This window comes from Trematomus bernacchii, unplaced genomic scaffold, assembly GCF_902827165.1.
Source record: "Trematomus bernacchii unplaced genomic scaffold, fTreBer1.1, whole genome shotgun sequence".
Taxonomy (NCBI): domain Eukaryota; kingdom Metazoa; phylum Chordata; class Actinopteri; order Perciformes; family Nototheniidae; genus Trematomus; species Trematomus bernacchii.
This window is the reverse complement of record NW_022987313.1, coordinates 2474367-2546455: the sequence shown is the minus strand read 5'-3', so window position 1 is coordinate 2546455 and position 72089 is coordinate 2474367. Positions and strand designations below refer to the sequence as shown.

Genomic DNA, 72089 nt, shown 5'->3' with positions numbered 1-72089 from the left:
AATTTATATTTTGATGCAAATGCATATTCCATATTTGAGATAAACTATTTTGAAAAAGGGCCAGCAAACATTTTTTTCAGGTGATTGATTATCAAATAAAGTATGTAAGCTGAGAATGTCTTTATGGTTGTAATGTATCTTTGCGTAGCAAAACATACTCAATACATGCATTTACACACTATCTTTCTATCTAAAGCTCACAGTTTTTATTTAGTGTTTAATTGTTAACGTTTGATTTGTTTGTATTCATTTCAAAGGTAAAGTGTAAATTGTGCCACAAATTAATAGGCTACACAGAAAGCGCGGTCACGTTACGTGGTGAGGTTTCGAGCACGTACATTTTGCGTGCGCGCCAAAACCAATGTTGCCTTCAGGTGCTCCTACAAAACTCAAACTTTAGAGGCCAAGATGCCAAATGAAGTATCTAGATTAAAAACAATTCCCCAGAGAATGATATATAATAATGTGAATGTATAGATCATTCTTAATTGTAAGATATTTTTGACATTACTTTAATGTTTACATTTGGTTGTTCTTCTGATTCATGCAGATGAAGTGGTCTGCAATTCATTTTGAATATATATATTTTCATTGGAATACAGTTGTTATTCAGGGTTAAAATACTAAGATCAGGAGTCCAATCTCTCCAATGCACCCCACCTCTAAAATATGTTTCTGTTAATCTATTCAGTTAATTGTCAGATTATATTTGTTGTAAATTAAATGTTACAACATTGAGGTCTAAATGTAAAGTAGTCGAGTATAAAGACTTGGGTCTTAGGCTTATATTCTTATTATTTGATGAGATATTTCCTAATTTAGTTTAGGACTTTTTTTTAATTTATATTAATGTATGTAATAGTATATGGGTTTATTATAATTTGTTAAAAAAAGAAAGGTTCGAAATATCAAGGTTAGGTAAATATCCCAAAGAAGAAGAACATATTCAATAGCTGGCTTCTTATTAAATATAAAAAAGAAAATTAGGCATGTAAAAGAAGAATACTAAGATATTAAAAAGTACACAATAAGTTAGAATGAGGTATAAAATATAACAATAATTTACAAAAAAACAAACAACAATAAGAGGTATTTGTGGTAGACAGAGGTACAGTACTTTATTGATGCAATTAAAAGGTTAAACTAAAAACCTCTAAAATTCCCAGGAAGAAAATAGAAATTGGACATTTCCGACAGCACCAGAAGGCACCAGTAAAACGCGCGTTCCCGTATAACTGTCAGGCTGCAGGTCAGGAACCACTCAGATAGCGGGTCATTGGACGCATCCGGACGCTGTTGAACAAGAACTGACCCGTTCGGTGTGTCCGTTATCGTATCAACGAATCAATTAATTACTTTTTCTTTCATTTAAACTACTAGTTGTTACTTGTTGTGGTTTACAAACGGTCCGGGGTTCTCTCTTCCATGATGCACGGGTAAGCTAGCTAACGTTAGCCACGGAGCTAACGTCCATGGTCCAGTGTCTGTGCGGGGAGAAAGTAGCGTAGTCTGCGTTCCTTTTTTTAGGGTGGCTGGGGGCGAGTAATTGGGAGTAAACATGGAGAAAAGTAATCGTTTTGTTGAGCTGTACTATTATCTCCAAGACCCCCATCTTGTCGCTCGATTTCAGCGCTTTTGTGGGGTACACGGGACGTTTTCGAAGACCGTCTCCAGCAAGGAAGCAGACCGGACTCAGTCGCACAACAACGGGGCTTGCCATCGTCCCATCACTGGGGGAAATGAGAGTGAAAACATGGCCGGTTTCGGAGGAGCTGGGGAAGGAGAAACAGCAGGAGTGGGTGTTCGGAAAAGGGTGAAAAACCGAGGGGAGGAAAGTGAAAATCTTGCCCAGAATGGAGCACCTGTGTCTGCAACAGACTCCGGGGGAGAAACGGTTGCTGTGGGCAATAACGGTCGTAGTCTCCAAGGCGCTACTACAACCGTTGGTAACAGCGGTGCCCGTTCGGACTTTTCACGGGCAACCGCCGGGGGAGAAACGGTTGCTGTGGACAATAACTGTCGTAGTCTCCACGGGGCTACAACCGTAAGTCACAGCGCTGCACAGCATGTCTTTTCAGCGGCAAACGAAGAAAGGGAGACGGGGAAAGATAGTGACGACCCCCTATCTAGCAGCACGGTAAAACCCCTCCGTAAAAACTCTCTAACAGGCGACGCGGGTCAGGAGTTCCTCATCGGGAACCGGTTCCTGTACTACATGTTCACCTTCGCAACCGAGCTGGGCAACGAGCTGTTCTACATCATCTTCTTCCCCTTCGTTATGTGGAACATGGACGTCTTAGTGAGCAGGAGGCTGATCATGGTGTGGGTCTGGGTCATGTACCTGGGTCAGTGCACCAAGGATGTGATCGGCTGGTCCCGACCCGCCTCACCACCTGTGGTCAAGGTGGAGATGTTTTACAACTCTGAGTACAGCATGCCGTCCACACACGCAATGTCGGGCACTGCCATCCCCTTCTCCCTGTTCTTCATGACCTACTGCCGGTGGGAGGTACAGTAAATCAATATTTGATGTGTGTAAAGAGTTATATAATGTGTCAAATGTGAAGGGCGTCTGCAGCAGAGAAGGGGAAGTTTCTAGCAGCTGATTCTTCCAAAGAAGAAATCTTGCGAAAGTTCCTCATGTGATGTTTCACCATTTCTCTTTATTTGCATATACAGAAACACGAGCGACATAAATACTGCAATCATCTCTACACAGTCACACTTCGTCAGTAAGTGTAGTTCAATGATAGAGCAGCAGAAAAGGCTAGTACCTTAATCATACTTGCATAAAAACACAATACCTAAATTGTCCCATTGGCACTGTTCTAGAAATACACAACAGACAAAAGGTTTTTTAGAAATATCCCTCTAAACATATAGTTAGGTCACAGATTAAAGAGTTTAGTCAAGACAAAAGAGGATATAATGAAAAGTAGAAACACCACTTGGCACATAATTATTTCAAAAGCATCTCTAACTACAGTCTCCAAAAGTAAATACAATTTGAAACAACATCTCTAAAACAGTTTTACCAGTAACTGGCAATCTGGAAAACTAAATATTTTGTAAACATTACTCAAATTTTAAATTGTTGTATTAACCACAGTTAAACGAAATACAACACACAAATGCAGCGTATTTGTCTCAAAGTCATTTAAATCTGGAAGTGAGTTAGCATTTTACCACTACCGGTTCCCTCGTCTCAGAGTCAATGGGATTTATCCATAGGATGTTGGAAAATAGCTCGAAATAAGGTCTGTGGTTGACACACAGTTAAGAGACGGATCACGTTTTGTTCTACGACATTAAATACATCAGCAGTGACCCCACTGGTGAAACGATGGTTGTTAACATGTGGCTGAATAGGACTACAGAAGTTGTCGAGGACGTTGTACGTCATTACGCCGAACACGTAAACACTCCCGCTAAGTTTGTTTGCCCCTGTTCTACTTGAAAGCAAATACCTGCGCTCTTGCAAACTGTTAAAACAAACGCTTCAACTTGTACAATTTTGAATTTGTATGTTTGAATATCGATCTTAAGTTGGCGTGACGTTGACATTGTGCGACCCTGCTGTACTCGGCTGTAGTTCGTTTATAGCATAAAGTTAGCATTTTGCTTCTGGCGACTAGATTTATGATTCGAAAATGATAAAAGTAGGGGTAGACATGTGGATATTATCCGGCTGAACAAAACGTGCATTTATCAAACAGGTTCGTTTTCCACAGACCTTATTTCGAGCTATTTTCCAAAAATCCTATGGAGAAATCCCATTGCTTTGTTGTCGAGGGAACCCATGCGCAGCTTATTTCTGGGTAAATACGTCATCCCTGCACCACTCTATACTCCCCACATTGCTAGAAGGAAATTGCGTTTCCTCACTGCCTTGCTTAAGGACACAGTAATTTAATTTGGTAATTTTGGCTCAAAACTTGTGTTCAACTTGTACAAATGGACCCCCTGCAATGCTACAACAACACAAGAAAACATCTGGTGGCAACTCTTGATACAGGACCACTGAGAGCTTGCCCTCTGAATCGCATCATTAAGAATTAATGTGTGGTCGGCCGAGCGGATACAGTGACGGGAGGTAATGGCCTTGGCGGCTGCTCAGATGTGAACATATTTGTGGACTCTTATTGAGTCTTAAATGCTTGTAGAACAGCGACATCAAGCTCATTGTTGGTACAACGGGACTAAAAGCCAAACTATGACGCTAAAATGCTAATTACAAAGAAGGAAAGCATGCTTTTTTTATGTAAACACATTTAGAGACCGGATACACAGAGATTTTAACAATTTTAATTATAAAGTAAATTAATCAAGTCATATTTTAGATTTTTTGTTTTAAAGTTAATTGGTCCTAGCTTCTCAAATGTAAATACTTAGTGTTTTTATTATAGAATAAGATCATAAATAGACATAAAGGTAAAACAAAGACAACAACATTGAACTATTATGTACAGATATAATGTGCCTGTTGGTTTATGGATACGAGTATGCATACACATTGTACTTGGATTGATATTTAAAAAGCACACTAATTATATTTTGTAGTTTTGGTCAGTCAATCAAGCCTTTTGGGTTGTCGTGGTGTATATTGTTTACTAGTTTCTGACATTTTATAGGAGAACAAATATTATTTAGCCAAAAGTTGATGCCATTTTGAGAATGTTGTGGTGGCATTAAGCATGTTAACGGCTCAGAAAGTAATGCTTATCCTTCTAACATGTGTGGCTACAAATTAAAACAAACTTTCACCTCTTTCTCAACTTTGGCCAGATTCATAAAACCTTATTGAAGTTTCCCAAAGCATTGAAACAACACACAGTCAGGAGTTTTTTGTTTTAACAGGCCCTTCTCTGTTGTTCTTTTCTTAATCTCCTCCTATTCACTCAGGAGGAACAACACTCCATTGTGTGTCCAGTCTGTACAAGCCAACAGAAAGTCCGTTTAGTTCACCTCCATTGTCTCACTGTGCATCCACTGTGAGGACACGATCAACAAACTGCAGGAAGCCCATTTGACTTTCATAGAACTGAAGGACGAGGAAAGCTATTCGTGGATGCTTATCACGCACCTCAGACTTTGTCAGATTTATGGAACATTAAGTTGATTTATCGTTAAGGCAGGAAATTAATCAGTAAATATAGTTTGAGTCATTTTTGAGAAAAACACACCATATATTTGCTAGTTTCAGCCACTTAAATATGATCATTTTTTTCTATTTATCATTATAATACAATATCTTTGAGTCTATTAGACAAATTAAATACTTCCGTCATGTTGTGCTCTGGGAAATGGTAATGAGCACTTATACAGACAAACAAATTGATTAGAATTAGTATATTTGTCACAACAGCATACCAAACAGTAATTCTAAACATGTATTCCTATAATGCTCTGTCATGCTCTCCAAAATGCATGGCTTTCAGCAGTAATTATTCTATTGTGTTGGGGGGGAAAAGCCCACAGTTTTAAAAGGAAAACTGTGTGATCCATGTATAGTTTAGTTTGAATCACACCAGGCGAGAGTAAGGGTGAGATTGATTTACGACCTTCTGCCTCCCCATGTGTCTGCCATAGCAGGAGATAAGAGTCAAACTCTGACCTCCAAGTGTGGGGATTCAAGATAAGACTGAAATAGTGTCTGTATATCTCTCCTTTCTGCCAACAGCTCTTTCTCTACTCGTCAGACACAGTGTATGACATTTGAGCTAAACTCCAAATAATCTGTTCATGTCATTGTTGAACACAAAACAATCTATATTCAAAGTCTGACAATTCAAACTGCTGACCTTATTGTGTGGAACATCAGATAAAACAGTCTGACGCATTTACATTTACTTTCACATGTTTAGCTTTACCCTCACTAGAATTAAGAAAATAGGACCTACTATATGACGATTACCTCAACGAACACTGACAGAACTGACCGTCTGGGTTTTCTCATGATTTGTGTACTTGGTCTTCTTTGCGAATAATTTAACAGATTGTTCCTTTAAAGTGCCAATACTGATTACATATTGCTTGATAGTCCAATACGTATAGTTTTGGACCACACATCAGTTCATAGTTTTTAACAAAAATATAAGCCTACTAAACAAATTCTAGCTTTGTGTTTTTCTTACAATGACGAGACTTAAACATTATGATTTCAATGGTTCAAATGTACTGTGAAGAACATTGACATTTATTTTTATTTTTATTTTTTACCATAATCTTACTTCTTTATAGAGTGCCACAGTGACACGTCCTAAAACCCGGAAGTAAGTTAGCATTTGACCACTTCCGGTTCCTTCGACAAAAACCAATGCAATTTCTCCATAGGATTTTGGAAAATAATAATAAGTTTCGAATCATAAATCTAATCGATAGATTTATGATTAGAAAATTATAAAAGTAGGGTAGACATGTGGATATTATCTGGCTGAACAAAACGTGATCTGTCTCTTCAATGTGTGTCAACCACAGACCTTATTTCGAGCTATTTTCCAAAATCCTATGGAGAAATTGCATTGCTTTTTTGTCGAAGGAACCGGAAGGAGTTTACTTCCGGGTTTTAGGACGCGTCACTGTGGCACTCTATACTGGTAAGGTGTTGTTGTCCGATTTGTTTGTCGTCGTTGACGTCACTTTCCCACTGTCTTACTGCGATTCATCATTTCTTTATTGTGGTTTTTATGAATTAGCTGAAGAACCTGAGAAGACGTTGGTGTTTGGCAGTGCACACCAGCAGACAGACTTGACTAAGCTTGTTCATGAATCATTATGAAGCTTATATAGGAATTATTGTCGGATTCATCAATGGCTTCTTATTTATCCAGAAATCACCCAAAGTTCTAGCGTGGTTCCCATGGAAAGAAATCGCCAAGGGATTTGGTCAATGTTAGACAATGCCACTTGGTGAACATTAGGTATTAGAAGTATTTTCTACTGCTCTTACTAGCTGTTGCATACTATCAATCTCCACCTTGTCTTGTGCACATTTGAACTCCATGCCAACACATGGAGTTTGGTACTAACATGTCAGAGGATGGAGGTGATGTTTCCCTGTATTTCTGGGGTTTAGTTTACCAAGGAATATAATAGATTATCTGTGCGAAGTATTTCGGGCATCCATATCACAAAATTGCTAACTTGAACTAAGAGTAATTGATTGCAGATTGCTGGGTTTGTCCTTAACTCCCCTCCTGCTTGCCGTAGCTGCTCTGTAAGCTGCTGTATCGCCGCTCAGCTGACTTGTCTCAGCAGAGCAGGAATGTTTGGATTTGGATTTGGTCCTCCTCCCATCCCACCACCCTCCTCCAGCTCATACAGTAACAAGAGCCAGATGTCCCTCTCTATGGAATAAACTAGTAAGATGGAAATGAAAGGCAGGAATGAGGGACACAACAGAAAAGAGCAGTTCAAGGAGAAGACAGTAGAGATTAGAAGAAATGAGACAATAGTCAGAATCAGAATATCTTTATTCGTCCCACAGAGCGCACATTACAAGAGATGGAGGAAGCATGGAGGAGAGAAGAGGGGATCAAGACAGAAAAGTGAGGGAGGAAAAAAGAAAAACTAGACTAAAGGGCAAAGGGATGGAGAGCAGATTAGATCAGCATAAAAATGGGACAAATATGAAAAGGAGATACGAGATTATAAGAGTTACTGGACGGAAAAGATTATAAATCCTCATTATGTCCTCCAGTAGAGCCAGAGCAGTTAACATTATGGTAAACAGGCTTTGTGTGAGACTTCCTCCCTTGAGCGGGAACATTAGGTGGGAACATTACATATTTTTCCTGAGCCCAATAACCATAACAGTATAGCGTTTCCTAACTCCAAACACCAGTTTTACATTGTGTTTTCAATGTGGAGTATCAAACTCAAATCTCTTCTGTTGCATTCAAAAGGAGTTGCATTACCGAAGAGTGAGGCACTTTTACTTGACAGTTTAGAAGAGGCCTTGTGCATAATTATTACTTTTACTTTTGACAATTCAATTACATTTATGCTGCTAATATTTCTCTACATTTACATGAAAAGGGTACTTTTCCTTATAACGTAGTAGGACTGTCGCATGTTCTATTCTAAATCAATATTTATCACTCAAATTAAACATACCTTATGAATTAATAAAGTTATTAGGTTATGGTTATGGGACTTTCAACACAAGACGTATACTCACAACTTAAGGTTTGTGCGTAACCCCAACAAATTGACATCTTGGCAGTGTTGAACGCCAATCGCAGCACACCCCGGGAGCAAACCCTACACTGAGGCTTACAGTCAATAAGCAGAGTGCAGCAAACCACAAGCACACGAAAAACAACAACAACCAGCTGGCTGCGTCCAACATAGCTTTACAGCTATTTCACAGACTTAAAGACAGCTGTTTCTCTGCCAATACCTTCTTCTGACATGACCTCATTTTGGAAACAGGCCTCAGTTTATAATTGACGCTTTGAATGGACGCTTGGTGTTTAGAGAGACACCTGTAGAGAGGGTCTCAGAGGAATGTTCTTACTGTAACTAGACAATAACACATTTGAGGCACTGTGAGTTTATCATTTTACCTGCAGAGTTTTGATATAAAATAGGTGAAATAAATAAATTATTTGAGAGAATATGATAATTAAGCTCTTGTTATTTATTTGTCACAAAGTCAAATCTATCTAATATTATAGGATTTCATTTCAATTATTTGACACAATGTAGGTTTAAAAGGAATGTGGTTTGTAATTTTAAGTAAACTATTTAATACTGAGTTAATGCTTTCTTGATCAATGCATTATTACATTTCACCAATTATTTTCTCTTACGTGTTTATGGAACATATGAAGTCTTAAATATTATCCGTATTTGCAGCTACTAGCTGTTAGTACTGTTGAGTTCCATATCCTATTCAATAGGCATCCAGCTCCATTCATCTGATGAGTCATTTCCCCTGAAGGCTGGAGGTGTGGGAGTCCCAGTGTTGCTTTGGGATTTGTGTTGTCATTCTGGTGTGTGAGAGGAAATCTGAGCTATCTCAGCAACAATGAGGAGAACAAAAGGCTTTTAACAAGTTTGCAAACCTCAGCGGCTTTCATCTGTCGTCTCTTTCTCCCTCAACTGTCACTCATTTTCTTTCTGGCTGCATTTATACGGCAAACCTGCATGCTGGTGCTCATATCCAGCTTTATTTTAGTCCGTGACCATAAATTAACCGATTAGTCCATGGATAGATCATTTTTATTATCAGGAAACTATTTTGATTTTGTGAATAATATTTGCATAATTTTTCAGGCCTTAATTCCAATTGTAAGTGTTTTGAGAGCCTGAAAGATGATATCTTCTGGTTTTGGACTGTCGAACAGAGAAAGCATGAAAGTCACCCAAAGCTGCGAGACGTTGTCACAAGCTGACTACTGACAAAATAATAAATTGAGGCAGAAATGTAAAAATGTTTCTGTTATGAACATAATCTAGTTAGAGCCTTAGTGTGAATCCTTGAGGTCTAACACATTTGTTGAACAGAGTTTTTCTTAAAAGTTGGAAACCTGAATTGGGTCATCGATGCTTGAAAGTAAATTTGAAATACCTTTTTTTTACTGATGGTAAAACAAAAGCAATTCAAAATACACCACTTCCCGCTGCAATTACTGTGTTTCCTATGGTATTTAACTAACATGTTATGGACTATTAGTCATGTAAAAATTGTTTTTCATTTTGTTTTGTTATAAACCTGCCTAAGCAGTTTGATCTCCAAGGTGTGTTTTTATTGTGTTTAAAAAGTGTCTCCTTTCACCTCCACAGTACCCGTTCTCACTGGGCTTCATCCTGGCTCTCTGCTGGTGTCTGCTGGTCTGTGTCAGCCGAATCTACATGGGAATGCACTCGGTCCTGGTACGTCCGCACACACACACACACACTCACTCACACACAGGAACACACACAGACAGTGTTGGCCGTGCCGCCTGCAGTGCCAGATTGTCGCCATTCTGTCCGTCCAAACACGATAGCTGACACGTGGGAAACGGTATCCGAGCTCCAGAGCAGAGCTGTCGGCTCTGATGTCAGCAACACAATCACCTGTGTAACCGTAGAAGCACAACAAGCATAACAAGCACACACAATAACAACACAAGTCTGAAATAACGGTAGTTTTTCATGCTAGTTAAACAGGTTTACAAAAAGTTGGAGAGAGATCTTTCATTGGCCATGATGCCACCCTCACCCAGACCACACCCATCTTCAAACTTAACCTTTATTTTTGTCTCAACCTCAAGTGTATAGTTTCGTAACTGCATATTTGATTTAACTCTGACATCATATATCCACAGACAGGTCTTTTAACACCTGGCAAAAAGTCAACTGGTTGTCAGGGTTAACAACCAGGGGGCAGTTATTCTAGTTATTGGTTAGCGTAGTTTACTGATCAGTTTATATTGCATGCAACACTTAAGCTGATAGTGTATTCACACTCTGTTCCTGTCTTTGAACACAGTGGGACAATTTAGAATCCACTTTTGGGATGTGGATCAGTTCATGTGTCAATTTCTCAACCCAAAGTCAATTCAGTTGATATTTAATTTTAGCTATTGAACCTCATCACTTGAAGACAATAAGAATAAGATTATTGTCATCAACATTTAATTTGTATTTTTCTATTAGTTTATTGTATACACCAAGGCACATTTCTAGTTATTAACCTACTTTATTAAAATTATCCTGATTATGAACAATAATCCATAGAGAGCATTATGGCTTATTAGATGATGAATAAGGTAAATAGCACTAATCACAGGGTTTTCAAAACAATTTAAAGAGACTAAGGTAGGTGACCTCAAACCCTCTGGGGGGTCCTTGGGCAAAGGAAACAAGGAAATGGCTGTAAAGATATACACTCTACTGCATCTGCCTCCACCTTTCACACACACACACACACACACACACACTCACACACTCACTCACTCACTCACTTCCCACGCAACCCTCTCTCTAAGCCAAGAGCCTCAGCAAATGTATTACAGTCTGTAACAAGGTGTTAAACTCAGAAAAACTGTTCCTCTTCACCTGATGAATGAAAAAAACATGTACATCATCAACATCCAAGAGCAGTAACAAGATGTAAAACACATTTTCCAGTAGAGCGGCTCTTTAAAATGTCCTATTTAAAAATATCAGTCCTGTGTTATTTGTGTGTTGCAACAAGCTGGCAGGGTGTGAAGCAGGAAATCATTCCACCCATTGATTATAAGCTTAAGACAGAATCTGAACAAACATGCTCAACATGCTCAGGCCCGTATGCGTCTCTGCTCAGTGCAGATGTAAGTGATTAAGACAATAAACGGTAGCATCTCATTTATTACTGGAGAAACATTGACAAATATTCATGCTTGCAAAAACTTGCTCCTACGTCTTTTAATCTGCTGCTCTCACATTATAAGATGGCTGCAGCACAGGTAGAGTCATGCAAACCATTATGTTACACCACTGTATGGGTGTGTGTGCCCTCAAGTATTACAATATCTTTCAAGTCTGGGTTGCACACCACTCATGGGTTGTGAGACACTGAATGGGTTGCCAAGAGATCACAACCCAACCAGTGTAAAATATGATATATTATAATTAAACTAGAAATTGCTTTGCTGAAACTAGTATTTTATCAAACAAACTCTTGTGAATTAAAGACAAACCAACATGGGGATATAAAAGTACAAATACACAACTGGATTTCGGTCAAAATAAGTCAGTATATTTGTGAAATGTGTGGCATTAGTTAGAGCTAGGGTTGCTAATGTATTTTAGAAAATATATTTGAGGAAATACTCTTGCATCACGACTGAAATAAAACAATCAAATTCTCTGATACATGTATTTAATATTATTATTATTATTATACTTTAAGTATCTGGTAAATGTAGACTTGGCACGACTGTAATAACTCTGTCCATCCAATTCATTTGTACAACTTGACTTTCTAGAAAGATTTTTAGACTTTTGAAACTAGTGCTGCTTGAGTTGAGTTGGAACATTTGTGCTGGGTATTTCTGTTGGATAATAAAAGCAAATCTGGGCTATCTTGGATAACTCGGTTATTATTAATTATGTTTAAGTACTTAAAGTGGATAAATAGTCTGTTTGGTGTAAATAATGATCTGGGAAATGATGTCATTCCCGGTGCGCTGTTGGGCTATGGCTGTCTGTTGCTTTGGTAACGGTCTCCGTGGTGTCGGCTGTGTCAGAGGGATTGATGGCTGGCGGTGTGGGAAAAGCAGACGTTACAGTGTGCTGGCCGTCCTCCCAGACAAACTTTAGAAGGTAATTCCACATCAGAGAATTTATTAAGGGCTTTTTGTGGCCGCCCCGGTTGGTGTCGCGGCTCAGACCTCCACCTCAGGAACCACGAGCACATCTGCCGGCTCTCACTGCTTCACACACTCAACATAACATCTGTAACTACATCAGCAGCAAACATATTCCTGTTGTCCTCTTGGTTAAACAAGACCTAGAAAATATATTTAGGACGATTCATTAATTCAGCAGTATTTAGATTTACAGTGAGAAAATTATAGGACACATTCCTGAGTCAGCCACGCCTCATTAATCCAGGGTTTAACCAAAGACCAGTTCATCCCAGCTCTAACAGTAGCACAACTGTCTGTGACATCAGAGAGTCCCAGGGAGTTCATTAATGTGATGACAAGCGTCTTCATAATCTTAATAAATTGAGGTGTTTGTAGTAGGTCTTCACAGTAAATGTGTTCCATATTCATAGAAAAACAGGAAAATATACCCAATATGGCTTCCTTGGATTCAAAGATTCCCTGTTTTGCACAATTTTTCACAGAGGAAGTTCATGTAACCTGACCGTTAATGTTGTAAATACCGTTCTAGTTTTTACAAATATTGATTAAAAACATTTGAAGTAAGTTTCGTCGCTTAATTTGACTTCCTAATCAACTACTACTTTTTTCACCTCTGGTGGTCAATCTGCAGAAGTATTTTTGTGGACAAACTGCATCGGAGGATGTAACACTGTCTAATCACAACAAATCTACCACACCGCAGGGCATTGTTGTTCTGTTTACTAACAGCAGGGAACCGTTTAACCATCTGTTTCCTTTCTAAAAGTACTTTTACTATTTCTTCCTGTTACAGTTTGTATTCCACATGTCCCCGGTTTCTTACTTTCCCTCCCTTTCCTTCTCCTCCTGTTCCCGCATGAAACCAAAATAATGAATGTGAGCACTTGTGGTACAGTCAGGATAAAATCCTCCGTCTGTAACCCACCAACTCCTGCTGCTCTTCCTCATGTTCATTTCTCCTTCATGCTCAATCTCATAAGGATGTGAATAATGTCTGTAACCATAAAAGCCTTTGTAATTCAAGGCAACTACTGCCTACTGGCTCATTTACAGCAATGTGGATTAATGTGCACTGTCCTTTAATTTTTTTTTAAATTCAGCCCAGACTTGCATTTTAAACTGACGTTCCACCAGTAACAAGCTGTCGGGTAATCTAAATAATCCCTTAATGTCTAATCTCCCTTTAAGCAAGCTCTAAGAAACCATATTTTCTGAGATATTCAAACCATAGCTGATATTTATTATCCCAGCATGACATCAAAGAGGAAACAAATCTCTGTAATTCAGACATATTTGGGTTGTCTGCTAGACTTAGAAGTATTTACAGTATATATCTCTATAATGGTGTCATGGATATATGGAGTTGTGTTGTAGGCTACAACATTATCCAAATGTTCTTTGTCTACATTCATTTTTTACATTTTTGTCTCCTTTTTAAAAGCATGCTGAATTGGCTGTTAGCAGTTCCTGTTTGTTGTGTAACCATTGACGTATAGACGGCAATTACTTTGATACTAAAGTGATTTAGAAACGTTATGATTCACAGGCAGGGTTAGGGTTAGGCAGTCTTTCCCGTTATGTCTATGCTGATTTCTGGATGTTTATTTGCAATGGACGCCTGTGTCGTGAGAGTTAGTCCACCAAAGAAGAGGTGTATAATTCAACTGCAAAGGGTTAAGATCACAAGTCACCAGACAGCAGCTTTATGTTTTCATTACCCGCCACATGAACTGGATTGGTTTCAACAATGAGCTCAGAAACACAACATTTGGGTCCAGACCTCCGAACTGAAGTAACATGAGAAGGTTTTAAATGTGCAGGTCACCATGCACAGAGCCCATTTCCAGCTGATAACACAGCCTGATGTCTGTTCTGGAGGCTCATGGGAACTGTTTTGTTTCAGGGAGTGGAGCTCCACATGGTGAGCCATTAGCGGTCTGCTCTGCCAGGCCTGCAGGGCTCTTAATGTGTTCTGGAAATCATCACACCCAATGCAACTACTTCCTACTGCTTTGTTCTGCTACTGATGATGTTTTTGTGACATTTACAGTACAAACCTTTTACCAGACGGCTCAAATATCACTCAAATGTTAGGCGTTTAAACACATTTTAAAGGCTTCATTTTTAACCCTTAGTTCTGTGTTTGTTTGGTGAACACGGCATCAACTGGACACTAGATCATCTTTTAACAGTTCTCCTCATTTCCTGTTAAATAGTTGTTTGGATAGGTTTCAGATAGAAAAGAACATTGTGCATTTATTCCAAAGTTTAGACTTTACAGATGTTAGCCGTAAGCTAGCTAGCGACCAATGCACATTCTGTTTCTATTCAGTTCAGCCTCTTACTGATCCAAAAAATCTCCAGTTTCTTCATGTTATTTTCTCTTGACTCACTCCTTTTTCCTCTGGTCTCTGTACATTTACTGAAGCAGATTAATGAAGGCCTGAGGTATGGTATCCTAACGGCTTTTGGGATTCCTCTCGCGTTAGGATAGAGGACAGAAAGGATAGAGGATGTTTTAAGGTCCACAGATTAAGCCCTCTGAGGCAAATTTGTTCTATGAGATTTTGTGCTGTATAACATATACAAGTTTACAAACACAATACAATACGGTGAAAGTATTAGTCCATTAATAAGTCACTTGATGTTGATAATACTTTGTTTTAATGATAAGCAGAAGATTATGTAAGTTATCCAAAACAGGTGCACTTATTGAACTTTTACAATCTTTATGAATGTCGGATCCATTAAGTCATTATAGGGTTCAGGTGGACAGCAGACAGGAGTCTAATTTAGGGTTATCACTAGCTCTATTTCCACCCATGCTGACATTATACACTCAAATATTTTCATTCATTATGTAAAGCACTTAAGATAAAATCATCTATCAAATAGCATGAACTTTGTGGACATTTTTACTTCAGTCAGCTCATATTGTTACAGAGCTTCTGGTCTTGTCAGTGGAGGAGAAAATAAGAGATGGCTGAAAACTCACTCACTATCATAAAAAAGGAGGAAGCAGACCGATAAACGTTTACCGCGGTAAGGGGGATAAATCACATCAAAGCTTTCGATTGTCGGACAGTAAAACGTGTCCTTGTACAGTAAAACGTGTCCTTGTACAGACCGGCTGCCGGGACATGGGTTCCTGCTGAGCTCTGAGGCCCTCGCAGTTCAGAGCTGGTTAATGACTGACTGAGATCAGGGCTTATGTGTAACACAACGTGTATTTAAGCAGCCAAATAGATATTTAAACTGTAGCAGGACCTTGGTCTCCGTCCAGTGCTGCCGTTAAAGTGCGCTAACATGCCAGGCAGCACTGGAAATGTTCCAGCGTTTGGCCAGTGGATTGAGGCTGGTGTACATTTACAGCAACACTCATTGATTTCTTATCCTGGGAAAGGTAGACACTGCTGTCTGCCAGCTAAGCGACTTTTAAATTGACACTCTCCACCCTCTGCACACAATAAAACTGGAGAGTATTTGCATTGGCATGTTAGTATATCTACACTCAAATATTTAATTTTTTCTACAATAAAATAGAGAAATTCAGAAATACTCATACTGATTACAACAAGGTACTAAGACATTCTGCAACAATTACTTCTACCATTTCTAACCTGTTAAGATCTGTATTAGTTCTGAATTATTAACAATATAACAATCTTGGTAGCAGACTTTTATACTCAGTTTGTTTTCAGATTTTTGTAGGAAAATGTATGTATGTACAAATGACAGCACCTCATTGTCTCGTTGACAACATTTTTATTTTCTGAATCATCAGTGAGGGTTTTTTAGTTCAGCAGGAAGTCTGTTGTATGTCTGAGCGGTTAAATCCTCAGTTAGTGGTTAAATGCTCAACATTGGAACAGGAAGCCAACTGTCAGTTTGCTGCTCGGGACAATAAAAAACGACCGTAATGAACTTTGTGTTTGAGTCCGCAGTTCATGGACACGTAAAGCTCGCTGACTTCTGCTTCCTCTTTTCAACTTCTTTTATCCATCAACAGAAAATATAGTATAATTAATGTGTTCATTCTTTTGCTCTCTCGAGTCATAATCTCTTTAGGAGGACCAAAATGTTCAAATGTTTTTTCCTATAAAATGTATTCCCAATCAAACAATTCTTGTCAATAGACTTGTGCGTAAGAACACTATTTTAAAAATAAATATTTTGCGCGCCTATGTTTGTTTGGGCAACGTAAACACTGAACTTCCTTCAGCCTTATGCCTAACGATTGTCAGATTAAATAAAAACGCATTGCAAACAAGCCCACAAATTAAACATGTAGTCCAATTATACAAAACATACACAACATGCACGAAAAATAAAATAAAAATACATAAATAAAAAAAATAGAAACAAGTAATAATTCTCAAAATGTATATTTAAAAAAAAAAATGTTATCCCCAATGTCCAACTTGAACCAACCATACCGTCATCATAAAAAGCAATAACCTTATTTTTGTATTATTACTTTTTAATGTAACACCTGCATTTTGACCCTGTGATTCAGTGGCTAAATACCTATCTTTCTGTTTCTGTTTATTTTTCCTCCAGGACGTCATAGTGGGCGTCCTGTACAGCGTCCTGATCCTGCTCTTCTTCCTGCCGCTGCTGGACCTGATCGACGGCTTCAACATGTCGCACCGCTACGCCCCGCTCATCATCGTCTGCTTCCACCTGGGCCTCGCCCTCTTCTCCTTCACCCTGGACACCTGGAGCACCTCGCGGGGCGACACCGCTCAGATCCTGGGCACGGGGGCCGGCGTGGCCCTGGCCTCGCACGTCAACTACCACCTGGGTCTGCTGCCCGACCCCACCCCGGAGCAGCTCCCCTACACCATGCCCCCCCTCAGCGCCGGCCTGGTGGGCCTGTCCGCGCTGCGGCTCGTCCTGGGCGTGCTGGTGCTGATGGCCATTCGGGCGCTGATGAAGGCCCTCACCCTCCCGCTGGTGTGCCGGCTGGTCGGGGTGCCCAGCACGGACATGAGGAAGGCCCGGCAGCACATGGAGGTGGAGCTGCCGTACCGCTACATCGTGTACGGGACGGTGGGCTTCGGCGTGGGCTTCCTGGTCCCGCTGCTCTTCAGCTACCTCCAGCTCTCCTGATTGGATGTGCTGGTTGGAAAACAGTGAAGTTACAGTCATCTAATGCTCTTCCCAGGTTCACATCCAGAACCCCTCTTTAAGTTCTCTGGGTTGGATCTAAGGGGAATTAAAGCCTAAAAGCTGATCTGGGTGTTTTCAGTTTTCTTAATGTTCGCTCGGGTTGGGATCAGCAAGCATGAGCCGGGAAAACTGGTACATTTTAACGATTCTGAGACCAGTGATATCTTTCAGATCTGTTCTTTTAGATTTATTTTAAATCAATACAAATGGCACCTCCAGACCCCGGGTCAAACCGGGTCGGAGCCAAACAACCACTCCAGCACATTAATTCATATTAGATCAGATTCTAAAGACTACAGACACCACTGATGGCTACTGATAAATGACCTGTGTCTTACTATTCACAATTTTTATGAATGCATTCGTTTTTATTGAGATTTCCGACAAAGAACCACACAAGTACATTTTTGGAAGACTGACATTTGCACTGCATTTAGCTGCAACGCGTCAGTGCCTTCAGGTGTACTGGAAGGCAGAGTTTAACGACTTCACACTGAAATATACCAAATGCTTTTACTGTCTGAAAAGGGTTTAGAAACTCAATGTAAGCCTCTTCAACAAGTACCCAACACAGCTAATGGTACAAGGCTGCAGTTGTATCTGTAAAATGAAAGAAGAAATTATGAAAAATTGTATTATGTACCAAAAGAGCAAAACCCAAAATATTCAGTTGAAATCCTAAAAAACAGAAATGCAGCAAATCCTCACATTTAGAGGATCTGCATCAGTGAATATATTTTGTTCTTGAGGGAAAAATTACGATTTATTGATTATTTCAATGTTTTTCATTCAGTATTTAAACTTTGTGTGGTTCTTTGTCACACAGCTTCTCAATCATTAATACACTTTTTTTACATCTCAAAGCAATATGATTTTATACTTCCATATTCCTGTATCAGAGCTTATCCTGATCCCCCCCCCCACCTGTGGAGTTGACACCTGGGTTTTAAATGTGTTGAACTTTGTCAGACTAAAACAGATCGACGTGTGTCAGGAATAATTTTGTAGGTGTTTAATTGCATGTGTATAGTTTTTCTAAAGGGCTCTCCCCACTATCTCTCGTTGTCCGTCTTTGTTCAGGGGAATTATCGTCTGTTCTGAGGTTGATATTTTGTTCCTGGCTGGAGAAAAGCAATGACCGGGCACAAACTGTTTGATCCAGAAGAAACTGAAGGAAGTGACACTTTGTTTGGGAAATGTACAGAGAAGTTTAAAATAGTTTTTTTTTATACAGGATGACAGGAACTGGACTCAGCTTATTTTTCTTTCCTCTAACACTGTAAACTGATGGCCCTCCACTTCCTGTGCAGAGAGAGTCTGTCGGCAGGAGGAGAGATAGCGCTGATCTCAGGAGGGAAGACGCGTGGCCAGGCAACAAATACATATCCTGCACAATACAGATTTATAGCTTTTCTCAGCTAAACCATTCAGATTTTAGAAGACAGAGAATTAGAAAATATACACAAAATAATATTTCGATTGTGGATCTCATTAGAAATATCTCAAAATGATCATAGTAGCTGAGAGAATGCATACAATCTAAAATAATCTGCCTTTTTTTTCCTCATTTATTTATGACTGTTCTTGAAATCTCGATTTAACTTACAGTGCGAGACAGTTTTTACTATTATTAAGGAACAAGTCAAAAATGCAGACATTTCTAAATGTGTACTTCACTTCTTCTAGTCCAGCTTGTCAAATCTTTTTAGTTGATTCTAAAATGTTTGTGTCCATGATCGCAGCTTTGACCGAAAAATGCTACTTATTTTGTCATTCTGCTTACAGAAATAGAACAAGTTTGATTGTGTTTCTGTTGGTCCTTGTATAATGGCAATATCAAGCTATCAAGTGAAAGTTCCGTTTTTTACACGATACAAAACCAGCTCAGTTATTTTTTCTGTGTCTGAAATAACTGCCTGCAGCCCTAAACAAGATGGATGCATGATAGATTTTCACGCAGGAGAAAACATGCGTTCCAACTGTTTTTGATGGGATAAAACTTGCTGTGAGAATTGTTTTTAGTTTTTTCTCAGAGTCTACACAGACTTTCTCTCCTGTCGACCTCTCGCACAACAGAGTCACAGGAAAGAAGAAAGACCACTAAAACTGTTTCAGTGGAAATCCACTCATCTATGGACACATCTGAACTGTTCCCCCTGTGCCTATTTTATATATAAATAATAAGATGATTATCATGAACTGGAAGGAAACGCCCAGTTAAACAGGTGTAACTGCAGACCACTGTGCTTCTCTTCAGCAGAACATCTTTCAGAAACACCAGGGATGTTTCCAGATGTCAGCCTCACACATTTCCCAGTGCAGAAAGACTGAACCTCTGCACAGATTCACACATTCCTCCTCGTGTTGCTCCACTGCAGCGGCTGTGGGTGAAGTGCCTTGCTCGAGGGCACTTTTAGAGGCTAGCAGAGTGCTGAAGGCCAACGGAGATCAAGAGACTTATTGGCAGCGAGTTGTATGTTGTTTGTACGGTACTGTCCTTGTATAAATGCACTGTTCCCAGAATGCACTGTGTCCCCCTGAGCCAGGCAGGCGGAGGAAGCTGGTCCTAAATGTTCATATTAGGCCAGAGTTTGTTATCTTATCAGAAAACTGTTAACGCTTTGTGAGGATTTAAAGCAGGGTTCAGGACTTTAACTGCAGTCAGATATTAGTGTTTTGTCTTTTAATTTTGTAATACATCTATTTATTATTTGGTTTAAAAAAATGACTCTCACACAGGAACTCAAACAAATTGGTTATCAGAAGAATTGCTGAATAGTTTTAACTCAATAATACATCAGTAAGAATAATCCAATAATTATTCAACATAAACCACCAGGAGTACTTTTAATTTGGAAACTTCAGGAATATTTTGCGGTCTGTTCAAAACTAATGCAGGAAACACACAATTACTGATTACTTGCAAACTACTTACTACTATACTACTTACTAGTACAAAAATCATTTTGACCAGATTAAATTGGAGTAATCTGATCCTATCCTGAAAAACATATTTAAGCATCAGATTTAAACCTGACATTTCTCTTGTAACTAAATAGAAAGCTAGAGGACATAAATGGACCTGCTTCCCCTTTAGCCCGGCTGTGATTGGTCGATTCACTTGGTCTGGCCTTGCCTTGTGCACAAACATATTTCTGTTGTTTGGTGTGTTTTTGTTTTTGTCTGAATGTGGTTTCCTCTGAACCAGTGAAACAGGAAGTCTTTCCCTGTTGATTGTTTTTGGTTTTTTTGGTTCAACAAAACACACAACCCCATAAACCTGAGGTTGAGTTACATTTGTTCAGTCTCACATGCCCTCCTTTCTGACAATAGATATTAAACCTGTTATTATTCATCATTTGATACACATGAAGGTTCAATATGAGTGTCTGTTTCTGCAAAGTGTGGATAACATGGAATTCAAACATGATCATTTAGAGGTTTTGGAAGAGTTTAGTTAAAATCTCCATATTTTTTCTGGTGGTGTTTAAGATGACAAGTAACGCAAAAGTGAAATATTGACCTGAAATTATAATTTTCAACCACAACTGGGACACTGTAGATATATTTAGTAAACTGCCATAATCAGAAGAAGCTTTGAACGTGTTGGTGTGTGTTTACATCTTGGCAGCCGGACATTTCCTCTGCATATGGAGAAGCGATCGAGGAAATAAGATAGAAACATCAAATTAAAACCAAACTTCCTGACAGTGATATAAATAACGTGAGGCCTCCAAAAGACCCACCCCCCCCCCCACATCGAGGTTCATCAGTGTGTGTTGTTGACCGACCTGAACAGAGAGTGTTGTTTTTATGGAAGATTTGATTTAATCTGTGGTAACTTTCAGCGTTTACTTAGCTGAGTAAAAGCCGCCTGATGGTTTTATTTGTTATAGAAAGCGCTGGCATCTGATAAAATAAAAATAAAACCGATTACAGCACCTGAAAACTATTTGGTTATAATTTCTAAATAAGTGGGAAAGATTCTGTGTTTACAGTCCTCAGAAAACCCCAGATTTAATACATTTTTATTACAAATTCATAATGAACCCCAACATTTTGTGGCATCTTTTATGCCCAAATGTCGTCTTTTTAAAACCCAAGGGCCCGGCTCTGCTCTGAACAACATGAACATATGTTTGTCTTCTTTCTTCCTCAAAGACTGGATCTCAGAGAGTTTTTATACAGAAAATATTTCTCACGTTGACCAAATATACAGAGGGGTTGATCTGGGTAGCTCCAGCTGCTCCTCGCTTCCCTTTAGTGCCTTGATTGTTCAGAAAAATGTTATGCTATGTGTTAAAATTCATTTGTTTTTAATTACCTTTCATCCTGTCCTATCGTGTTGCCTTTTGCACTTTGTAGCTGCGTTAATGTGGAAGAAATGACTGAAGCATTTTCCCACACTGTCGCTCATTTGTCACTGCCTTTTTTCAAATGTAAGTGAGTCACTGTCATTCAAAGCTTTGTCTCAATGTTAAATAAATTCAAGAAGATTTAAAACTTTTGCTGTTTGTATTTGAATTTATTGACTGTTTTCATGAGAAAAATGGGTGAAAGTCACTGAGTTTTGGCCGCTGTATAACTCAGTTGGCAGAGCTGCAGGCCCATATGGTTCGGTCCACTGTTTACTTTTCATATTATTAATACAACAAATAAATCCAAAAATGAATCTAACGGTGCTTTGGCTCCCACCACCAACGGTCTCCGGTATAAACAATTACACCAGGTGCCCAAAGATGCCTTCAAAATAATACATAAAGAACAAGTTTAACTAACTTAAATAATAATACACTTGGACAGAAAGAAAATACATGTTTTACTATTAAATAATATAAAGCAGTATATCGCTCCAACAGCTAACATGTTTGTACTTAAGGTCTAAATGCAAGACTTGTACTAGTTTGTCTGCTATGGTGTCACTTTTTTTAACTGAATACCTCTGAACCGCGTGACCATGTGCAGCTGCATCAACCAGGAAACAGCTAAATAATTTAAGACATGAAGTGAAACAGTTCAACAACGTTTTAGAAGTTACTTCAAAGTGTTCATGTTTTTGTCTTACCCTCAAGACAACAAACTCACGCTTTTTATCTGCAGTCCATGGGTGCCCTCCTTTAATGTGTGACAGACATGTGTTGTGGCTGATTATTTTTGAGGGTTTTTAACGTTGCTTCTCCAGTGTTTACCTTACTGCTGCTGCAGAGCTGCACCTCATCCACAGATGGTAGTGATGTGGTGAAGAAGTGAAGTGGTGGTGTGTCACAGGACGGACAGTTTTCCACTTCGCTCTGCCAGCGCTGCAGCACAGGAGACAGACTCCAGCCGCTGCCCTGAACATAAAGACATTTATCTTGGAGCCTTCCTTCATTTCTTACGTCATATTCTCATTATCTCTCTGTGTAAACTTATCTGTGCAATGCTGACTCTTAATGCTGTTGCCTGTTGCTATGAGACGCCCCTAAAGGAATTATTAATGGTGTATCTTATCTTCTTCTTCTGCTACTCCCCCTCCTCCTTTTTCTTTTTGTTCTTTTCTTTTTCTTTGTTGTTTTTTCTACAATCTTTTAGTTAGTCTGTTAGAATTATATCTTTGTTCAGCACTTGCATACAGTAGATAAGATAAAATGTCACATTTTCTTTTTTTCCACAGAAAGGTTATTACTTTTTTAAAGTCGGTTCAAGGTCTAACTGCTGTTTAAAACTTCAAGCAAGTAACACTAGCCTAAAACACTATATTGGGTTACTGAAATTCAGTCAGTCCTTGATAATACGTACCATGTTTGATTTAAAGTTCTAAGTAGATATGCAAACATGTTTAGGCTTCAGCATGAGGACAGTGCAAACTAGATAAAGAATAATTGTATTACACAAAGTATACTAAACAAGTAATATTTCTCTTATCTCAAGGGTCACATGATTTAAAGCAGACAGAAGGTTAAAGTATTTTTTGTTTAATTTGTTTAATTTATCCAATGTGTTTATGTGTCACAAACATGGTCACAAACTGCAAGTTGCTGCTGCCACCTGCTGGACTGATAGGCCTACAAGTAAATGTACAATCTCGTGCTCGCAGAAAATGGCAATAAAATGTTAGAGCAAGAGGCATCGATTCATATTGTTTATATATTATTAATTATTTATTGTGTATTATTATCTTTGAATTGATTGATTGATTAATATAGTCTGAGAATTGTGTAATGTGACAAAGTTGTCAGTATAGTATTTTAGTACTTCTTATCTTATCTTATCTATTTAAAAAAATATATAAATTGAATAATATTTGCTTAAACAGCAAGTCTTCGTGGTCCCATTATTTATTATTACACCTTTTTGTATTATATTATTCGCTAACCGCTCCCAGATCAGCGGAACCTTTTATCGGGGTAGGGTTCTGACACGGCCGTTAATATTGTGACACAACCTATTTACTCCATGCTTGTTATAGCCTAAAGTAGCGTGATTTAAATATCAGTTTATTTTTTTACCGGTTTTTCTTTAAAACATTATTTTAAAATGCTTTATTAATAACCTAGAGTGAATTGCGGTGTTTTCTCCCAAATGGCGACGGACGGGTCCTAGTAGACAACGAGTATGGTTCTTTTTTTCCTTTAGTTGTGGTGTGGACACTTCTAGCAAGAAGGTAGGTTTAAAATAGCACTTTAATACACATACATAACAACACATAACTTAGAAAGTCCAATAACTGATCCAAACGGTGATTGTGGTTTTAATCCCTCCACGTTTTAGGAACCCAACACCAAACTCCATTCAAAATATATATATATTTATCTTTATGGTTCTTTATTTAGTGGCAAATATCATTATTACATAAATACAATTCATGCCTTGCTATTTTTTATTTTAATGTGCCTTATTCGGCATAGGTAATATCCACCAAACGCCACATTAATTTCTATAAATTGCGGTGGGAGAGGTGTTAAATATGAACCTTTATTGTTATTTTTATTGTATGCCGAATTGCAAAACGGTGTCCTATGATTAATACAACAACACAAGTGATACTAATGTGCACGTAAACAAGACAAATAAGCGAGGACACATTCATTGATAAGAAACTTGAATTGAGTTTTGCTATAAAAGAGTCAGGACACCATACAATTCAATGAATAGAGGTTAAAGAGGTTAAAAGTATCAAAACATGATAAAAACACAAACCGGGGAAAGATTGAAGAGACAATCAAAATTGACACAAATGATGGGGGCAGGACATATTTAAATATTCTAAAATAAATAGGGTTTTCTTAACTGGACTTGAAAGTGAATCGCCATCAATCATACTTATTTTATCCAAAAGTATATTATTTAAACTGTCTGCTCTAAAGTTTGCCATTGCAAAGTGTCAAGAGCCGCACTGCATTTTGGGAAAGTTGAGTATGTCCAGTAAGATCACGTGTAGTCCTCAGAAAATTATTTTAAGGGAAACAAAAAATAAGCACTACAGTGAGTATAGGCTGATTTGAACAATGTGTTTCCTTCCTGTTCAGTGTGTTTGAATCTTGGCTGCCATGGAGGGTCTGGAGGAGAAGCTCAAAGGTTTGTCCCTCGCCCGGCGGTCTCTCCCGGAGGAGCCCACCTACCTGCTGGATTTGGCCCTGCAGCCGGCCGGCCTGCTGGCTGTTTCCTGCTCCAACTTTACCATCCACCTCCACAACAAGGACACTCTGAGCCTGGTGGGTCAGTATCAAGGCCACAGCGGCCCGCTTTGTGGGGTCGTTTTCTCCCACACCTCCCCAGACTCCCTGTACTCTGGTTCTGCTGATGGGACGGTCCGGGGGTGGGACGTCCGCAGCCCCGGGTCAGAAGCGGTTCAGGTGTTTAAAAGCGGCCCGTCACACAACTACTGTAGCTTCGACTTGAACTGCAGCGACACGCTCCTGTGTGCCGGCACCGAGCAGGTGAACAAAGAAGACAGCTTCCTGGTTTTTTGGGACGTCAGGAAACCAGGCGGCAAGCTCCTCGGGGTGTATTCTGAGTCGCACAGTGATGACATCACACAGGTGATTCTTGCCTATAACTCTAAACAACTATTTACCTCTGGCCAGCAGAGAACTCACCTCTCTATGGTGTTCTTGAGTTATGAAATTGGAATCTGTATGAATATAAAAACCCAATACATCTTCTGTAAGAAGCACTTACAAAGAGTTTGGCTTGAAGTGAAGCTAATGAAGTAGTACTTAATCTGGTTGGGTTTATAGATAGAAATGTAGGATTCTTGCTTTTGAGTTTCTTTCTTCATGGTTAAATGCACTTATTGACTTAAGTCGCTTTGGATAAAAGCGTCAGCTAAATGAAATGTAATGTAATATACCTTACCTTATCTTATCTTTAAGGTGTGCTTCCACCCTCGAGAGAAGGACTGGCTGGCGTCAGGTTCCACAGACGGCCTAGTGAATGTGTTCGACCTTAGCCGGGGGGGTGAGGACGAGGCGCTGCTGGCCACCTGTAACAGCGACTCGTCCGCGGGCTCGGTGTGTTGGTCCGGAGCCGAGTTCACCCAGCTGCTGTGCCTCAGCCACGACGAGGGACTTCACCTGTGGGATCTGGGGCAGCTAGACACCGACGAGCCCCTCACCATCTTCAGCACCTCCGACGCCCGCGGCCTGCCTCTGCTCGCAGACGGGGGGGGCGTGGATTACCTGGTGGGGTGCCGGTGGCTGCAGGAGGCCCAGAGGCTGCTGGTGGTTGGAGGGAAGAACAGCGGGGATCTCCACCTGATGGAGTGTGACCATGCAGGGCTTCGTCTGCTGAGGACCCTCGAGGGGGGTCACTCTTCTACGGTGCGCTGCTTTCTGTGGGACGCGGCGGGGGAGGCTTTGTTCACCGGGGGGGAGGATGCTCAGTTGCTGCTTTGGAAACCAGGAGGGAAGGAGCTCACGTCGGGGAAAAGTAAATCCAAGAAGAGCGAATCAGCTTTGAGACTCAAATCAAGGCCGCATAAAAAACATGGCTACCAGAGAGAAAAGAAGGGAGCGTAGCGAAAATACTGAATCTCACTGACTTTACTCCTCTGCCAGATTACAGACTGAATGTCAATGCAAAGGGAAAATATGGTCTCCCAATTTATGAATTAACCCAAGAGATTTTTTCGCAATTGCATACTGACATGACTGCATACTACATACTCAATTTGTATGTACTTCATTCTGGGCTCTATATTTATCTTTAAGTGCCATTAGATCAAGACTGTTCAAACTGAAGTAAAGTCAGGCAATATGCTTTCTCTGCACAACATGACTGTATAAAACATTTCAGATCAAAACTACCATTGAATTAACATTGTTAAACATCAATGTGAATCAACATTACCTCTCCCACTCTATTCAATATTTTCTAGTGTTATATCAAGGAAAATTGAAATATTTACAGATTCTTAAATATGTTTATACAGTACATCATATATAATGATATGATCTTATTTGTACTGAAATGTCACTTGCCATAATTATTTTATCTAAACGTTAGGTATTCAAACTTCTTCTCTAAAGTTTGCAATCGAACAGTCTTTAGAGCCGCAGTGCATTTAGGGAATTTGAGTATGTCCAGTAAGCTCAGGTCTTATACTCATAAATTCTTGCAATCTACTTCACGGATAGGCTTTTATTACATGCACAAAATCCACTTACTTTGCAGTCTGAAAACACTCCACATCATTTTGACATCACACCATCTTAGTATGAATAGTATGTTAGTATGCAGTTTTGTGATGTCCAAAGTCAATAGCACATACCAATCCTAAACAGGTTTGGAGTATAAAGTATGTTCACGCTGGAAAAACCAAACTAAGACTAAAAGATTTAATTAAAACGAATATTTTCCTTCCATGGAGCATACAAAGGTAACAGAATAACAACTCAGAGCCAAACCACAAAGCTCTTGGAAAATGAAAAAAACAAAATTAAAAACAACTTTATATTGGTTAACTTGCCAAATCATTTATACACATCTTGCATACTACGTGTAACAGCTCTTGAATACTATCTGAAAAAACAATATACTGTGAATCTTAATATATTGTACACAGCTGAGGTTTATCTAATATTTAAAGTTTTAAATAAAGATTTTTCAAACGTTTTATACTGTCCATTAAAGTGTAATTTTGTTGTTGTAATATTCCATTTTTAAAGCCCCTGCAGAACGAACTGTTGTTCCTGCATCACATCCTGAAAGTCACCGGAGCCGCTCAGCAGGATCGCGCTGAGGGAGCAGCTTCACTCTCAAATAGCAACGAGTGGAATAACATGATTGGCAGTGTGTGTGTGTGTGTGTGTGTCTGTGTGTCTGTGTGCGACTCCACAGAAATCCTGCAGTGATTGAGGCTTGGGAAGCAACATCTTTACTCGCATTAAGCACAAGAGTTTTTGGGAAATGTATGAAAAATGTGTTTATCACATTTAACACCCAGTTGTAATAAAACAAAACCCATGAGAGTCATGACTCAAAATAACTTTTGAGGAAAATCCTATTAGACGACAAATCCATTATTTTTCCACTCATACTATCTCAAATAAATGTGCAATTATTTGAGAAGTAATAAACTGGGTTAGTCTTTTCAAGTATCATTAAGGCAGTTTGCTCTTTTTTATGATACCGTTACAGTAACATTTCTGGAAACCAATCTTCAGTTGTACAAATAGCTGCAGCTGTAAAAATGTATTATACTGGAACTATACCTGCTTTTATGGCTGACACTGTAAGTAAACTGGTATAATATATCACAAATATATATCTTATTTGGAGAAAAAAATTGCAGTCTCAACTGCAAGTTAAAAAAACGGTCTTATTCTTGACTTAATAAAGGAAGGCATAAAGGAAACACTCTTGATTTTAGACCAGAATTACCATATTACCGAAGGAAACTGGACTTTATAGAGATATTGCCATGAAATGGGCCTATAAGCATACAGGATTCACAAGCCAATTGACAAGTGAATGTGGTTGATGCAACCTTTGTGAAGTGAGGCAATGTGAACTTTACAGATTTGTTTTAAATGTTCTTCTCACAAATTTGTGAATATCTTTTTTTGTGTGCAAATGTAAGGAAGGACTATAATCCTTTACATTTTTGTTTACGTTTTTTCTCTGAATATTAATTTACAGACCTCCCCTGGCTCAGTATCTTTTTTTTAAACCTACATTGACTCTAATTGCTGTTAATAAGTATAAAGTAGAAGTTCAAATATAAATAGGCCTACTGTAGTAAAGTACAAGTAAGTAAGGGAACACCTTGCCCACCCTTTACCCCCCCTTTTCGAGTTCGCCCACGGACATGCCCTAGCATTGGCTATATTCATAGACAGTATATGTTTAAGTTATGTAACACTTTTCCTGCTAACATATCCCTCTCTAATCTAGGGGCTTGCACAGAAATCCACTCATCCTTAACACAGCGCTGCAACGTGCTGGACATATAATAAACATCAATAAAGCCTGGACGTCAAAGTGCGGGTAAAAAAGTGTAGAAGCAAAGGGCTGGGCCTCGGACAGGTTTAGCCTCATTCCTACACGCTGTGTGTTGGAGACTCCGCACAAACACACTTTGCGTTCAGCCCCGATATCTCTTTCCTTGTCCCTTCTCCTCTACCTAACCATCAGATGCAGACGCTTGCACTTTGATCGACATTGCCTCTCGTCCAATTACAGCGCTTGACATTGCTCCGGGCAGCCAATCGGCGTCGTACGTCGACGTATAACCCGTCAAGCACGCTACTGTGCGGCTCTGTTATGTGTACCATGGTCTAACCCAGCCAGTGTTGACAATAGGGTGAAAAAGAAACAGCCCCGAATCATAAACGAGCTAAAGGATAAAACACCACAAATCCAGGGGTTTGGGGAAGACAAGCAATTGAATCAGTAACAGGAATGTAATTGCGTAATCGTTTTTTATACAGCCGTGTTTTGTTATTAATGGGAGTTTGAGGATTATTCCGTTGGAAGGAAAAAGGGTACTCGTGGGTTTGGCTGTTTTCAGGCCAGATTTTCCTGCTGTTTTGCCCGCTGCTGCTGCTTGGGGGGAAAGGCTGTTTTTGCACCGTGCTGGAGGTAGCCTGTTAGCCCCGATATATTTCCAAACATAGGATAAACTCCTCCGCCGCCGTCTCCGTTGCAAAACCCACAAGAGGATCAAGGTAAAGTACTACGATTGGAGAGCTAACAGCCAGTCGGTCGGCTGCAGCTTGTCGGGACTCGGGACGGTGTGTGTTTCCCCGGTCTGTCACTTAGCATTAGCACTGCTCCCCCTCCCCCTGTATTTACATCTGGGATGATGGGTGATCGCCCAAGTCCGCCCAGGTAATGTTATTTTATTAGCATTCATGTACATATTTAGATTTGATCTAAATGTTGTGTTTTTGTAAGATGCACTGGAAGCTAGTTGGTGGCTAACAAGCTAAAGGCTACAACTTGAGCTAACCCGCGATAGCCGTAGAGCTAACGTTAGCTAGCTATCTTAACATTCCTTTTTTCTTTTATAAAACTGGAGAGCTTTGATACTACGATGAATCATGTCAATGTCAGTCATATTTAATTGATTTGTGTGCTCTGAGGAGACAACTAGCTAACGTTAGAAGCGTTACATTGAGACGCTTTGTAACGGTTAATCGGGAAGCTATCGTTGCTAGCTAGCTAGCTGGCTAACGTTGGTGAGGTTATCGCGCTGTCAAGTTTTGAATAATATGCTGCTTTGCTGCTGCCAGGCCCAACATGGCCAAGCTAACGACACCCCTTCTAAAAAAATTACTTTTTAACATACATGTGTAGCTGATAAAGGTGGTCGAGAAAGTATTTAGATCTGTTACATAAGTTAACGTACACATACCACAATGTAACAATAATCTGTTACCAGTAGAAGTCATTCATTGGAAATGTTAATTCATTTAACCAGAGGTGGATGAAGTACTCAGAACTTGTACTTGAGTAAAAATACAAGTACCACAGTGTAGGAGTACTGTTACAAGTAAAAGTCCTGCATTGGAAACTATACTTTGTTTAACCAGAGGAGGTTCAAGTACTCAGAACTTATACCTAAGTAAAAGTAAAACAACTACAATGTAGAAATATTTTGTTACAAGTAAAAGTCATTCATTGGAAACCTTACTTCATTTAGCCAGAGGTGGAAGAAGTACTCAACTTGTGTACTTAAGTAAAAATAGAAGTACCAGAGTATAGGAATACTCTTGTACAAGTAAAAGTCCTGCATTCAGAATGTTAGTCAAGTACAAAAGTATTAGCATCAAAATATACTTAAAGTACTCATTATGCAGATCGGCCCATTTCAGAATAATATATATTATATGTTTTGATTATAATTATTGATGCATTAATAAGTCAATCAAAGCTAGTAAAGGTGTAGCTAGTTTTAGCTTACTCCAGGTGTAACTGAAGTCTTATTTAATTGCTGATTATATTTCACATCCTTAATCCAAGTCTGCAAAGTAACTAAAAGTACTACACAAATGTAGTGAAGTAAAATAACATGATTTCCCTCTGAATTGTAGTGGGGTAGAAGTACAGAGTAGCAAAGAATTTAAATGCCTCAAAATTGTACTTAAGTACAGTACTTTACATGCCTGCATTTAACGTATGTTAGTATCAGGAAAACTTTACTTTGAGTAAAAGGTCCCGGCTATCTCTATGCTTATTTATATTATATTATTAAACTGATAATAGATGTTATATTATTTGATTATTATTATCTCCCATGCAATAATGTAAAGCAGGGATTTTACTATTATCGTTAATTGAGGGGGAGTTTATTTTGTATTATCTAATTGTTATTTTCATTATGCTTTATCCACTGATTATTCTCTCCTTTTTTTTAATTGATCAATTGTGTGGTTTATAAAAACTAAACTTACTTAAAATAGTAAGGTTTGTTTTGTCTAAAAAAAACAGTACAAACCCTGAATTAAAAAAAAATACATTATACATTTAAACACATTCAAAAGAAATTCAAATCAACCAAGATTTAATATAAGAGCAGATCATTTAAACAATTTTCTAAAAAGTTGCTCTTATACTGAAACCATTCATATGTGTTCTGTGCAAAAACTAGAGCTGTATATGTAGTAAAGTACAATATTTCCTTTTTGAGTTGCAGTGAAAGGAAAGACTCGAGTAAAGTAGTAACCTATACCTTAAAATAGCACTTATGTACATTACTTGGATAAACGTACTTGGTTACATTCCACCTCTGAGCCAGATAGCTGACTTTGATGCCCCATAACGGTAAATAAGTAACATCAAATCAAGTGTAAATGGATATTATCCTGATTATGTTATTTGCCATAGGTAGTAGGTTAGAGGCTGATCCTTCTGAGGTTAGGAAGCAGTGGGAAGGTTTGCCTGATGTTCAAATCCTGATGTTAAATGAACTCATGGGTTGAAGGAAAAGCCCCGTCAATCTGGCCTGAGACAAGTTTAGATTTCATGTCAAGTGAAGCCAAATGTGTGGCGATAATCCGAGATGAACTTTGACTGGCTTTGCACTAAGATAGTGTGTCTTACAAACTCTGAATATGCCACTGGTCTGTCATGTTTTATTTCTACAGGCTACCATTGTTTCAATGTTTATTGTGTGTACAAGCAGTCAGAGAGATCAACACCACTACTGACACCGTAGTGACATGGATGATGAGAGGTAGAAACATGCATGGTGACGAGTGAGAGCTCCAGAAAGAAAAAGACGAGGGGTTAGAATCAGTGGTAGATACTCAGGTGTTTTACTCTAATATTCCTACAGTATAGAAACACCAGATGAGAAGTAAAAGTCCTGCATTCAAACTATATATTTAAAGTACCAAAAGTAAAAGCAGAATGGCCTATCACACAATAATTAGATTGTATTTGTTGATGCATTTATGATTCAATCACATTAATGCTTTTGCTAGTAAAGGTAGGGATAATTTAACAAATGTATATTCTGCTCTGCTAGCTTGTGGATTGTTATCCAATTGTAACCTATGATAATACCACGTACTGTATTGGTTGATTTGTATATTGGATCTAAAATGACAAAGGTAGTGGTGTAAACATTTATTCGTTTTTCCTCTGAAACTACTATAAAGTAGGAGGAAATAGAAATATTAAAGGAAGCTGAAATATCTCAAAATCAAAGTATACTTAATTGTTACTTTTGCTTTTATTTCCACTTGGCCTTTGTCCTGTTGGTTTTCAATCAACGACAGCAGCATGCCAAAGGCCAGGTGTGGCATTATATGTGATGGTATTTGCAATGCCAGTGTGTGTTTTTTATGTGTAGGCGTAACCTTACTTTGGATACTGTCACGCTGTTTCATCTTCAAGGTTTTTATATGTCACATTGTGTTGAGGGGCAGGTCCAGCCGCTGCTCAGATAGCTTAACATCCAAAGTCTCCTGTGTTTATGATGACGCTGGTGTGTAGTTACTGCCTCCTTCTTATCAGTTCTGTATGGCTTCGTATATGTGTACGTCTGAAAGTTGCTGAGTTCATTTGTTCTTGACTGTGTGAACAGTGTAATTATCCGCTAAACGAATCATACCAATCAGATGTGCCGTCACATTGCAGCATTCAGTCAGAATGGCTACAGAACGCACTACGAAGAAGTGAGTAGTAGAACGATTTGAAATGGTATATCTGTGATAAATACTGATATTATTAGGGCTAGAATCACTTATCTACTTAACCGACAACTCTAGGAAATTGTGATGTGAAATAATAATGTGATACGCATGAAACTTGCTTCTTGCTCTTTTAGTCAGATATGGCTGCTTGTTGGTGTTGAGTTTTTGGCTTAAACTTAATACATTGATCTAAGGACATTTTCTGTAGTTGTCATGACTAAAGCTTCCCTTTTTGAAATTTCAGAAATGCTCAGTTACCTGCGCAAAAAATGTAGGGTGACTAGTCACAGAGGAATAAGTCTTTTCCTGTAAGTTAGTTATATAAAACGTTATCACCTTTGTATGGGCAATGGCGTCCGCGCGCATATTGCAACAATAAACGAGTAGGACACAGCTCTTTTAACTCGATTTGAGAGTTTGTTCTTATTTATATGAATATATTTGAAGTTTCTGCTATTTTTCCTGACATTTTCTCCTTTTTATTTAATAAGGAATACAATTGGGATAGTAAACAGCTTTCTCTGGGAATGGGTGATTGTTAGATGCCGGAACAAATTTCACAGTGTCTCAGTAGATGTGGTTATGGGAATCATTATATGACACTATGAAATATCATGAATGTTGTGCCATAGCTTAAATATTGTCATTTGACTATTTCTTGAACTGATTTCACTGTTTTAGTTGAGTAAATCAGGAGTGAATGCCATAATTAGATAGTTTTTCATTACATTTTAGAGTTTAGAGGTATTGCAAGAACAATTAATTCATACCCAGACTAGTGTGTTTGCTTTCTGCACCTCCTGGGCTGTTTTGAATGTTAACCACAGACGAGAGATCCTTGAGGCTTCCTCGTGCCAGCCTGCTTTAGATCTCCCATGTGTGTGTTCCTGTTTGTTCCCTCACTTCAGCTCTGCCTTGCCGTTGCCTATTTGTTGACTTCCTGTCGAACAGCAGCTACCTCCCTCCTCTTCCTCCCTTTCTGTTTCTCCCTGTTGTTGGCTCTGCCCCCTCCTCTCTCCTTCCTCCTTGTTCTTTAATCCCACCCTCCCTGAGCCTGTTTGGATGTCATCTGGGCTCTTATGTAAGAGGCATGGGAGGGGAACGGCTTTGTGCTCGGTTGCCATACGCTTGACCAGCCGCTGTGCTCTCGCTGTCTCTCGTGTGTTGGAGTGTTTATCGCTATTAGCTGTCTAATCAGACAGAGAGGTAGACATTAAGTGACTGATGGTTGTACACGGGGATTCCAGTGCCCCTTTGCACAGGTAAGCTCGAGTCTGTACATTGTTAAAGATATTTCAGAGGCTGTGGTGGCATTCACCAGGTGGCGAAAGCATGAAAGCATTGACAGCTCTTGAAGTGTTTCATCGTTGCCATTGGTGATGTAGCTAGGAGTTGCTGACTGATTGGGATGTACAACTTCACCGTTGCATCCCAAATTGCGGCTGAGTGTGTTTGATCAGAGCTGAATGAAGCTGACTGGCTGTATTAAATCATCCTTGGAAGAGATTTGAAGTTGTATTTGGGTGCAGTGCATACGTGTGAGGGTAGTATTTCTATTTAAAAAAAACACCCGGCTTGCTTTAAAATTCATTGTATTTGCAGCCCTTAATCACATATGGCTCTACAATCTTTACATCATATGCACGTTTTTCTACTTAATTACGATTTAAAATATGCTACTTGTTTAAAAAAAAAAAAAAAAAAGTATACTCTTTTCCCTTGTATCGGCAGTGTACCATTTGCTGCTGTAACGCTGTAGATTCTCCTGCTGTGGGACGAATAAAGGATTTCTGATTCTTATTCTAAAACTAGAGCTGGAACCAACAATAACTTTCAACATTAATTTAATCGGCTGATCATTTTGTTGGATAAATTAATTGCTTTGTCTAGAAAATGTCACAACACAGAGAAAATGGTATCCCCGAATGTGTTTAAATGTATTTGTATGTCTCACCAAAAGTCAAAAATACAAAGTTATTTACTTAACAATGTTATCAAATAAATAACATGCACATCTTCGAGTTGGAGGAGCTGCAACCAACCACAGCCCGTATGCTGTTATTGCTCAGAGAATTACTAAAACAAATCTTGAAATTGGTACATTTTCTGGCCAACAACTAATTAATTATCAAGCAAATTGTTTCCGCTCTGTCACAACCTCTATTCTCACACCGTCAGTTTGAATTAGGAAAGCTCCATCAGAAAACTCCCCTTTAGCCCTTGAGAGAAACTGTCTTGGGATAGTTGCTGCTATACACCACCATCATCAAATCGACCCCTGATATAGTGGATTTTACTCTTTCTAGCAATATAAACCGGTGTCAAAGTTTGTGTACATTAGAGCCACCCCCTCGAAGCCTTTATCTTCAGATAATCTCAGACTGAAGGTGATTTTCTGAAGGCTGTGCTTTGTAAGGTCTTTGCGAGGCTGAACAGGTGTCGAGGTGTCGGTTTGCAGTTTGTTGTTGGGTTTTCACTCAGGCAGGAGATGCTGTTGGAACACAATTTGTATGACATTTGAATGAAGCCCTGTGCCAAACTTTGAAAGGCAAATTGTTATTATTGTTATTCATGACCACACAGCAGGATCCACAGATGAATGCTGTGCTACCAGCCAGTGATGGGACAGATCAGTGTTCAGCTGGAGGTGTTCTCCCACCCTGGTGATGCCCAACAGAAGGCATTCACTCAGTCGGAGCATTAACAGCTGTGTGGTTATTAAGGAAAAGACAATGAGCTGTGTTGACACATGACAAATTGGTTTTGTCATATGCAAGTATGTGTCCGTAGGGGTGTGGTAGAAAAGAGTTTCGCTGAGCTCTAGTGAAACGAAATGTATGTAATTATGACCGGTTACATTTTTAAGACTGGTTCAAGATTTAACCAAAGATTTCTTTATTGATCATTCAAATATCAGATCAAATGGTGAAGAATACTTTACAAAAGTTCCTGGAGCCAAATGGTGACAGGTTTTAAGTTGTTGTCTTGTAAAAATATGCAAAGATATTTAATATAAAATGATAAAAATCTATTGCTAACCTTTTATAAAGAGCTAACAATTGGCATGTATTGCTTGATATATGATTTGAGTGACTAATTGATTACCAAAATGGTCTGCTAATTCATTATTGTAGTGATTTATTGCCTTACTTCACCCTAAAAAAAAAAACGTTCCTAATTACATTTAGTTTAATTTATATTTAAGAGTAATATTAGACTCCAGATCATACAGTTCATGTTTTTGTCAGGCTATGGTTTATCCATCATCTAACTACATTAGTTGTGTCACAGCAATTAAGTTAATCAGCATCACATAGCAATGTCTGGGGAAAAAGACAACTTTGTTATAAGTTAGGAAAGTAGGGCACATTGTACAAATTGCGTAATTGGGGAAACCCTGAGTAGGGCCTAGATATGGGTCTGCTAAAGAATAAAAGGTCAGTTGTTTTGAGGGCTGTCCCAAATAGTTTGAAGCTTCATTCATAGGGTTGACATTTAAATTCGTACAACATTTGGATGCTGCCCCTCTCTCTTTTTCCTTTTTGCACGTCTAGTAACTTTGTTTTAACTCGGCTTATCTGCAGAGTACTATTTCAGTTTAGACTTCTCTAATATTACACGAAAACATATTTATTTAAACTTCTTATGAATTGGTCTCTAACCACATGCAGATGCGATGCTACTCAACAATCATTTATCACTTTGAAAACTGCAGTAAACATGATGACAGACGATCAGCTTTGCAGCCTCATGTAACTTGCAAAAGGCTTCCACTGTCTGCTAGTCAGGCAGCAGGATCTGGATCTTGTGTGTGTGTGTGTGTGTGTGTGTGTGCTAAAGTCTGAGTGTGTCCGTGTGCCTATCCTTCTCTGTTATATACGGGGCCTGCAGGACATACTGTACGACTGCCTGTGTGACTTTGACAGAGCATTAGAGATGCAGCCAGCGCAGAGTACGGCCTGCAGCGTCTCATTCACGTCTTATTACATAACTGCTTCTGCTCGAGTTGTAATTAATTTCTCCCTAAAGCCTTCATGTCATCCAGCTGAGTTTGTGTGGCCTGCATCAGGACATCAGTGTCTTCACTGTTGCGTAGGTCCTAGCTCATGTGGAAGTCAGAGTAAAGGACACAGAGTAAGACAAAATTGGTTGATTAAAAATGTAAATAAGTTTCTCTCCTACATTGCTAGCTTGGAAGGAATCCAGTCAATAATGTATCTGAATTGCTTGCAACATGTTATTGTGTGACTTTATCATATCCAATGTAAGTCTGATATCGGGTTGCATATTGACATGCTAGCCCTACTGTGTTTAAAACAATGTAATTTAAACCTCCAGCACACAGTCTGGCTTACTGCTGCTCTAATGGGTGTTTGTGATGTATCAGGTAGATGAACACGCGTTAGAGCAGCCACCGATATGTACATGGATACTACGTTGACGAATGATAATCCAATTAGAATACTCAAACTTTGAGCGTCACAGCCGTTGACTTTGGCTCTCATTATTACCAGACGGTTCCTCAGGAAAAATCTTTATTTAACTTACTAAGGTTTTTCTAATGGGTGTGGTTCAGGAAAGTATTTTAGCATTAGTTTGGAGTGAGAAGTGTGACTTCTGCTGATGGTTGTCTGTATGTTAGAAGTTTTTTTTTAGACTATATTGGCAGCAAACACCCAGCAGTGGACGTTTCCTCAGCTTCCTCCCTCTGTGGCGACGCCTCGCAGCCAAGGCTCCATTGTTGTGGGTAGACTGGTGTTTCTGGTGTGTGTGTGCGTTGGTCCGTTGGCATGTAAGAAGGAAAGGCAGTGTGTCTGTGCACCAGGCCTCTACTGAGGGGTTAAAAGTGGTCTGTTGTGTCTGCACTCGTTTGTTGTGATGCCAAAAAGGGAAGGTGGACTGACACAGAATAGAAAAAAGTCAGTGGGGAAGTTTTTACGAGCTCACTACCGTAAAAAAAGTTAATGTAGGAGAGCTGCATGATAATGTCAAAAAAAATTATATTTGGTGATTCACTGATCGTTTATGTAAACTTGGAACCTCAAAGTAAATCAGAAGTAACTATATAATACATAAGACAATGTGAAATATTTTAAAGTAACATTTGAACATTTTTTTCACGTGATTGTCTTAATAGTCTGTGGTCACAAATGACTTTAACTATGAGAAAAATAGCATGTCATAGACATTTCTTATGTTATTTTTAAATACAAATGTCTATGATGAAAAAGAACCCATGTGATACATAATTTTTTATCATAACGTGTTTTAACATTTTATCAAATCATTTCCCAATTTATTCATTTATAGATCCAATTAGTCAGTGTGTTTAATATTTAACACATTGGGGCTCCATACACTCAGAGGCTCTTTAAAAAATATTCAATCTCAACAGAAGGCAACTTAACAACACTTTCATAATAGATTGCCTTTTAATGTGAAACTCTTACAACTTATTTTTCACAGGAACACGGACTAATTTATTGGTATTTAATATGCTATAATTGCTATTAAGAAATCCCCTGTTGTGTTTCTATTCTGCTAAACTTTCAATTCTGTGTTAATCACCCTGCCCTCAGTTCGCTGAGCGCTCTCAACTCATTTTTGATATGATTGTATTAACCACCCCCCCCTCCCCCTTTTATGTTTCCCCCAGCAGGGCTATGTCCTCGGCAGCCACCACATCTCCATCTGCCGACAAAGTGGACGGATTTTCACGGAAGTCTGTCAGGAAGGCCAAGCAGAAGCGGTCGCAGAGCTCGTCCCAGTTCCGCTCTCAGGGCAAACCCATAGAGCTCACGCCCTTGCCACTGCTCAAGGGTAAGAGGGGAGGATGGTGTGTGTGTCTGTGTGTCTGTGTGTGTCTGTGTGTGTGTGTCTGAACTGATGGTGTCCCAGCCAAACAATAACATTGAGTTAACGCTGAATATTATGAACTTGTCACGGATGATACAAAATAAGCTCGCGATTTAGTCCGATGTAGATCACTTTCCAGACAGTTTTAACTTGTGACTTCTCCATTTATAAAAAAAAAAAAAAAAAAAGTTAACATGAATGATAACCTGAACTAGTTGGACCATCATGTAGCCTAATCTCAAGGTTCAAGGTTCTTTATTAGTCATACAACCCTAGACTGACCGACAGCCGTGGTTTCATCGTTGGTGCAGACGGTGTTTTTAACAACTCTAATACAGTATCCCTGAAATTCAGATTGACCTTTTCTGGTGTCTATGAAGACTTATTGATGGTAAATCATTAAAGTCTTGTCTGCACAATGAAAGGGCCCACCTTATCTTAAAGTGAAGATGGGTCAATAGATACCATATTTTAATGTTTACCTTGTCGTGTTGAGACTCAGCTGTGAATCAGCATCACCCTCATCGGCCTTTCTTTGAACATGTACACTACAAGATCCTATCGTACATTCCTGAACCCAGAAGTTCTTGTGAAACTTGTGCTGTGGTGACCAGAGCTGCTAAACCTGCCTGTAATTGTCCTGCCATGCCGGTTTTAAGCATCTAGCTCGGTGTGTGTTGGTGTGCATGTTATCTACATGACTGGTAAATCATGATGGTGATCACACAGGGCGGGTCAGGGCTGATGTCTTTGTTTGTCACTGATGAAAAGACATCTTCAATCTTCGTGTACCATGAATGTTTATTTTTCCTGGAAAATCTTTATATCTTTCAATCATACACCAAACACACTATGAAAAATATCCAACCTTTTTGGCTTTTGCTCCTGTTTTTTAATTGAAGCAGTTATTTTCACTCCTTATCATATGTTTAATACAGTTCGTAAAAAAACAAAATAGTTCAAATTGATTTAAATATCTAATATATTTTCCATTCTGTTTTATATAAATTTTCTGAAAATTCTATTTAGATTCAAGCCGATGTTGTCATCAGAAATGCTGTCTAATCATGTGCTGGATAGGGACAATTCCAACAATTCAATACAAAATCTTAATGGTCCTTACACACCGAGCCGATTTTCGGCGTCGATAGATGTCGGGCCGTCGATGAGCGTCGTGTCGCCCCACTCGGATTGGTGTGTACTGCATCGTTGTGTCTTTTCGGCCGTGCCGACACCTTCCGCCGCCGATTCGACATGTTGAATCGGGAGGCTGTCGGCTAAAGGCCGTCGGCCAAAGAAATCACTCTGATTGGCTGTTCAGCTAGCGAATCAGTGCATGAGAAGCGAAACGGAAGTGAGGGACCCAAACAAACTATTAAGAAGGCAAATCTGAGATTTCATTTAACTCCAGCTCTCGACACAGGTTCGGGAAAGCCCCATGAGCTTCTCGTTGTAGAGTGAAAATGGAACGCACGCGCTATTTGTTGTTTGTTTATATCACGCAGTCTGTTCTTCTTCTCTCGGTGTATCACGCAGTCTGTCTTCCGGTTGTTGCCTCTTTTGAATGACGAATACACACTACCGCCGCCTGCTGGTAAGGAGAGTTATTGCCACTCGCGCATGCGCAGTTCGTACGTGCTACTTGGCCATTGGCTGAAGTCTTTGCGGTGTGTTCCAGTGCGACACATGGCCAAGACGCAGGAGACGTGAGACGACATTCCGTCGGGACGTGTTCTTTGGTGTTAGTTTGGTGTGTAATGAGCTTAAGAGACGGAATGAATATCAATCAATCTGGTGTAACTCAACATTGGAAATGTTCTTTATCAAAATTGTGCTTCAATACAGTTTATATAACTAAACATTGGATGCTTTCCTAAAATAAAGTGCTCTAAATCTAGCTGGTAGTGTCAAGTGAGTGACATGATGCTATATTGTCTTTGAGGAATGCTAGTGTATTACTACACGGAGGAGTGTATTGATGTGTACACATCACACTGCAGGCCAAAGTGAATTGGGCAATGTGTGGTATGCATTTGGGCGAAGCATTACACAATGAGACATCCCATTCACGTTTCACACAGCAGTGGTGTGGCTCCATGTTGACTGCAGGAATGCTGCCACACAGAAACCAGACACATCTGTCAGAGTTTAAATGGAAAACCACTTCCTGGTTCTTTCTCAGGTCGGGATTATAATGAGCACAGAAGGTTAACCCTGAGGCGTGAGCTCTCTGTGTTTGTGTGCATGTAGGGCTGTGACATAATCAATAATCTGAAACTCCTTTTCACATAACAAGAGACTGGGAGAAAACGAGTTAAGTGAGTTATAGTGTGTGTGTGTGTGTTCATGCTCCACTTATACTTACTTTCACTATGTCAACATGTACATGCTGTAGGTACACAGCAGAACACCTAACCTGACCCCCACCATCATGCAAAGACAGTGGAATACACACAAACAACAGCAGGCCTGTTTGAATTGCTTAAAGTGAGAATGTTCCCTTTTCTGAAACCCAGGATGAAATTCTGAACATTTGATTTAAACTGCATCCTTACATATTTAACAACATTCATACCAGTTTTTTTTTTACCTCGTTATACCTTTGACGAGCTTTGGAAAACAATTGTGATTTCCCTTGTGTGCGGTCACATTTTGTCGAAATGCAAAATTAAGATCCAATTTTAGTCTATGAACCATTTCTTAATTCTGACTCGTCTCGCCTGTTAAAATTGATAGTTCTATTTTAGCCAATTTCTGCATAAAATGTACTTTTTAAATACATTTTTTCCCTTTGTATTTTCACAAGCTGTGAACATTTTGTTGAGAATTTCGACTGGCAAAGAGTTGAAAACCTCCAATTGAATGGCAGCCTATATATCAAAATACGCACTTTGATGTAGTTGTGTATTTATACAGTGAGCATGCCAGCTATATTTGCCATATGTGTTAAACGGACAGAATGTTCTTTCACTTGTCTGAGTTTATTTTAGTTTGTGTTTTATAGTCGTACTGTGTTTATCTTCGCCCGAGCCGGCACATGGTTCGGTCCTTTTCAGCACCTCGTCGCTTCAGTTTCACGCGTTCACTTAACATTCACACAGCTCCGCACATTTCTCACCTCCTCAGTACAATCACAGTCTGCTGCTCCTGACCACAGAGCAGCTCCACTGGAACTTTTGCTTTCCAGGAGGACTTGTTACTGATAACTGGTTTCATTGCTTGGCATTTTTCCCTCTCTTTTTTTAAACCAGAATTTTGATTATGCTAATGTTCAGGTTCAGGTATTTAGTACCTCTACTGTGACATGTCTCCATGCTCTAATGTTCAAAAAGCTCTTTATTTTTCTCATACTGCCTGTGCTGCAGCACCTCTTTTCACCCTGTGTCTGAAAGCAGAGCCCAGTCTGCTCTGATTGGTTAGCTGGTCAACTGCTCAGAGATGTCCCGCACCTTAGCCTTGTTGGAGCACTAGCCAATAGAAGCGTGAGTGTTACGATGTGATGTCACTATGTTCTGGAAGTAAACAAAGGAGTCCAATGGAGGGCGAGAGAAACTCCCTCTGGAGGAAACTTGGGGATTTTAGCCTTTGCAGACCATACACAACAACCTATATAACACACTACAGGAAAGGGAAAAGCAATTGCCCAAAAAGCATAATAGGATCTCTTAGATGTGACATAGGTTGCAGTAAAGGAGTCATGCTGAACATGTAAAGATTAGTGTGTGATTATGAAGAGTTAGAAGCTGTCTGATTGATGCACATTTTGAGATTTAAACATTGAGTAAAGGCTCACAAAAGTTAAGAGGAACCATATTTTCAGTTGTAGGGTCATTCAGAGACGGTACAGAAAGAGTTAGACTTGTATTGCTCAGCTTGTAGTTTGTGAAATCACTGGAGCGTCTCGTACATTTCCCAGGATTTGGATCAGGATACCTTCCCTGTGGTCACAAGACAACCTTTGAGGCTTCCTTTCACTCCCATATATGTCCGAGTAAACCAAGTGGAAGAACAAGGATTATTTTGCCCCTCCCGCTTGTCTGTTGTGAACTTTAAGCCACAGACAAACAGTGGACTCACTGTGACGTATGCCAAAAGCCCCGTGTTGAACCAGTAAATAAATAACTAAAATAAAAGTAATAAATTGGTAAATTAAATTGCCCATTGTAGGAGCCAACCTCATATGACCATAAAAGAGATGTGGTCTTCAGGAATGCCGGTGGTTTTTTAATTATAGGGCTATTCTATCTCTAATCTCTTCACAATATTAAGCTGCCAGAAAGATGTGTATCATGGGCGATTTATTTTATCAACAGGCCCTGAGGTCTTCCTGATTCTCAACCTATTGGGGGGATTTTTTTATACCAGCGTTCAGTGAAAGAAGTAATGGATATAAGTATTTCTATTTTTATCAAGATTTTGCGGTTTTCAAGATTGTTTCTACATTTGATTCAGTTTTTATTTGTCACATCCAAGCTTAATTTAGATGTCATTTTACATTCATTGTTGTATCAAAGTTATTTTTGTCTGTAATTTCTCTACAGACGCTTCCATAGACCTTTTATTAAAGCTTGCCCTCCGATTCTCTGCAGTGTTTATATTGCTTTTTTTAGGACTGTTTGTGTTATTCGTAAGAGATGGAGATACAGAAGGTATTTTTTTATTTCTAGAACACTTTAATCGGCATGGTTTGCCGTGTTTTAGAACAGGGATTTCCTTGTTTCTATTATTCTTTTTTTATATCTGAAAAGGATATAATCACTCGGTGTAGCAGTGGGGTTGCAAGTGCCATTTCCTTTTTATATTTTCAGGCCATAACTCGACCCAAACAAACCTGTTCTCTTGCGTGTCCTTTATTTAACCTTTTCTTATTGGATCATTTTTCCTTTTTCGCTTTCTTAGACAAATCTGCTCGGCTGTGTTCCTTTGTCCATTACCAAGAGACATCTCTCTCCCGCCTTGAGGTACACATGTACGCAGCAGCAGTAGAGGTGGGCGTATATCCGGACAGCTGTACTCAACGCTGTTCATTTAGCAGACTGCGAAAGCACATCATCACTATGCACAAATCACATTTTCCTCTTCCTCCTCTTCTCCTTTTACTTGAGGGTTAGTCACCGCCACAGGTCAGACTTCAGCCAGTACCCAGGGAAGCATAGTCTTGGTAAAGCACGGTAGATTACATAAATCCCGTCATTCGCTGTGCAGCTCATTCTTAGACGTTCAGAGGAAGACCAGGAGGGCGCAGTTTCCTCAGGGGGATCCCCGGGCAAAAGGATGACGCACGCTGCAGGAATTTTCACAATAGAGCCAGTCGCATTCACATTATACTCAAAGCAATGTCCCTGGTTCATCAGATGGTTGCTTACCTCCAAAAAGCTCTGAGACTGCTAAACATGTCATGATTGAGCTGCAGAGGTCTGATTTGTATATCATTATGGGAAGAAAACCCTGAGGCATTTTCCAATAGGTCGATCTAGAAGTATTGTATGAAAGCCTCTTGGAAAAAATGTGACCTTGGAGTACAGTCACTCCTCGAGACTGTGATGTCATCTGCAGTAAACATGCTCGAACAAGCTAGTCAGCGTGATATGTGTTAACAACATTGTTTGTTGTTATGTCTGAAACACATAATATCCAACAAGTCTATAATTAAATAAAAACCCTAGGAGGTATCGGGAACATGTGTTGTTGTGCAATACAATGATTGTCATGTACTTGATCTTGGTTGGCTAAGAGGTGGCAATCTGTCACTAGCTTCAGTCGTAATTCTTTCTGTCTTGTCATTTTGAATGAAGTCAGAATGACATGTCAGTCAGAGGTATGATTTAGTTTTTTCTGTAGCTTGTTTAAATGGGACAGGACAAAGCAGACTAACCAGAATGCACACACAATCCACATTATAGCAAGCCCTTCAGAGCCTTATATTGACAGATTCAGTTTATGCCAATTGTTTAGCATGTTTGTACAACTTTGGTTGAACAATATCAGTCCAACATTTTCGTCCAATCACTCTTTGTCAAGTGTTGCTGTATCTCTCTGGAAAACCACAAAGCTCCTGAATAATACACGTTTTTATCATTTGAGACTTTAAAAGCTCCGTTTTCACATTTGCGCTGGCCATACCGACAGCACTTGTTTTGATGTAAAAGCTATGCATCGAAATAACTAACCTGATCACCAAAGTTAAGCCAACAAAAAGTCTCTAAATGCCAAAAAGACAAAATCAAATTTGGGAGATTCTGGGTTCCCAGAGCAGGAAACTAAATTGATTACCGAACCTAGACGCCAATGGTTTAGGGCAAATAAAACTACTGCTGGCCCTCTGCTGTGTTTTAAACTCCTGGATAGTGGTTTTTAATCCCGTATGTGAAGGCTCAAAACATTTTGTAAGAATTATGCTGTTCTCACCTCTCTTTACAAATTCTGGCAAACTGCCCTTAAGCAAGGCCCTTCATTTCCCAGCACAAGGCTCAGGTTGTATTAAACAGCTTCTGAGTGTAACTGTTAAGCAAATACAAATAGCATGAACGCTCATCCAGAGTCTCCTAAATCCATAAAGGTTAACAAAAAAATATTGAAAGAATACTTGGAGGCAATACCTGTTGCTGTTGCCTGAGGACCCCAACGGTTCTTCGTGTTTTGTGTTCAAGCATGTGTACGTTTGTAAAAAAAAAAATGTCTCCAATAAACGTTCATGAGAGAAGGGCGGGAAATATTGCCAGCAAAAGTTGGCATAGCAACAAACGCACATCTCATGGCCTACATGAAGATACCATGGTGCGAAAAGAGTCTGCAGGGATATTGTACATATACTTTATATGATATAATCTCATTTACATGCATGTTACAGTTGCTGCATACTTTAGGCTTCACTAAGTGTTACCACAGAGATGTTCGCTGAAGGAGGTAGAAGAAGGAATGCAAACAGAAAAGAGAAAAAGAGGTGAAGGGACTGGTGGGAAATCTGAACGAGTTGTTTTAATGTTTAATGGAGGAAGAGGAGAGGAAAGAGATGGTTCCTGTGTGACAAACAAACCCAACTCTTCCTCCGTTTGGGAATTTGTCCGTCCAATCCTTCTTTTGTTCCCTTTCTCATCCATATCAGGATGTTTAAATATCCCCAGAAGCAAAATAACCCTTATTGATTTAGTTAATTTGTGTTAAAAGCACATCATGGATTGAAATTATTAATCTACTCGAAATGTTACTTTCACAAATATTTAGTATTCATAAGGCTCTACCTAATCACTGTGATTGGAATTGTCACTGCTGAAGTATTCAAACTTAAAAAACAATCTCTAGGATAGAAACAAAGTAAATAAAATGTAAAAAAAACAAGTACATTCTATAGGCACACATAAAACTACAAAGAAAGAAAATATATTTAAAAACAATTAGCATTACAGGAATTAGAAAGACAAATGCATTTATTAATCAATAACTTTTAACCAATCAGTCCCGTTTAAGTTACACCCTCCTCGCCTTTGCTTGTTGAGTCTCGCTGTTAAACGGTAATGGTAAATACATAGTCCAACAACGTCCCAGAGGAGAGGATAAAGACTTGTAATTAAAAATCAGGTTTCATGTCCTCCTCCTGAGTGTCTTCCTCCTGGAGGTTTCTCTCCTCTCCTCCCTCAAGTGACGTTAACTGCTTTGACGTCTCACAATCGGCCTCCTCTTATCAAGGCCGCTGTGGCATAAATGCAGGAAAAACCTTGAAAACACAGCCTGTTAAGAGCACATATTAGTTCTCATAGCAGCAACCTTGGCTAGTGCTGGTCAGATCCTCATGTGGCTGAGCGTGTTGTCTGACTGAATTAGTTCCCTCTCACGTCCACCTCGTAGGAAGACTGATCTGTTGCTGACCTCTCTGGGCAGCAGGCTTTTAAAAGAAGCGAGGGGCAGAAAATAGAAAGAAAGCGAGACTGAGTTGTACAATGCTGCACAGCGAACCCTCCCCTGTCCCTCTCCTTGCGGCTTCCTCTGGTCTCCATTCGGCCAATGAAGCCCACCGACATGCCACCTCGTCTTCCCTCCCCTCCATGTCCTCCCCTCAGGAGAAACATGATCCATGAGGTGTCTCTTTACATTTTTCCAGCCCCACTCGTTACAAACAAGCCACAAGAAGGAGCGTGGGTCCACTGAACTTCTGCCGTCCACATGTTTGGCTCAAATCCGCTCACACCACAACGTTCATGACTGTCGTTTTCTACCGCGGGTGCCTAACAGGGAGAGGAAACCTGATTAAGTGAGTGGTGGGATTCATGAATGTGTGTGTGGTGGGGGGTGGTGGTGCAAACCAGTAAGAACGTGGAGTGTTAAAGTTAGCCTCTGCTGTGAAGGGCTGTCGCTGCTGCCAGCCAGTCAAGCCTGTCATGTGTGTGTGTGTGAGGCAGAGGGAAAGGTAGACTTAAAATGGACTGGGAATGGTAACACAAGACGGGTGTTTTGACTGACTGCGAGGAAAATGGAAAGCTCCCAGGTGGAATGAGTACATTTATTTCTGATTCCTAGTGGAGGAATGTGTTTGTTTGTATTAAAGCTCTGCAAGGGTGGATTCAATCTGTGAATGAGATTCCGAATCTGTTTTGAATGGGAACCATGTTCAAAGAAGATCCAGGAGTTTATTAAGAAACGTGAGTTCAAAGTTGAAGTTTGCTGCCCAGCTTGCATCAACCTCAGCTATTAAACATGTGCCAATACATGAGTACAAGGTAAACACAGACTACTGATACTCTTTTTTTTTTAAAATAATCTTATACATTTTCCTTTTTGATTAATTGTTAGGTTTATAAAATGATAAATAAAATATTCCATATTACACTGTTGGACTTCAGATGTCTTGTTTGGGAACAGACATTAATGACACTTTTGCTGATAATTTAATTTACCGAGAACCCTTTTATCAAGCTTTTTGCTATATGCAAGTCTGATTTAATTTAAGAACAGACAAATGTTCTAAGAAATTACTATTTTGTCCTTTTTTTGTACTTTGTAATACTTAGTGCTATGGACACATTTAGTTTCAAACAAAACAGTAGATATTAAGGCCCAGCCCTAATCTAGTACACAGTGAAGAGAATGTTTCCTAGAGACACTTCTTCTTCTGCTCACAGAAACATATTGACTACTGACCCTCGTGTTACGAATGTGCAGCAGCACAAAGGTATGAGAAAGCTCAAGTCTGGTACCTTGTTTGTTTGTGTGTGTGTGTTGAGTTGCATTAAGTGGTGCTCTTGTTCCTGCTAGGTGAGTCCTGGGAGAGACTAATGCTTCTCACCTGGACTCTTGAAGCTGTCTTTGTGTGAAACGTCCGATTCATTATTCTTGATAACACACTTTGAGCTGATGCTCTTCAAACAGCTTCAATTCAACTTTTGACACGACGAGTCAGCTGACAGGGTTTCGAACCTGTGACCTCTCAGTTATTTCAGGGTCTGTCCAGCCAGTTCCAAACAATGCTCCTCTGCCACTCTGAATTTGAATATTGAACATATTACAATACCATTTAATCGATGGTCTTATCGTCAAACATACAGTGATTGTACGGTTCTTTTAAAAATAATGTTTTTCTTCATATTTCAAGGAATCCAAATTAAACTTCTTATGTAACTTTTTAGACATTATTCAGACAAAATAAATAATTGGACGTCCTTAATTTCTTAAATGATCTCGTCATTTTTTTCCGACATGTATTTAATGTATTGGACAGGCACAATGTATATTTTGGATGTAGCAGAAAGTGAGAAGGGTTCTCCATGCAACAATGGTCCCACAGCTTTTTTTTTTTTCATGTGAAAAATGTGAACACAAATTAAAGGCAAGATTGTAAAAATACTCATTTTCACGTGTTTCTTAAAAGTAATAAGGGACATTTTAAACAGTTTGAAAATAAAGGTCTTCGTATTTTTCATTAATGAAGTACTGATGCCGCTTCCTGCAGTGTTTGCTCTCATTACAAGCTTGCAGGAGTCTTTTTTGTTTGTCTCAGTGAGATACATTTCAGACATTTAGTGTGAAACCTTGTTCCCTTAAAACAGAAGCGAGAGTGACTCCGTAGCCGTGCCATCTGCCATATTGGCTACAGTAGCTGGGAGCAAAGTTTACCCAAGATGACTGCATGTGTTAATGATTGACAGCAGCCTGGCGCCTTGCAGGAACGCTTATGTGAGACCTGAGAACATGGAGATAGGGACACGGGTAGATTGTATTTGGGTCATCAACATATATTTTTCCATCGCACAAATCCTGAGCCGTTACCTGAACCAGGCGACCACATGCATCTAAAGTCTGTGCATGTGTAGGATGTTACTACTGTCTGTGTGCTACTGTCAGTATCCCACCAGTGTGTTCTTGATCTGACTTAATCACAATAACAGGTCTAGCATTGCATCTTAAATCGACTGCAGTCCAGTTTGAATCAAGAAACTGTTACGACATACCTGGACATGAAGTTATCTGATTTATATTGGTTACTGGATGTTCTTCTTTATAGCTCTGACATTTAGTTTCAAAGAGTTAGGGATCACTCTATCAAAAGAAAAGGGATGGCCTTCAATTTTGGATGATCAATTAATCCTTTAAAACAAGTCGATATAACTTCTTTAGAGAATAAATAATACTTTCTTCCTCCTGCAAAGTGAAAGTTGAAAGCACAGGTTTTGCTACCGCCTGTCTACATGTGGTCTGGCCATTAGCTAACAGTGGCTAATGTTAGCTAACTAGAGCCTCGGTGTGTAACGGCCATTACTGAGGTTGCTATTTACCTTCCACTGGTACTACTGTTAACCACGGTATGCACAAAGCATTTGTAGCTATCCCTATTTAGTGACCTCGATGGCATTACAGTTACATGTCCTTATTTTATCAAGTGAATATGTATAATGTTTCTCAGATTTATATAATTGTAAACATTAAATATTTGGTTAAGTGTTTTGAAGACGTCCTGTATGGCCCACGAAGCTTGTGATGGCAGTTCTGCTATTTTATTGCATTTGATGACTTGGATGATGGGTTAATGATAACTAAAAGATGAAAGTAATTGCAGCCAACCAGCTCTGTATTGTACAAATCGCTACAGGTCAGCTTGTTTTGGACTGTTGGCCTTGGTTTCAGTCGTTTCCCTGTAACTGGTGCAGTCTCCTTTCTCTCTTCTTCGTTCATCTGTTCCAGTCTGCAGGTTTCCTTACTGAAAGTAATTATTTTATTATAGCCTAACGTTGGCTGGTTACTTCTGCCATTTACGCTTCAATAATAACTAAAGTGGGGTTAATATGTTGAGATTATCCTGCTGTAAACGTTTGACTGCGACAGATTATATTTTCTGCAATCTACAGAAATCCAATGGAAAATGTTCATTCACTTTTATCAAGGGAGGTCTTAGGACGCTGACTTCCGAGTTGGCTTACAAAAATCTGCCCCACAGCACGACTGTTTACCTCCACATTTGCAGTAGGGGTCACATGACCATTCTGACCTCTTTAATTGACTGTGTTCCTGGTGCTGGACACTGTTTAGCTTCCTCCATGTGATTACATGTGATTACATGTGTACAGTCATATGATTGTCAACACAGTGTCATGATAGCTGACCAGTTGGTTGTGTGCCAGCCTCCTGTAGAGGTTTACTTCGACAGCTGATGACGGCCATGTTGCTGGGTCACGTCTGTCTTCCTGTTGGACTAAACAACAGATGTTTTGTCAGTCAGCGTTTATCATCTCTCCTCACTGTAATCCTTTATGTAATGTTTAACCCCAGTAGAGACAGCCGTGACTGCTGGGAAACACTTCTCCTTGACAGGAAACATGACGCACAGTTTCATTTTGATTCAGATGCCAACGTCTGTATCTATATAGTCTTGCTGAAAACATATTAAGCTGTTGAATTAGCTTTAATGCTTGCAGAAAACAAATTAATCAAAGCGTTTGGTCCTTTTGGCACATTATTTACGGCATAAAGTAAATAAGATCCACTTGGTATAATCGGCTGGTGTGGGTATATATGTGGGGGGAAAGTGATATTGTCTAAAAGTGAAACATCAGAAATGTAACCAAATAGTTTTGCATGTTGGCAAAATAAAAAGGGATGAAAGACATGTAGGTATCAAGTTCTAGGCTCATTTGTATCTAAAAGGTTACACATGTACCTATTTACAGTCTATTGGGAGTGTTCTGAAAAGAGTTAAAAAACTCTGGACGAACTTCAGGATGTTAGCCTTTTCAGACCATTAACATGCACAACCATGTATAGAACACACTACAGGAAAGGGAAGAACCTAAAAAGCATATACGCCTCTTTTTAGAGTGATTTCAGACGACCGGTACATACAGTTTAATCTGACGGTATTTCTTTTAAGAAATAGGAAAGTGGCAATACTTCCCCTTTAACTTTTCATGAGGCCCTTTTTAATCCTTGTCTACTTCAGCGACCCACAATAGAAGTACGGTTGGTTGTTCTGGACTGGGTGTGGCTGGAAAGCAGCAACTTTCTCTGGGTGATTAAGGTTAATTAGAAGCCACCAGCAGTGAGGAGAGCAAAGGTCACACCGGCAGCGCCTTGACATTCCTCCATCGATAGCTCTGCATGTCTTCCTGACTACTTCACTAATCTCCTGTCCACCTTAACCTCCACTGTTTATACCTTTTTATGAGGATGAACCCTGACCGTGTGTACATACATAATAACTACAAACTGACCTTCAGGCAGAAGGGTGGAGTAACCTGCTGAGTCCATCTTTTGGACTCTCTACTGCCGTAACTCAAGCTTGCTCGCCCACTCTTACACACTCGCTACTTTTATAGACGAGGGGGCTTTCCCATTAACACTGAGTGTGTGTGTGTGGACTGTTCTTAAAGAGTGCGTCGCCTGCTCATCTTTCACCTTCCTAGACTTGAATCTGCAGCGCTGTGTGTAGACCGGTACAACCTAAGAATAGTGGAGCACAGAATAACATGTCATGAGGAACCATTAAGTTTAGATGCATCATAATATTGTAAATATGGAAATGTTACTCACACGGCAATTTATACTACGGGAAGCTCTGTATAATTTAGGAAATGTATTTGTTGCACTTGTACTGTAACACTCAACCTACTTTTTAATTATTTGTTTAAAGGTAATACACTCTCAATTTTGGGATAAACATAGCTCTTTGTCCTATGTTTATGTAGCAGCAGGAAAGACTTTGGTTGTAGATAGTGTTTCTGCATATTTATGTTCTGTAAGAAGCATTGCCTTACTTACAACCATTTTACAATCTATATGGGTTATTTTTTGTGTTAGAGAAGTTGCATTGGTGAAGTTTTGCAGCAGGTCTGCACTTACTTATGATGACTGGACCGACTCGATGATCTCCCCTATAATCACTGCAGACTAAATCATGTTAAGCTTATTAAACAACATTAAAATCTTTCTTAAAAAAAGACTCAACCCCATGTGAGTCCATAAATCCTGACCCTGCGTTCAGTGGATTGACTCTGTTATGTAATTAGCCTAACTTAAAGGAATTCCTGCGGTGAACCATCCGACTGCTCTCGCTCGGTGTGTCGTTAAGCTTTTTTTCCGCCATTAATTAAGGAGCAGCGTCTTCTCTCTTCCTCTGCCAAAGAAGCCCCGATGAGAGTCTCTTCCAAATCGGAGACAGAGCAGAGCAGGCAGGAAGGAGAAAGCCAGGGTGAGGCTGAAGCATCAGTGTTTCCACAGTTTCTCACAAAGCATCTCAGAATAGTCCCGTTGATATTAGACCAGTTTGCTTCACGAGAGAGAGAGAGAGAGAGAGAGAGAGAGAGAGAGAGGATGCTTGTATAGTTTTCTGACCGGGTGCCAACACTCCTTTCCCAGAACACAGGACACTACAAAATCTGCACTATGACTAGGTTTTATATTTAAAGAAAATCATTTTTTCTGCCAAAATGCAGCAGATTAAATGTTTCTATCCTTATTTCAAGATTTAGCCTGTTGCCCAATACAATGTTTTTATTAGTGTATTTACAGTTTTACAACCCTTAAGGGAGGGACAAAATAAATGTTTAGATATATTAGGTTAGATTGGATTTACTTACATTATCCCTTAATTGATTTGCATCAAGGACAAAGAGTATACTTCCATATTAAATAACAAGTTATGCACATGTTTTTAAGAATATACGATATTTACAAAAAGAGCACAAAATAGCATTGAGTAGGAGTTGCTGTAATAGGCTGCCACAAACCGTAAATATATGCATATTAACAGTGAAAGATGTATATCTATCAAATACACAATATAAATATACAGAATAAGTTTCATCACTGTAATAGACCAGCCTACAACTGACACATTGTAAACATAAGATAGTATCTACCTTATACAAGTGTGAAAATAAATAAAACATACATGTATAATAATATACTAAAAACTGTGACTGGTTCAAATAACTTTTCCAAGAACAACAGAAATCATTTAATATGGATTTTGGCAGCACCATGCATTTTATTGCCGCATTTTTAAAGCATGCACCTAAACCCCTCCAAAATCCTTAAACCAACCCCAAAAAAGAATCCAATCGCAAACCAAAATTGATTAATATATAGACCTAATTATAATCAATTTACCTTGGTCTGCCATATGGACCTGCAAACAAGTGAAGTGAAAGTTACGTTGGACAACTCTCTCCTTGTCCACTGACACAGTTGCGGTGAACCCTACACTTCACTGGCCACACGGACGTCGACTCGCTGCTCCCGCTGCGATGCATCCATAAATAATCCTGAACATGTTGGCTGGCTTACGTACAGAGAGGCCGACAGAGCAGATCAACAACTGCCAAACACTCATTACAACCCCGCTTCCATCCGCTGCCCACAGTGGCTGCTGGATTAAAAAAGATCACATTTGTACCAGATAAATAGATTTGAGGATAAAGATGGATGTTATAAGTAAACGCCACCAATGATATGGCTACTTTTGAACAGGAAAGAGCTCTAGTGGTGGTCTTATGACAAATCGGTCTTGCCAGTGTGTTTGAGTGACTTTAAAAAGGAGATCATCTGAATTTATTCTGAATGAAACATGCGTGAACATTGTCGCAGGTTTCAGGGTTATGTAGCTTGAGATGGTGAGAAGGCCTTGTTATCTGAACATGGTGAGTGATGCATATTCATATTACATCATTTGGCTTTGATTTGGTAAACGGAAATCAATCTTGGCCACAATTTAGTCCTTTCACTTTGGAGGCATATTCCTAACTTTTTTTTTTATCCTTTGCAATTAAAAAATATTACGTTTTGGTGACTTTTGCTTGCGGCTTGTATACTTATTCCCATTCTGCTTTTATGCTTTGCTCTTGGTACAAACATCCAGACATGTAGTAACACAGTATTTTGACGTTGGCCTGCAAAGCCGAGACTAAGACTATGTGTTCAACCTGGTCAGAAATATACAAATGTTTAACTTCTTAATGTGTCCTATTATCCTTGATGTGCAGTTTGATCTCTTCTAAAGAGGAAACATGAGCTGCAATGTTGCAAACTGCAGTGGAGGAGGAGAATATTTGATTTATTCCAATGTTTGTATCGTGGTAAAAGTTTTAGGGATTGGACTTTGGGTTTTCAAATTTGAATTTGGAGAAAATATTATCATAATGAGCTTTAAACCAACAGATGTGATGGTAAAAGTGACTTTGTACTGATTTAAAAAAAAAAGGATGTGTGTGTGTCTCTGTCAGTGTGTGTGTGTGTAGTAGCTATTCCACTCCAGGGTTGTTCCATGCTGATGGTAGTTTCTGGGGTATTCTAGGCTACAGACACACACTCTCTCTCATGCTTAAATATAGTCACACACTCTTTCTGTGTCTCTCTCTGTTCCTCTCCCACTTCCATTCTCTCGTCCTGTTCCAAGCCCATTCGCTCTGCTCTGTGTCTCTGTAGAGGGATTACTGTGTCCTGTGTGATTATCTGTCTATTAATAGCTTCCTTTAAGGCCGTTCACATGCTCCTATAGCGGCAGAGCGGCAGGATCCCGAGGCCCCGGGCTCCGTAACACAAGCCGACCCCAAAGCCTGCAGCCGGTAATTACTGAAGCGAACTACAGCGTACTGTACGCTAACGTAACCACTCACCAGGACCTGACACACAACAAACATGCACATATTCACTGCAATGAAAACTACCGTATGAATATATTAGCAATATTCTTTTGAAGTGTCTCCTCATCCTTATCTAGTCCTGTGCATACATTGCAGCGCCTTGCAGATTTGCATACTTCCAGTCGAGTGGGTACAACTGTAACGTGTACATATAACATTATATACAGACATTAAAGGGATGTTTTGCAGGTTAGGAAACTTGCAAAATCGCAAAAGAATAATCTGATGTTTCCATATTTAACCGTATGCTTCAGCAGTTTCTTACCTGCTAGATTTTTGACTTGCTTCACCAACTAGCTTGTGACCACAATGAACTGAAAGAAGATGAAAGGCACAAAATGATTTCCGTTCATCACTACGACAGATCCCTTTCACATTATATGTACTCATTAGATTAATTTTTAATATGAAAACATGGATTACAGCAGTGTTAATGCTTGCTTTAGCTTTCATATGATTCACCAAATTCTGCTACTCTTATCCAGGGCAACTGAAAAAAGATGGAGCAGGACTGAATATCTTGCTCAAGGACATGTAGACTTTGCAGCCGCCCTAATATTCTGGTCAGCACTCTTTTTTTAGGTATTTGGAGCACTGAGTGATCATATCACATGCAGGGCAAAGAGGAACTTGTTTGATCTTGTTGGCGGTTTAAACATGAGGTACTCTCCTCCTCAGATGGTAGATTATTTTCCTTCCTGATCACACTTGATTTAAAAGTCCCCTATTATACTGTTTTTCCTCAATATATTATAGGTCTCAGATATATACAAAACATGTCTCTGAAGTGTTTGACTCCAAACACCAAACAGATCATTGTAGCATCCCATAAACCCCTCTGTTTCAGCCCTGTTTCAAAAGTGCTGATTCTCTGTCTGTTACTTTAGATGAAAATAAGGAGCCACTCCCCACGCCCCTCTGAGAGATATTTGGTTAAGAAGAACACAATGGTGCTCTAGGAGGAGATTCAGGTGATAAGGTGGGGGGGGGGGGGGGTTACCTTGGTTGCTGATTGGCTAATGGTTACACAAGCCAGAACATCGTTATGACATCATAAAGTGGCCAAAATCTGATCAGCTCATTTTCAGACAGGTTTTTATAGAAATGGATCAGGCGAAAAAGATAGGGGGTCTTTTTTCCTGAAACTTTCAGAATCTCTTTACACAGAGGGGACACATGTTTATGTATAAAAGACGTGAACAAGTCTTGGTTCACCTAGTTTTGTGGCTCTGGGATTAAAGCCTGCAGAGGCCAGGACTCCTGCCAGTCAATCAGTGGGTTTGAGTTTGTTAGTGACTTGCCTGGTTGGACTCATTGAGCTGAGCTGCAGCAAGATGCCAGCAGGTCATAAGTAACTAGTGGCATTTGGATCAAAAGATGTTGGGAATAATCACTTAAAACGAGATCTGCCAAGGGTTGTTTTCTAGGACAGGAAACTGCACTTTCTGTTCAAACGGTCAGAGCTCGAGGAAGAGGATTTCAAGAGTTTTAATCCATTCAGTCTGATGAGCTAAACTCAATTTGATCTAGGATAAAGACTGATGGGACTGGTGGCTAATGTATTTTCTATGTTTGTTTTTTCCTGATACACTCCAGAAAGTAAGATGTGCTTATGATCCACTGGCTTTTCAAAGATCTGTTAGTCTTACCTGTACAACAACAGCAAACTGTGTTGTCAAAAAATGTTGTCTTTTTCTGTGAATTTAGACCTAAAAAAGGTAAAATATAAACAATCTTAATACCTCGAGACACTGTAAAAGTTCAGGAAAATCAACACAAATCTTACCGTCTCAACTGATTAATTATATATCAACATCTAAAGCAGTAAAAAGTAGTGATAAATACTTTTAGGGCTGCACCCAACATTTATTTTTCATTATTCATTTACTATTTTCCCACTAACCAATTAAAAATGAGCTCTATAAGATGTTAAATGGATTCCTAGAGCCTTCAGGTAATGTCTATTTAATTAATGCATCAGCTAATCCCTCTGCGTGTCATGGAGATGTGAAAAAGTCATTCCATTGTTTCTCAAAAAGTTTCTCAATGCCGTTTGTGACGGAATTGAAAATGACAAATGAGAGCTTTGAAGTGTAATTAGGGAGCACACTTCAGACACGCACTCACTCTGTGTACGTTGTGTGTTGAATTCAGAGCAGCTTATCTGTTACATAATAAAGCCCGGTGCTGCTGGGTTGGGAACATCAGGTCTGGCGATGAGGGAAGAGAGTCGTGGTCTCGCTGCAGGTCTGAACTCTGAGCGACCCCTGATTCTTCTCCCAGAATCAGGGAGGGGGGGGGGGGGGGGGGGGGGGGATCAGAATGAAGAAACCTGCCGACTTGTTCTGCTGCACATCCACACAGACTGTGACAGCTCAGCATTGGAAACACTCGCTGCTGGATAATGAGGCCGTCTCACTCATCCTCCCTGTACAGAGAGAAGATGAATTAGTAAAGAGCTGATGCAGAGCAGGGAACAGATTTCTACAACTGATGTATGCATCCTTTGTTTTCAGGGCTGCACCATTTTGAAAAATTGCCATTATATTGAGTGATGTTGCAATATGATTCGCAAAATTGGAGCGAACGATACATTTTGAAACATTATTCACAGTATAAATAAAAAATTGATTTATAAAAAAAAAAAAAAAAAAAGGCTCAAGGGAAGGATTTTTGAGCTGAGGATTTTATCCAAACAAGGATTTTATTAAGTTTGTGGAATATCTAGGACTCACTACAATACTTAATTCAGAACAATATTTTGACATATTTTTATTTTACCAAATAAAGCGTATATTGATAATTTAAACTGATTTTGAAGCCCTACTGACTAAGGTTTTTAATTTAAATCCATACACAAAGAAACACCTGGGCTTAAAGGTAGGGTAGGTAAGTTTGAGAAACCGGCTCGAGATACACTTTTTGTTATATTCCATGGAATGCTCTTAACATCCCGATAGCAATGAATATCTTAAGTGCTTTGACAAAAAATCCATAAAAAAATGTCATCTGTGGAAGCCGTAGTACTGTAAAAAGCACGACCAATCATTTTAGCCGGCCCGGCTAAAATAACTGGATGGCCTACCTGCCTGTCAGCCTTCCATCGGGGCACAAACTTATCTCGTGCCCTCATTGGTCATGTGCGCGTTCGTGTGTGTTGGAGGAGGGGCTCTGTAAGGAAGTGGCAGATTTTCTCCGGTTGTGTATTTTCAAATTCTAGCGATCTCGAGCCGGTTTCTCAAACTTACCTACCCCACCTTTAATCCACATTTTTGGAAGTTGTATAATCTTGTATACGGATATTATGTTTTTCTTCTTATGGTTACCATCCACATTATATTTATACCAATAAACCCTTTGCCTTGTTGCCACTGGATGTTTGAAATATCTTTCTGAATAGTTGCGAAGCATCTTCAGAACAAGTAAATTTAATAGCTAAATTAAAGACAAGAAGATTCGGAGACAGTTGCTTCCCGCGGGCAGTGAGACTGTTAAACAATTGAACTGCTGAAACAATTTCAAAACATTCATCTGCTACTAAGTAATATGTATCTAATATCTAATATATATCATTCCAATAACTTGTATATAGACTCGTACTGCACTATTCCACATGCTCACTTATTTTATAACTATTTTTCTTTTTGTATTGCTCTTGCTATCTGTATTATGTTGCATTGTTGGAGAAGCCTGTGACATAAGATTTTCAACAACATAATTACTCTGTAGCTATGTCAGTTTGACAATAAAGAACCTTGAACCTTGAACCTTGAGCTTCTTAAAGTTTCTTTAAATGGGTATTGTTTGGGTGATGGATAAACTCTTTTTCTGAAAATGTGCTTATAATTCTCAGCTTGACTTGAATTACTCAGAAGGACAAGGACGTCCATTGTCTGTGTTTTTACCTCTACCGTCATCCGCAAAGTGTTTTGTATTTAAGAATATCACATTTATTTCGACACTAATCAAAAGGTTTTTTCTCTTCCTCTCTGTCAGACGTGCCAGCGCCGGAGCAGCCCGAGCTGTTCCTGAAGAAGCTGCAGCAGTGCTGTACTGTCTTTGACTTCATGGACACGCTGTCGGACCTCAAGATGAAGGAGTACAAGCGCTCCACGCTCAACGAGCTGGTGGACTACGTGACCGTCAGCAGGGGCTACCTGACAGAGCAGGCCTACCCCGATGTCGTCAAAATGGTGAGGAGGGATGCACATTCAAAAACTTGTTGTGGTACAGACATCAAAACCATTGTCTAATCTAGTGTTTTCCCAACCTTAATAATAATAATACAAGTTATTTATATAGCACTTTTCCTGGTGCTCAAAGCTTATGACCCGTTATATTTATATATTTATTTTGTTTTGGCGCTCAGATTATAGTTGCAACACCTTCAGTGAATTAGTAGAATACCGCTAATATAAAAGACAACCTTGAAGTAGAAAGCAAGGGTTGGCGGTAGGGCTGTATCCGAATATTCGTTCGTTGGAGTACTATAATCAGGTTTCAATTTCGTTATTTGTTTTTTTGTTTTTTTAAATTGAATTTATTGAAAACTCCAATATCAACGTAAAAGCTTGTGCCTCTTCGGGGGGTGCTAGCACTTAACCATAAATGTTATTGTTTACTTTCTCCGTCTTTGTATGTAGATATTACTTTTTCTCCGTTAATCTCCGTCACGTTGTTTCCATAGCAACAACAACTTCCTGTCAACAGCGCTAACTCTCCTTCAAAATAAAAGCATGACCATACAAAATAGGAAGCCAAGCCAAATTACACTTAACACATATACAACTGCAACGAAAGTAACAAACACAATGCAATATCCTTTTCAATTTCAAAGAACACAAATTGGGTTACATACATTAACAAATAACTATAAAACAACAATACTGTAGAATAACTAAATGCATGCCTTGAATAAACCGAAATACACGTGTGGAAGCGGGCTGCTGATTACTACGCACCCCCCCCCCCCCCCCCCCGCGTGGGCCTTCTGTTTTCTGACTGACCCAAAGTTTCCTGACGATGGGAGGCTCCTGGTATTATTGCCTTCGACATTAACACGAGATGAACCCTTTATATTCAAACAAATATAATGTTTTATTTTTGCTCATAAACTTTCCCTCACATTCCTAAATCTTAAGAAGATGAATTACAGGCTGGTTTTTCATTCATTTGCGGCTGTATGCTTTTAGATAAAAGCCAGACTCACTCACTCATGCAGAGCCGTAAACTCACCGCACTCGAGTCCTGACCCATTTTCCTCCCTCGCTGTCGTGTGACCCTGATCTGCACTCGTACACTTACATCAGCAGCCCAGAATAAAGCAAGAAGCTACACACAGAGCTTCAAAGCAATGCAAGTTTACCAGTGTTGTTGTTGCTGTTGTTGGCTAAACAGACAGTTTTTCATTTGAAATGTAAATATGTGAACGTTACAATATCGAACATGTAGATTTGTATAGCCTATTTTAGCATTTTGCATCACTTTGGAGAACAGATTAAAATGTAAAATTAAATGATTTAAACTCGGCAGCAGTGTTGAAGTCAATGCGTTAAATTAAGAAGATTGAAGATTCAACTTATTGTCATTACGTAGTACAGGTACTATGTAACGAAGCGGTTTCTCTGCATTTGACCCATCTTAGTGTTAGGAGCAGTGGGCTGCCATTACGTACGGCGCCCGGGGAGCAGTGTAGGGAACGGTGCCTTGCTCAGGGACAATTTAGGCAAACATTTCTCTAAAAAATAGACTAATTTAAGTCCTGAGAATAGTTCTGTGAATATTTATTTGTCTGTTAATCTTATCTGTTTGCAGTCAAGAAAAATAACAGCCAAAGAAAACTAAGGGTCGCTCAGGTGTGGTGTGATGCAGGGACACAAAGCAGATTTTGATGGGGTCATGATTGCATACAAAGTCAATAAAAGATGTGATGTGATGCCGACATGCCTATAGCTAGCTAAGATGTATCCACAAGCATTACACATCATTTAGTCTTTATGACAAAGCAAAGAAAAAAGGCAGGAACTAAAAATAAAAGAAAGCCTTTTCATGTTGCTAACTAGATTCAGCTAACGTGTGTACATTGGGTGTTTGGTCTACTTGTACCAAATGAACACAGGCAGTACACACACACCAGAATAAACATTTGCATGAAAAAAAAGTCATGAAAAAATGTCTCATTGACTTGTATCTGGTTGCAACAGAGAACACAACTTACTAAATGAATATTGTGGACTAGGAAGATTTCAACGTTGGTTCTCCATAGAGAACATATACAAGAACTTAAATACATGTTTTAAATATGAAGCAGTTATAATTAGGTTGTATGTAAGCTGATAATCATGTCCCTCTGTGTTTTTTGTACCAGGTGTCTCACAACATATTCCGGACCCTTCCGCCCAGTGACAGTAATGAGTTTGACCCCGAGGAAGACGAGCCCACACTCGAGGCCTCCTGGCCACACTTACAGGTAAACACAGCCTCACAGAAGTGTTTGTGTATTCACTTACGCTCAGTTTGTATCTTGTATATTTAATTTGTACACAAAGCAACAACTTAAAGGTACAGTTATGTGCTATTTCTTCCTTTTATTATCTATCCACCCAGCATTTGTGGCTGTAGCCCAGTTTGACAGATACTTCCACAGCTTTTGGTCTGTGTACATGCCTGTTGGTACCAAACTTTGCAACCTTACTGCGATCATTTTGAACACCTTGATGTATGCAAAAAAAGCCCATAACGTACAAATATATGACTAGTTTTTAAACCTAACTGACATCAGAGACTCTGTGATGCTGCAAAAAGTCACTTAAATAAACTGTCAAGAAAATGTTCTACCATGTATCTAACCCCTAAAACCACATGTCTGTTTGTTTACTGATTAGAAATGAGGACACAGCGTGGTAATTAGTGAGCTTTAGACATATTTAGGGGTCTATTTTAAACAGACAGATCCAGGCTAGCTGTTTCCTTTTGCTTCCATGTATGCTAAGCCAGGCACAGATTTTCTGCCCACGACTCCTTTAGAGATTAGATGCAAATCTCAAGGAGATCCTTCCTGGTGGTTTTCTTAATTTCCAAAAGGAACATGTCCGACATTAATTGTATTTTCTTCATGGTCTTTTTGTTGTACAGCAGGAAGTGTGACTGTAGTTTGTTTCCGGTGTTATTCAGAGTCGATTGAAGCGAACTTCAAACTCACAATTGACAAATCGGACAAATCTTCCGACACAGCAGCTGATGGAAGAAGTTGCCCATTGACATTTTAGCACTTTTTCTTTTGTTTTCACATCAACCACATTCCTTTCTTCTTCTCCTCTTTAGTTGGTATACGAGTTCTTCATCCGGTTCTTGGAGAGTCAGGAATTCCAGCCCAGTATTGCCAAAAAGTACATAGACCAGAAGTTTGTCCTACAGGTGAGTCCGTCTGCTCCAAATGTCTTCAGTTCATCCGTCTCACTCGTTTCTTCCTCCATGTTTTTTTTCCTCCCGGCTGTCCTCTCTGTGTCTCTTTTGCTTCAACGTTTTTTTTCTATTCTCTTCCTCTGGGATTATGATTTCTTTATCTGTCTGCGTTCCTTCTCTCCGCGCAGCTCTTGGAGTTGTTTGACAGCGAGGATCCTCGGGAGAGAGACTACCTGAAGACAGTCTTGCATAGAATCTACGGCAAATTCCTGGGTCTGAGGGCTTTTATACGAAAACAGATCAATAATATTTTTCTACGGTGAGTAATTAGTCTGTCGAAAATGTCTTAAACTGTTTTTATCCATTTAATGTTGTTTCCACTCTAATAATCACAGGATTCTTAGCACCGTGTATCCACTTTTATTTGCCTGTTCCCTTGTAAGTTTCGTATATAAAGTGTATATCTAGTTAAAAAAGATGTCAAGCTTCTTCAGACAAGGGATTAAAATGTACTTTCTGGAATTATAGGAATCGTTGCTAAAAAGGAATAGACGAGACTAAGCTTAATGACAGAAATGTCGCTCACATTTGTTAGATTACTAAGCAGCAGAATTGTTTCGGAAAGAACACAATATTTAAGGTTAGAAAAGGTGACCTATTTTATCACTAGCTGGTACAAAAAGTATTCACAGTGTACTTGGCAACTCAGCTTTATGAATATTAGAAAACATGATTTTGACAAATGTGTGTTTTCAAGTTATTTCTGTGTCCAGCATCGACACAGTTAAACAGAAGTCATGTCAAATAATTCTGGTGTTTGTTTTTCTGCCAGCCATTTATAATCTCCATTCAATGTGGTCATTTACAAATCATCTGGGTTTAGTAGTTGATCTCCTCTCACTTGTCTCCCCTCTCCTGTGCCTCCCCCCCTCTCTGGCTGCAGTTTTGTTTATGAGACGGAGCACTTCAACGGGGTGGCTGAGTTGCTGGAGATCCTGGGGAGGTATGTGGAGGCCTCCGACCCTCAAACACACACTTACACACACCTCTGTTAGCTGATGCTTTGAGACAGAACACACAGACCTCAGAGCGCCAGCAGAACTGAGCTCTACTCTGATAACCACCTGTTTTCTTTAGTTGTAATGATATAAGAATGTCGCTCATTTAATCATACTCGCTTAGGGGGATACTGATCTTCTTCAAGAGACTCCCCAGATAACAAAATACAGATAAGAAATGAAGAGAACTCAAAAGCTGATTCTCTTTTTATGGAGCCAAATGATAGTGTAGATGTGAAGTTCAGGGAAGAGTCAGGAGCAGAGTTTGACTTGTAGATAAGACATGAATTAATCCTTTCGGCTCAACAGTCTTTTTAATCCATACAAAATAAAGACCCACACACACACAGTTCATCAGATTTATATCAGGATTAGTTGATAAAAACGAATTAAATATTCTTAAATATCGCTAATTTGCTCACAGCTACGTCTGTGTTGTTGAGAATACAGGTTAAAACAATTGGTCAACTAGTTGATTTACACATAAAAAAATCTACCAATTGCTAATTCCTTTAGCAGTTCTGCTGCTATAAGCTTTACTCCATTTATTTTCTAGCACAAAAGAGGGAAATATTTTGTAATTTCATCGAAGAAGGTGCTGTGATTAGCTGATACATTGATTATCAATTGACTGAAAACATTAATAAAGACCTTGAAAACAACATATTTGATCCATACATTTCGAAAGAGAGTTTTTTTTCTTAGAGGAGCTTCATCTCTTTATTTCTCCTCCAGGCTCCACTGCCTGTATAAACAGTCTCCTTTATTCCTGCTGCTCATTGATCTCCCACTTGCTTTCAAAGCGTCACAATGAGACTCTTTCATGTGTTCAAGTTTAATTTATGTTTATTTCTTCTCTATTTTTCTCTCCTCTCCCTCAGTATAATCAATGGTTTCGCTCTGCCACTGAAAGCGGAGCATAAACAGTTTCTGGTCAAAGTGTTGATCCCCCTCCACACCGTCAGGAGTCTGTCCCTTTTCCACGCACAGGTAACACATCTCTACCAATAGGCCACAAAGCAACCGACTGATTTTTCAAAAATAACTTCTTCTTAATGCATAGACTTGAATTAGTTTGACCTTTTTTGATACCTGGTAACTGGAATGACAACATTGTTAACACAGAGTTGCTAGAGCTTTTAAAAATAAACTTAGACATAAGACCTTTTTCATGCAAACTGTAATGACTTTTTATAGAGTGAGTCAACGTATTAAAGGTGGGGTAGGTCATTCACTTCAGATACACTTTTTGTTATATTCCATGGAATGCTCTTAACATCCAGCAATGAATACATTAAATGCTTTGACAATAAATACATTAAGAAATTTCATCTGTGGAAGCCGTGGCGCTGTAAAAAGCACGACCAATCATCTGAGCCGGCCCGGCTAAAATAACTGGATGGCCTACCTGCCTGTCAGCCTTCCATCTCGTGCACAAACTTATCTCGTGCCCTCATTGGTCATGTGCGCGTTCGTGTGTGTTGGAGGAGGGGCTCTGTAAGGAAGTCTGAAGGAAGGGGCAGATTTTTTTCGGCTGCGTACTTTCAAATTCTAGCGCACTCGAGTTGGTTTCTCCATTCTTACCTACCCTACCTTTAAGTTAATTAGCCTTTTAAATTAATCAACTTTCCCAATTGAACATAACTTTGCCGAATGGGCCTCCAAGCAGAATATGTTTTGACCATATGCTAAAAAATTAAACAATTTCTATCTGTTTTCAAAATAATTTGGCTTTTGGAATTATTAAAACTGTTTTCAATGCGTCTTTGTATTTGAGCTTGTGCAGGAGTTTGCATGATGTGTTGTGCTTTGTACGAGTTTGCGTTACTCAGTGACTAGTACTGTTGTATGCTAAGCTAAAGGCTAAAGTGTGTCCTCGCATGTTGTCTCCTCTCTCCTTGTAGTTGGCGTATTGCATTGTACAGTTCCTAGAGAAAGACCCAACATTAACAGAACCAGTAAGTATCCACCAACAGATAATGACAGCTGTTATTTAACTGTGTTTTAATAGTCTCCATTATTTATTTTCCATTAACTCCAGAGTGTCTTTGTCAGTTAAAGGTGAACACAATCAATTACTCAATAACTGCCATGGTAGATTTTAACATTACAGCTGGTAATTGAGGTTGATCAGAAATGGGGCAGACAGCGCCTCATTGAGGGGGAAAGGAGAAGTTCAATGAAAGTAAAAACAATTATTGTAGCTTTTCTAAACTCAGCCTCTTCATCATCCTCAGGTGATCAGAGGCTTACTGAAGTTCTGGCCAAAAACTTGCAGTCAAAAAGAGGTGAGGCCTCTTTAACTTCGTTTCACTTTGAATGGTGTGTTTTTCTCTGTGTGTGTGTGTGGTAATGTTTCTTTTGTCCGTTGCTGTGTGCAGGTGATGTTTCTAGGAGAGCTGGAAGAGATCCTGGACGTCATCGAGCCCACACAGTTTGTGAAGATCCAGGAGCCGCTCTTCAAACAGATCTCCAGATGTGTGTCCAGCCCACACTTCCAGGTCAGTCAGCATCCACCGCTGATCAACTGTTAGGATGGAAATGACTGATAGGTGGTTTACTTGCAATGTAGTGTAGAAACAGGCATGTACATAATCTGTTTAGGGATTTGTAAGAGTAGTTAGGAGTGTTTTAATACCGTTTTAAAGTGTCCTTAAAACCTATTTATATAAAGGCATCGCCCTAACTTTTTTTTACTGATTATTTTAATTATTTTATATGTTTGCATTTCCTCATATATCATAATTTTCTATTTTTTTTTTATATCTATTTGTCAAAAGAAAATCCTTTTTTTGTATTTTAAAATACTTTTTTAACTTTACGTATTTCATTATATTATTTTCTGTATCATAACTTAGGGCAACACCTATACCATTTAAGGCTTTCGTCTATAACAAACATATTTGGGAAATGAATGGGAGGACACAAGTAAAAAAAAAGAAGAGATATTCAGGATTCTCCACAGACACTGAGCCAGGTTTGTGTTTTGGTGGCAGGTTGCGGAGCGAGCTCTCTACTACTGGAACAACGAGTACATCATGAGTCTGATCGAGGAGAACTCCAGCGTCATCCTGCCCATCATGTTCGCCAGCCTCTACAGGATCTCCAAAGAGCACTGGAACCCGTGAGTAACGCTTGAAAGGAATCACCCTTTATGTACAAAAATAAGACTACATTGGATCTTTTTTAAGAAATGATCAAAATTCTTTAGGTTTAAGATCATTTTAATTGAGCTTTGATTCAATGTTCGCACATCGAGTCATGTGGTGTCTGTGCATTATTGCTGAGCAGCAGCTCTCCTTTGTTTTTACTGTTTTTCTCATGACCTGAAATTCACACTGAGCCGTTTTTTTTACCACATGACGGCCCTGTTTACTGTAAACAGCAGACAACACAACTTCTGAGTGCATGACCGACTTTATTTATTTTAAAATCTTGAATATTAAAGGTGGGGTAGGTAAGTTTGAGAAACCGGCTCGAGATACACTTTTTGTTATATTCCATGGAATGCTCTTAACATCCCGATAGCAATGAATATCTTAAGTGCTTTGACAAAAGATCCATAAAAAAATGTCATCTGTGGAAGCCGTAATACTGTAAAAAGCACGACCAATCATTTTAGCCGGCCCGGCTAAAATAACTGGATGGCCTACCTGCCTGTCAGCCTTCCATCGGGGCACAAACTTATCTCGTGCACTCATTGGTCATGTGCGCGTTCGTGTGTGTTGGAGGAAGGGCTCTGTAAGGAAGGGGCTGTGTATTTTCAAATTCTAGCGCACTCGAGCTGGTTTCTCCAAAATTACCTACCCCACCTTTAAACATATAACTCTAGGAAAACATTTGTTAAAACCTGTCTTTTAAAATGCATTTAATTACAACTCTGTACGAAGTCAACATCCTACTATTGATCCAAAACAGCCATTTGAAGGCATACTCGGAGGAAGTCACTCCATAAATAACATATACTTTACTGCTGGTAGGTTTCTCATTTATTTGAATGGGATCATTTATAATTCTATAAGTTAAAACACTGTTGTTAGAAATTGAATTTTATTATGCTAATTAAAGGTATGCTAAAGATACGTTAGCATGTCAATATGTCCAACTTCTCACGTTTTTTAAAAATCTAAATAATGAACTATAAAATCATATATTCACATTTCAATATAGTAAGAAATGAAACCTACGTGCTGCTCTTTAAATGGATTTGTCTCGTGGACTCTTGATAAAGGTTTCTAGCCGCTGTAAATCCAGATGTTGTCAGTTGTAAACTCTGCTCCTCTCCTCCTGCAGGGCCATCGTGGCGCTGGTGTACAACGTACTGAAGGCCTTCATGGAGATGAACAGTACCTTATTCGATGAACTCACAGCCACTTACAAGTCGGACCGCCAGCGGTGAGGAGCTGCTCACTCACCCCATCATCTCATTTATTAATGTTGTGAAAGTTAATGACACCTGCAGGGAGCTGCTTAACACAACCACAGCGTTACTATCATCATCACACCCTACAAATATCAGGACTAATGTCCGGCAGTGGCTCAGTCAGTAGGGGCTTGGACTGGGAGCCGTAGGGTCGCTGGTTCAAGTCCCCGACCAGACCTAAATATGGAGTGTGGACTTCTACTTGGAGAGGTCCCAGTTCACCTCCTGCCCTGCCGTGGTGCCCTTGAGCAAGGCACCGGACACCCCCCTTCCCCCCTCACTCCCATTGCTCCCCGGGCGCTGTACAATAGCTGCCCACTGCTCCTAGTACTAGACTCCTGGTACTAGGATGGGTTAAATGCAGAGGCCAAATTTCACTGTGTGCTGTGTGCTGTGTGCTGTGTGCTCTGCATGTGACCATTAAAAGAGGGTTTCATCCCTCCCAATTCTAATTCTAATTCTAATACAAACTGTGCTTATAAAACAGCAGCACTAATGAGTGAGTTAGTAACCGCGCTAGAAGTAGGAAAACTAAGAATATAATATCGTACAGGCTTTTTAATAGATGTAATGAAAAGTATGTCCTGCCTATGTAATAATAAAGCTTCAGCGCTCAATCTGAAAGCCAGATAGCGAGGGACGAAGATCTGAGTAAGGCAAAAAGTTCAACGCTCACCTCATCAGTGTCCTACCGTTTGATACGCTCCATGCCGACTCTCAGAAAAAAACTTTAAACTGAATGCTTTGTAATATTATCCACAACGTTACATTTTTTCCTAAAGATAATGTACCTAACTGATCACATATCCCTACATATTTAAATATCTGAAGAAACCAATGATGTTGGCAGAGATTCAGAAGTTTAAAAGCAGGCTCTAGTGTCTCAAACACAAAATAAAACTCCATGTTTTTTTGTCGCAGTGAGAAGAAGAAGGAGAAGGAGCGGGAGGACCTCTGGAAGAAGCTGGAGGATTTGGAGCTGAAGAGGGGCCTTAGGAGCGATGGGATCCCAACTTAACAAAGACAGCGCCGCGCTCCCCCTCTGCCCCCCCCCCTCCTCTCCCCCTGTGACTCCCCCCCCCCCAAACCCCAAACCCCAAACCCCAAACCCCAAACCCCAAACCCCAAACCCCAAACCCCAAACCCCTCCACATCAGCCATGTCTGCCCAGAGCTCCGAGAAATCCCCGATACAGGTCGCCGTCTCTGGATCGTCACGGAGAGCCCGCTGGTTTCTTAATTGTTTTTTTGTTTTTTTCTTATGTTTTTTTTTTTCTCCTGTGTTTGTGCGACTTACTTTACAGTAGATTCATCACGTCTGTTTTCATTATTTCAACAGCACTGTAAATAATTTGTTTTCCCTTAAACTGATATTATTGCAAACAGAAAAACAAAACAATAATAATAAAAAAGGAAGAAAAAAATAGTAAATGAGAAAATGACTTGTGTGGGCGGGTGGATTAAACAACATAAAACGTTTGGACTGTAGGACGCGAGAAGAACTCTTGGAAAACATTAAACGACAAAAAAAGAAGATCGATCGATTTTAACTCTTCGTCCCGCTCTGCTTCCATACAGTCCCGTGTTTCATTTTTATTTTCATGGTTCTCCTCTTTGCTTTTCCTCTCGTAGCCTCCGACTTTCTGTTCCCTCCCTCCTCTCTAATGGGGCATCTGTCATTTCTGCCCCCGTGTGGGACATCCGGACTGATAATGGGTTCCCCCTCCTCATTAAGGTTCCTCTCTGGCCCCGCCCTCCTGTCGTCAGGTTCTCCTTCCTGTTTTGAACGGTGAAAAACAACTGAATAAATCACATTTAAAAAAAAAAAAAAAAAAAAAAAAACAGTAACAGGGACCTTCAGTACACACAGATCTTTAAGTGCGTTTACATGCGTGTCCATGGAAGAGTTCCTTGTTTGGGTATTTAATCTAGATCTGAATATTGTTTTTTCCATTCTGTAATATAGTATCTACCTTTTTCAGTAGATATTTAATTACTTCAAGAAAAAATGCAGAAAAAGTGGATATTTTCTCATCAAAAGACATCGGAAGTTGGTTTTAAAAAAACATCGCCTTATTTACATTTTACTGCTACAGGTAAAAAAATCATGCAATTTCGACCACAAAATCACTTTTGGTTTTCTTGCATTTCCTGTGGCTCCTTCACAATAAAATCACTGCAATCAATCACTTAAAGGGGACCTATCATGCACAAATGCACTTTTGTACGTCTTTTATACATGAATATGTGTCCCCGGTGTTCCAGGGAACTCACCAAGTGTCAGAAAACACAACCCTCTCTATTTTCCTCCATACCCAAATCTCTAAAAAAGGGGCTGCAACGGATCTGATACAGACTGATCCAGATTTGAACACTTTCCTGACGTCAGGAGAGTGGCGCTACGGCTATTGGGCCAACTCCACCAATCAGGAGGAGACAACCACGGCATTGCCGTTCAAAATCGCTGGAGACGTTGTAGTACATATGCCAGGCCTCTAGATCAGGGGTGGGCAATTATTTTTTCCATGGGGCCACATGAGAAACTGAAAATATTGTGGAGGGCCGGGCCAAAAGGCTGAACTCAATTCTGCATAATATTAATTGTATTTCTTTATAAAAAGCAGTAAATAGCATTGTTTTGACAAGCTGGTAAGAGTATATGTTATAGTTAAGCAATGAAAAAGTGAGGTTGCCTTACAAAAAAATGTCATTTATTAAATCAAATTTCCCAAAACAATGGTAAACAAAATGAACGTTTTTCACCATTTGTGACTCATATTAGTGAATATTTTCAGTCACATTCACTCAAACACATTTTGAGTTTCATTTACTGTTGGAAAGAGGTTCTTAGCATTCTAAAGACATCACAATATTGTCTTTGTACTCCAAATATTAAGCAAGATACATCATATTGAACTGTCACTAAACATCACTGAACTGTGATTTTGAGAAAAAGGCTTCCAAAGAAAGTGTCCCAGTTCACTGCTAGTTGGTGCCTTTACATGCCAACATTTGTAGTCTAACCACCTCATTTGGTGTTTTTAAGTTCTCTTTTCTTGTTCAGTGAGAGAAATCTAGTCTCTGCTGGGCTTTAACGAGTGCATCAAAGTCAGGTTGAATGTCTGAGGTGGAGATGCGAAGCACAGCTGACAGATGATCATCAGTGAGAGAGGATCTATACCTGGATTTCGTAAACTTCATAATTGAAAATGTTTGTTCACATATGTATGCGTGTCCATGCACTCGTTTACCTCCGTGAACAGATCGCTCCCTGTCGTCGTCCCTTTCATCGACCGCATTGCTGCCAGCTCCTCCGTAATCTTGAAGTCCGGTGTTATCCCGCGGACGAATACGAGTAACTGGGCTGTGTCGCGGACATCACAGCTCTCTTCCAAAGCCAAGGAGAAAAAGTCGTAACTTGCCACTTCACGTTGCAGCTGAAGCTCCAGATTCCCCGCAATGTCCTCGATCCTTCTAGTCACAGTTCGCCTGGACAGCGGGACTTGCTCAAATGCGGCTTTTTTTTCAGGGCATATTAGTGCTGCAGAGTCCACCAAGCACTCTTTGACAAACTCCCCCTCCGAGAACGGCTTACTGTTTTTAGCAATTTTGTGGGATATCACAAAGCTGGTCATGGTTGCTGCATCACTGGATGTGTGAAGCTTGGTAAAAAAGCCTTGCTGCTTTTGCAGCTTAGCTAGCAAAGCTTCCGATGTCCGCGCCCTTTCAGCGTCAGTCAAGTTTTTATATTTCTCCGCGTGTTTCGTCTCGTAATGTCGACTCACATTGTACTCCTTAAACACGGCGATCTGCTCCCCGCAAACTAAACACACGGTTTTACCTCCGACTTCAGTAAATAAATACTTAGCAGTCCAATTTTTGTTGAAAACCCTGCATTCAGCATCTACCTTTCTTTTTTTAGCGGACATTTTTTTGAGGGCTAAAGTCGTCTTGTGACAAGGATCCAATAATGTGTACGTCTTGATATACGTATTGCGTCATTATGCACGTGAATAAAAAACAACTTCAAAATAAAAGCAATGCAGCTTTAGTCCATGCATGAGGTAAAGTTAGAAAATATGTTTA

General features: G+C 39.5%; 3 protein-coding genes across 7 annotated transcripts; all 3 read left to right on the top strand.

Annotated features, from left to right (window-relative positions):
* The first annotated feature begins 1212 nt into the window (after positions 1-1212).
* Positions 1213-22024, top strand: LOC117494616 (sphingosine-1-phosphate phosphatase 1-like). The gene is made up of 3 exons (XM_034145581.1): positions 1213-2509; positions 9790-9879; positions 16905-22024. The coding sequence occupies exons 1-3, from the start codon at positions 1559-1561 to the stop codon at positions 17454-17456; spliced, it is 1593 nt and encodes a 530-aa protein (XP_034001472.1). The 5' UTR covers positions 1213-1558; the 3' UTR covers positions 17457-22024.
* A 1936-nt stretch (positions 22025-23960) lies between these two features.
* wdr89 (WD repeat domain 89) lies at positions 23961-27455 on the top strand. The gene is made up of 3 exons (XM_034123042.1): positions 23961-24159; positions 25025-25537; positions 25871-27455. The coding sequence occupies exons 2-3, from the start codon at positions 25046-25048 to the stop codon at positions 26513-26515; spliced, it is 1137 nt and encodes a 378-aa protein (XP_033978933.1). The 5' UTR covers positions 23961-24159; positions 25025-25045; the 3' UTR covers positions 26516-27455.
* Positions 27456-29257: 1802 nt separating this feature from the next.
* Positions 29258-69077, top strand: ppp2r5eb (protein phosphatase 2, regulatory subunit B', epsilon). 5 transcript variants are annotated; one of them, XM_034123089.1, is made up of 14 exons: positions 29258-29665; positions 38799-38959; positions 59116-59312; positions 61487-61588; positions 62443-62535; positions 62712-62842; positions 63467-63526; positions 64463-64571; positions 65486-65539; positions 65819-65869; positions 65963-66082; positions 66578-66705; positions 67875-67976; positions 68926-69077. In XM_034123089.1, the coding sequence occupies exons 2-14, from the start codon at positions 38803-38805 to the stop codon at positions 69020-69022; spliced, it is 1401 nt and encodes a 466-aa protein (XP_033978980.1). In that variant the 5' UTR covers positions 29258-29665; positions 38799-38802; the 3' UTR covers positions 69023-69077. The 5 variants fall into 5 exon arrangements, with proteins under 5 accessions (XP_033978980.1, XP_033978972.1, XP_033978963.1 ...); XM_034123081.1 differs by having other exon boundaries at positions 38796-38959; XM_034123072.1 differs by having other exon boundaries at positions 29258-29828.
* The last annotated feature ends 3012 nt before the right edge of the window (positions 69078-72089 follow it).

Coding starts and splice junctions, on each gene's coding strand:
- LOC117494616 (XM_034145581.1), top strand. CDS start 1,559: ATGGAGAAAAGTAATCGTTTTGTTGAGCTGTACTATTATCTCCAAGAC. Junction 2,510..9,789: donor TGACCTACTGCCGGTGGGAG/GTACAGTAAATC, acceptor TCACCTCCACAG/TACCCGTTCTCACTGGGCTT. Junction 9,880..16,904: donor TGGGAATGCACTCGGTCCTG/GTACGTCCGCAC, acceptor TTTTTCCTCCAG/GACGTCATAGTGGGCGTCCT.
- wdr89 (XM_034123042.1), top strand. CDS start 25,046: ATGGAGGGTCTGGAGGAGAAGCTCAAAGGTTTGTCCCTCGCCCGGCGG. Junction 25,538..25,870: donor ACAGTGATGACATCACACAG/GTGATTCTTGCC, acceptor CTTATCTTTAAG/GTGTGCTTCCACCCTCGAGA.
- ppp2r5eb (XM_034123054.1), top strand. CDS start 34,364: ATGGTTGTACACGGGGATTCCAGTGCCCCTTTGCACAG. Junction 34,402..38,795: donor TCCAGTGCCCCTTTGCACAG/GTAAGCTCGAGT, acceptor TGTTTCCCCCAG/CAGGGCTATGTCCTCGGCAG. Junction 66,706..67,874: donor TCCAAAGAGCACTGGAACCC/GTGAGTAACGCT, acceptor CTCCTCCTGCAG/GGCCATCGTGGCGCTGGTGT.